The 72,089-nt window shown below is 37.3% G+C and overlaps 2 protein-coding genes and 1 long non-coding RNA gene across 13 annotated transcripts; all 3 read right to left on the minus strand.

Moving 5' to 3' along the window:
- Positions 1 to 3,168: 3,168 nt before the first annotated feature.
- Positions 3,169 to 4,287, minus strand: LOC113325197. Its single transcript, XM_026573410.1, has one exon. The coding sequence runs from the start codon at positions 4,285 to 4,287 to the stop codon at positions 3,169 to 3,171; it is 1,119 nt and encodes a 372-aa protein (XP_026429195.1).
- An 8,438-nt stretch (positions 4,288 to 12,725) lies between these two features.
- LOC113321139 (F-box/kelch-repeat protein At3g04660-like) lies at positions 12,726 to 19,192 on the minus strand. Of its 11 annotated transcripts, none has more exons than XM_026569023.1 (8): positions 18,385 to 18,521; positions 18,117 to 18,289; positions 17,832 to 18,015; positions 17,599 to 17,710; positions 16,992 to 17,291; positions 16,257 to 16,333; positions 15,774 to 15,882; positions 12,726 to 14,466 (listed from the first exon to the last, which is right to left on the minus strand). In XM_026569023.1, exon 8 carries the CDS (start codon positions 14,278 to 14,280, stop codon positions 12,976 to 12,978), a length of 1,305 nt encoding a protein of 434 aa, XP_026424808.1. In that variant the 5' UTR covers positions 14,281 to 14,466; positions 15,774 to 15,882; positions 16,257 to 16,333; positions 16,992 to 17,291; positions 17,599 to 17,710; positions 17,832 to 18,015; positions 18,117 to 18,289; positions 18,385 to 18,521; the 3' UTR covers positions 12,726 to 12,975. The 11 variants fall into 11 exon arrangements, 8 of the variants coding, with proteins under 8 accessions (XP_026424808.1, XP_026424807.1, XP_026424809.1 ...); XM_026569022.1 differs by having other exon boundaries at positions 17,832 to 18,029; XM_026569024.1 differs by lacking the exon at positions 17,832 to 18,015.
- A 23,393-nt stretch (positions 19,193 to 42,585) lies between these two features.
- On the minus strand, positions 42,586 to 44,649 carry LOC113321082. Its single transcript, XR_003346466.1, has 3 exons — positions 43,293 to 44,649; positions 43,014 to 43,159; positions 42,586 to 42,939 (listed from the first exon to the last, which is right to left on the minus strand). It is a non-coding gene; the product is annotated as an uncharacterized LOC113321082 (long non-coding RNA).
- Between the last annotated feature and the right edge of the window lie 27,440 nt (positions 44,650 to 72,089).

Consider the following 72,089-nt stretch of genomic DNA (forward strand, 5'->3'; position numbering starts at 1 on the left):
CATAACTGTCGATCGACCCTGGCGAAAGCGCGTAAAACCAGTTCCTCGCCTCGCCCTCTAGGCTTGCTGGGAAGAACTTACACATTACCACCTCATTGTTCTTCCATTGGATTAGCGACATAGTATACATTTTTATATATTCAACCGCATCGCCCGTCCCATCAAATCTAGAAGGAAATGCAGGGAGTGTACACGCCATTTGCTCAAGCCTTTGGGTGAAGGGGGTTTTCTCGGCCTCGCTTATGACCTCGGCTAACTTATCCTCCTCGTCGTTTCCTGATAGTTTTTTTATCTTTGCTTCTAACTCCCTGAGCTTGGCCTATGTTGAGATGTCCTACCTCTCATTTATTCCGTTTCCTTCTTCTTCTGTTGATGAATCCTCAGGTGGACCATACCCTCGGGTAGGTGGTATCGGGGGTTGCCCTGATCGGCCAGGATTGCTCGGTCCTTCTGTTGGTGGTAATCGCCCTGATCGTCCTTGATTACCCGATGTTCCTCGGCTGGAGGATCCTCTCGACCTGGACCTTTGGTTCCGCAGCTGATAGTTCTCGAATTCCAGCGCCAAGTTCCTCTGTTGCAGCTCTCTTAATGCCGCCTCTTGTCTCCTTTGTCGTTCAAGAATGGCGAGTAATGTTGGATCCGTACTCTCGTGACTAGAATGTCCGTTCAGGTGGCTCAAGTGAGCAGGAGGTTGTGATGTTGTCAACGTTGGTGGAACTGGTAATATAGGGGGTATTTGAGTCGACGGTGGTGGGATGATTCCACTAGACTCTTCTCGGCCTAGCTGGACTTGCCTAAGTCTCTCTTGCTTTCACCCTAGAGCCTCCTGATATTCGGCTTGTTATCTCGCCCTGCGCCTCTGGGCATGCACGATGAGCGCTTCCTCGTCATATTCTGTGTATAACGCCGTAAGCCCATCTATCTGATCGGCCATCCTCTGAGTCGGGATAATCCGCTCCAATGGCGTGGTATCATCATCTCGTCCCAAGTCAAATTCCTCCTCCACAGTTGGCATACCTCTTGCAGCTTCCCGAGATCTCTCAGGCGGTGGTGGTCGGCCATTCTCTTGTCTCGTCCCTGTTACTCTTTCTTGTATGTTGCTGCTGGTAACTGTGCGGTTCCTTAGCGTTCTTCCCGTCCCTGAAGTGCTTGCCATCGGATCAGGTATGTCGTAGGCCCGAGGATCGTCCCTACCTACGTCAGCAAAGACAAATAACACCTTACTTTGATCTTCTTTTTTGAAAGTTTTTCTAATACGTACAGATTTAAATGACACGGTCCTGATACTCAAACTGGACTCCAGAAGTACGATTCCCTTTACTTTGTCAGACTATCCTCACCAGTCTGATCTGTTTTGACCCTAGTACTCTTTTAGGCAGGTATTACGCTACGTCGCTCTCAGTACTACACGACGTTGCTCTCAGTACCCGACTTTGCATTAGTAACAGTTTTTCCAACATTCCCTACGCTCCAAATCATTAACTCCTAGTGTTTTGTAAGTAAAATGTTCAGATCCGTGCTGAAAATCAATCTTAGACAAAATTTCATTAATTCCCTTGGAATTACTCAGGGATGACTTCCCTGAACTCCTTGGGTTTTCTCCGGCAACTAGTGATCTCACCGTCCGACTACTTTGTTCCCTGTTTTGGATATGACTCCATGGTTCAAAGTCGATCCGTCTAGAGTGGTTTCAATCTGACCTTGAAATAGAAAGCTTATTAGCTACTTTGTAAGATTTTCGACACTTGGTAAGTCAGCACGGAACTTCAAGTGACTTCAACCCGACATCAAAGGTGTTACTTGGGAGTCTTGTGAAGTTTCTTATCTGTTAGACTTTCAGTAGAGAAAACAATTACCGAAGACGAAGACAAACACTCACATCTACTTAAATCTGCTCGTTTCAAAGCACAACCAGTCGATCTGTTAACAGAGTCTCTATGGTTTCGAACAAACGCTGATGGCGTTATTTGGGAGCTCTCGAAAGACTTCATGCTAACTCGACTGCTCAAATTCGACAGAACTGAAAACTTTTCTCTACCACACAACTTTATGAAAAGAAATTTAACTGTCTAGCCAAAACTCGAGAAACAACAGATAGAAGAGATGCTTCACCAAGCAGAGTTCATCTCAAAGCATCAACTACCACACACGAGGTGTTTTTAGGAGCTTTATTGATCGTCTCTGTTGATGTGTACGCGTCCAAGGTATCCGGAGAACTTAGATGTCCCCTTAGTCGGAGCCAGAATGTAGTTGAATAAAATCACAAACTATATCCAACGGTGAAGAAGTTAAACTAAAACAAGTAGAGATGGATACTCAAACATGAACACAAGGATATACGTGGTTCGGCATGATTACCTACGTCCACGGGGTGAAAGGGTGATTAATATTACTTCTCATTTTAGGTTACAAAGTGTTCTCTCTTTCCCAAATGAACTATCTCTCCAATTCTCAAGTGTAATGCCTTTCTTCTCTCTCTTTTTCCACCTCCCTTTCACTCTCGACAAGCCCTTATATTTATAGGCCATAGTCGCGATACAACGAAATTACAGTGTTGGTCACAATACATCAACTTTGTTATTCCCTATCGGACCTATCTTAGTTACTCGCCCGTCTTTCTGGTGTGGCCGATGGAATCTTGGTCTTTGACAGCCTTTCGCCCAAGGCCGACTCCTAGGTACTTGATTAGACGCGATATCGCTCTTCTTCCTTGTCGTCCCCGTGGTTTTGACCAGTTTCCTTTGTTTGACCGAGTAATTCATGTTCATCCGGTACTCCTGTCAGATGATAAGGGTCACGTCATATCCGACAACTATAGTGCCATCAGTCCGATCCACGTGACACCTTATTCTTCACGCCACCTGGATTTATTTTGTGCTTCGCCTTTCTTCATTCTTTGGTGCATCCTAGCCTAGGATCTTGCCACCTAGCCCTGTGAATTATTTACACCTACATCTTTCAAATGCACGTTGAATTCATTCCCAGAGCTTTTAATGAAACAAAGCTGTTCATGTGAGGAAGTGAACGAACATACTCCCATTTGTGAACATCATTATTTACTATCTTTTTCGTAGTCATAGTTTTCGGGTCGTGAAGAAATAACGACTTCTTGTCATAATCCCAAAGTAAGACTTGACCATCTTTTAAAACAGTGACTGGTATTAAATTCTAGGACATATATCTAAATTTCCCTAGTCCTTCCAGTGGTATAGATAACTCCTTGATCCAACTCCAACAATCTGTGCTCTCTTCAATACTACTACTGTTGTTGTTAAGCTCCAACTTCCTTCTCCTCTTCTTTACCATACTACTGTTGTTGCTAAGCTCCGACTTCCTTTTCCTCTTCTTTACCGACCAAATTTCCAAGTTTTGGCAATGGTTAAGAACAACACACAGACGATTCCTCAATATGTGCAGCTTCTTATAATAGGTGTCTTTAGGGTTGTGGAAAGGTGGTACCAGGAGCAGTTCAAAAACTTCATTAGTCAAATCAATATTGCACCTATCTCCGTGAATCCAAAACGATGATCCCTCTATATGGATACACTCTCCTGATATATCATATGGAATTTTTATATTCCTCCAACCATTAACATCGCCAAGAGTGTACACCTGTAGGCGATAAGACGTATCCAGTTGTAATTCCAGCATGTTGTGTATTGCAACCACTACCTTATACACATTGTTAGAATAATCATAACCAATTCCACTCATAATGCCAATGGGAAAATCTTTCTCCTTTGCACCACATCTTGGAAGATTGACGTATTCTCCCGTAACAGGATTACAGACAAACATAGGATATGTCAACAACGAGAAGGGCACCTGCATGAAGTGCTGACAATCGTACATGAAACAAAAACAAACCAAACCGTTGCACGATCCAATCGGATATAAGTAATAACCATAAATATTGTTATCTGAATCACTAATAGTTGTAAGCAGTTTCTTGTAAAAGCGGTCAAACGGCTGAAAACGGCCATGACCAATATTATTATTGGTCTTACAATCCCAGTTTTCATCGACATACTGAAATCTGAAGTTTCCTTTCTCGATCAAAAAAATTTGACCTAGACTGACGTTGCTTTTGGTAGCATGATGATTATCAACATCAAGTTGTTGTTCATGATGTAGTAGTCGTAATTGCTGAAGATAGTGATTATTGACAAAGTAAGCATTACGTACCAGACTTCGCCTAGTCTTGCATACCTGTATGCACCGTAAAATCGATTCAACTGGTAATTTATATAAAATTTCCCTTACTATCGCCTCATGGAGATTCTCCATTGTTATGGAATTGTACGGTAATCCACCTTTCTTGGGGGACGATAATTAAACTAATATTTAATAAGAGTTTCTCCAATGGCATGTGTGTGGAGATAAATGTCAAAATCCACCTAGAATGCATATCCATTTTCTCTAAAATCATTTTCCAACCCGGATGTCATAAATCAATGTATGCATGACTTTAGGTAGGAAATGTCAAAGGGAATGTCTAGTTTCCCACATTCCCTTTGACATTGTCTACCATCCTAGTCAGCTTTTTTAAATTAAAAATATATTTTATTTACTAAAATTAATTCTAATACAATAAATAATCATTTTTAGATCTAATAAAATCTTAAAATTACTAAACATAAAATTTACATTTAATAAAAAAATGATCATAAACAACACCGTTGAAGATGAATAACTTTTTCACCTAAATTTAAGGAAAATTTGGGACAAATGTGTCTTATTTGTGTTGCCACATAGACAATACATACAACAACCATTGGAGAAGCTCTAATATTGATTTGTATTCATCGATGGTTTAGTCAAATTCTGGAACAAAGTATGTTTTATTTATACGCAACACGGAGTCAGAAACAAATAAGGAATTACCATCTTTCCGTAGATATATCCTGTTTTCCTTTTTTCTTTTTTTTTTTTTCTTTTTTCAATTATTATTTCCATGAAACTTTGGGTCCATTCATTGAAAAACGTGGACCAGAGTATATTTTTAACTTAATTTCATGGAAAGATTTTCCTTATCTCTATCAGAGTCTTTTTTTTTGAGTATTGATACACACATCCAAGGTGTGTACCACGATCTGCACCGAAAGAAATTCAAGGGTTGTTAGGAGAGTCATGGAAGAGATCCGCAGACGGTGGGTCCAAAGGTTGGGCCCACAATCTTTTTTCTCTCACACAAAACTTCGTGGTGCACATCACGGTGCTGTTCCGCCGTATATCTAACATTTCCGTTTTCTTTTGCACATCCGAAACAGACAAGAAATTGGATCTGCTATGAGCAACTCTTCCTTTCCTTGGAGGAACTTTAGGTTGTCAATAAAATGGCTCCCCAAAACTAAAATGTTCTTATGGGGAGCAGTTCATGAGGGAATCGGTGTTTTAAAACAAGATGTGGGCAAATGGTGGATGGGTTGCCAACTAACTCTCATGTGTATCACGCTGTCACTCTAAAAAGAAAGTATAATCTTCTATTGCATTGCGCCTTTGCTCAAGCAGGTTTGGCCTGTTTCTCCTTTTGGTTTAAGGCCGCATCAATTTCCAACTGCATTTCTCCTTTAGATGTTCCTTGGTCATTCTTTTGCTTCTTTTGTTTTATTTGTCTCATCTGTTGTTCAACCAGTTCTGGCGTCAGGACACAGCAGTAGTTGCACTGGAATCCAAGAGTTGTTTTTCTTTTCTTTTTTTTTTCCGGAAGAGAAGGGTATATTAAAAGAAAAAAGAAAAAAACCTAAGGTAGGTCAATTCAAAGGAGACTACACACATTAGAGTGTCCCGATTACTCCAAATTAAACTAGGGTCAACATACTTAAAAGTATCGTTGTCACAAGACCAAAGTACTACCAATTATTTAACCAAATCAATATTTTCTTGAACACTCTTATGTCGACCTCTAAAAACCCTTCCATTCCTTTCCTTCCACAAAATCCAACAAATCGCATAGTGTAAAATTTGTCAAACATCCTTCCCTCTACCATGCAGCACATTAATAGACCACGCTTCGAACAATTCTAGTAAAGTTCTTGGCATAGGCCATGCTATCTTGAAAGCTTTAATCAAATATTTCCAAATCTCGAAAGAGTACTTACAGTGTAGAAACATGTGATTTGCAGACTCTCGAACATCATTACACAAAACACATTGCTCACTATCAATAGTCATACCCCGGTGTTGCAACATATCCCTGGTTGGAAGCGAATCATGGAAAGTAGCCCAAAGAATAAAATTTACCTTATTAGGTATAGTAGCTTTCCAAAGAAAATTATTGAAGCCGCACTCTTCCGAATTTCCTATGAGTATTCCATAACATCTCGAAGTGCTGAAGTTATCCATGAATTCCATTTCGTCCTCCGCCTCAACAATGTCAGGCACTTGGTTTAGATCAAGCCGAAGTAAGTCTCATTCTAATTGCTCATTCAGATTTAGAGGCCTCTTGAATTCACAACGCCAAGCTCCATTCATTATCATATCAACGATATTGGTAACATTCTTCCACAGACTCCTTCCTTGAGATTGGTTATGTTGGAGAAAATGAGTTTTATTGTGTTGATTTTATAGTCTTGGTGGGAATGGAACTTAGGACCTTTGAGTCTCTAAGGGTACTTGCTCATTTTCTTATGCGTGAATGAAATATGACCTTTAGTCCCACATAGGGTATAACTAAAGAGGAGTTCCACTATTTAACTAATTCTTTATGGACAGTTAGACAAACAATGTGGGTGGAACGGGTGGGACAAGCAATAATTTTTTCTGCTAAGGCTTGAGTTTTGGACTCGGGCTCGTTGTTGCGCCGTGGACATAGGTTAACCAAGACTTACCTTTTTGGACAAAATTCTTTTGAAATATTTCTTTAAATATTTTAATATCAAATTGAATTTTGTCTTGAATGTGGGGGGTGTGTGACATGGAAGAATTTATTTTCTTACCAAAAGTATTTCATAACGTTTTTATGTTCATAAATGACGACATTATTTCTTACCGTTTTTTGACTATTTTATGAATCATTTATGTCGACATCATGCAACATAATTTCGCACATTAATGTGCATTGATTTCACCTCTCTCATTTTTACCTATAAAAGGGACTAAAATTCTTCATTTCAATGTGTGTCCAGAAGAGCTACTATCCTCTTCTTTTCGTCTCTCTCCCTCTGTGTGGTTTTTTACTTTGATTATGTGCCTTGTTGTTGAGTTCATAAGAGTGGGAAAGTTCTGTAGTGCTTATAGTACTTGCAACGGGCAGTTTTATCATGGATACGACTTCACCAAGGGGTATAGGCATCGCTCATTCTTGAGGTGTACCGGTGACCTATCGTGTTAAGGACAGCGTGTTGAACACGTGACTCTGCCCTCTGTTTGTTGTCCTTTGAATGTTTATTTAATCTTTTCATAAATTTACTTCTAACATTTTTCTTTGAGTATTTTATTGTTACAGTTGCAACAATCTTAACACGATAGCCTTTTCTATCTGTAACAATGGGTAAAAACGATGTTGATGGGTCTGCAAAATTTTCTGGGGAGCTCATCCGGTTTGTCAATCCGATCACTTCCACTATAAAGAAGATAAGTATCAATAAATTTTGTTTATTTGATCGTTCCTTGTCTTTAATTATAGCACCCAACAATCATGGATGTTATTTGTGGAGTGAAAAAGCAAAAAATGAATTTTTGGGTCAGCTGTAGAGTTTCGAGTTTATCTCTTAACCAAGAAATAATTTTGATAACACTTTTGGCATAATGTAGTAGACATCTTGACAGTTACCCACGTAAAATTTCAGAATTTTTGGAGTTGTAAAAGTATTTTTTCGATATTTTACAAAACAGAGAAATGTTCATGAAAAATTCTGACGAGCAGAAATTTGTTGTTGACAATATTAGTTCTTATGGGGTAACCATGAGTTTTTTGAAATGGAGGTTCAAACGAAGTTTGTAAATCTAGATGTTATCTTCAAAATTCATATTATACTTTCTGATTCAGAATTGTGTTTTGTGAATAAAGGTGTCATCTACAAGGGACATGGCTAATAGGCGCACGTGGCTGAAAATAAATCTTCCAAAGATGGCAAAGGTGAGAACGTCAAATGCAACACTATGCATATCTCTTGTAAGAAAGGTATTTTCGTGGACCTAAATCTAGCATTATTTTAATTAAGGGTGATTGTTTTATTTGTAAAATTCCTGGTCAAATGGCAGTAATTGTAGACAACGTAAAACCTTAATTAGTAGAAAGTTAATACTAATTTAGTTGAAAACAAACTAGTACGAGTTCAGTGGAATGATGTCGGAAGTTATTTTAATAACCAATGTGAGATATGATGGGTGGACTTTGGAGCCACTAAGCATGTTTGTTAAAACAGAGACCTGTTCACCTCCTATTAGAGGATAGGGGATGTCGAGAAACTCTATATGAGTAACTCATATGCGACAGAGGTTGCATAAAAGGGAAAGGTCGAGCAGATGCTCATATATGTAATATTCTCACATTGAATAAAGTTTTCATGTTCCGGGCATATGCAAGAATCTTGTATCTTGTTCTGTTGTAGATGGTAAAAGATTGAAGATCTTAATTAAATTTGGAAAACTTGTTATAACTAAGGGAAATGATTTTTCAGGTATCGGTTATATGACTTAGGGTTTACATAAGCTTAAAGGAAAATTGATGAAGTGAACATTTTAAATTTTTTGTGTGTGTTTGAATGTTTTGCATGGTAGACTTAGATTAAATTATAAGTCAATGCATAAACTAGCTAATGTAGGCTGCATACCCAAATTGAGTTTGGAAAAAGAACACAGATGTGAAATTTGCATATAATCAAAATATGCTAGAAAAACCTTTTTAGCAAAAATGTTCATGGAAATTCTAAACCCTTAGAATTAATTCACTCGGACCTAGTTGACTTAAAATCCGTTCAAACTAGAGGTGGTAAGAAACGATGTGTTACTTTTACAGACGACTGTACGAGGTATTGTCATTTATATTTGCTTAGAGGTAAGGATGATGCCTTAGAATCCTTTAATATATATAAACTAGAATTTGAAAACCATTAAATGATACCATTAAAACAGTTAGGTTTGACCGTGGTGGTAAGTATAAAATTCTTAAAGGAGATTTTTGTATATAAACTGGCTTAATACACGAAGTTACCCCTCCTTATTTCACCTCAGTCTAATGGTGTAGATGAACGTAAGAACCGTACCATTATGGAGATGATGAATACCATGTTAATTAGTTAAGGATTACCTTCGAACTTGTGGGGGGAAGCTGTCTTCTCATCCTGCTATATCCTGAATAGAATACCCTTTAAAGGATCAGATAAAACTCCATTTGAATTGTGGAAAGGTAGACAACCTTCTTTTGCATACTTCAAAGTTTGGGGGTGTTTGGCTAAGGTTCAGATCCCTAAACCTAAAACAACCAAGATAGGACCCAAAACTGTTGAATGTGTCTTCATAGGGTATCCTGAGCATACTCCTGCATATAGATTTATGGTTGTGAGTTCTGAAATTGGTGTGAATTCTATTATGGAGTCTAGGGATGATGTGTTTTTTGAAAATGTTTTTCCTTCGAAAACCAACTCTTGTAAGAGAGGTGTTGTTCGCCTAGATGTCCCTTCAAGACTTTACCTTCAGAGGAAGATGAAGTAGAAATTGTGCCTAGGAGAAGTAAAAAGCTAGAACCAAAACCTCCTTAGGACCTGACTTCATTATTTGCCTAGCTTAGTCTGAGCTCCATAATATAATCCATAAACATTTACCGAGACCTTATTCTGGTAAGAAGCTTCATTTAGTGAAATGGACTAAGTCCGTCTGAACCAGAATTGGGAGCATGCTAGTTTACCTCAAGGGAGTAAGACCATATAGTCTAAATGAGTCATTAGGAGGAAATGTAAGGTAGATGAAACTGTGGAAATTATAAAGCTAGGTTGGTAGCTAAAGGCTATAAACTAAAAGAAGGTGTAGATTTTCTTGATTCTTATTCACTTGTGACCTGAATTACTTCTATTGAGATGCTAATTGCTTTTGCTGCCTTAAACAACTTACAGATACATCAGGTGGATGTTAAGATAGATTTTCAAAAAACCGTGAATTAGATAAAGAAATCTACTAAGACCAACCTGAGGAATTTGTGGTGAAAGGTTGTGAATACATAGTGTAACCTGAATAAAATTTTGTATTGTTTTAAATAAGCACATAAACAAGGACATGAAAAATTTGATCATGTGATAAAGATTAGTGGATTTAAGTTAATGAATCTGACAAGTGTATTTAAAAGTAACTTGTTTAGGATGCCTGTGTGATTGTATGCTTGTATGTTTGTGATATGCTTATACTTGATACAAACATAGATGTGATTAATTCCACTAAAAGCATGCGATGAATGAGAAAGTTGACTGGAAGGACTTAGGCCATTTTGATGTAATCTTAGGGATGAGGATTAGAAGATAATCAAACTTTTATAGTCATTCTCATTTTGAATTTTTGCTTGGAATCCATACGATTCTTCTTGTAGACTCGAGAAAAATAAGAGTAATGGAGTATCTTAACATGAATACTCAAGAGTCATAGGATGTCTGATGGATTTAATGAACTGTAAGAGTCCAGACATTGTCTATATTGTGAGTAAGTTAAGTAGATATACTTTTAGTCCAGAGCAAGATCATTAGGATGCACTTAGTAGAGTATTATGGTACATTAAATTATCTTGTTGTTCTTAATGGATTTTGTGATGGAAACTGGATAGATGACTCAGAGGAGTCTAAGTCTAAGAGTGGATGTATTTTCACTCTAGCATGAGGGTTTGTTTTGAAAGATTTCCAAACAGACATATATTTCTCAATTCATTATGAAATATGAGAGTATTGCGTTAGATAAAGCATGAGAGGGGGACGAGCGCCTGAGATACTTTTTAGAAGATATTCCTCTCTGGCATAGGCCTGTGCCAGCTATATCTATACACTGTGTTAGGCTAGCTGTAATAGCTAAAGCTAAAAACTAACTAATCTCAATCGGCGTTATTTCCACTGATTGGATAGAGTCCAAGGAGAATATCGCGTAACCTTTAACGAAAGGTTTGTTCAAGAAGATAGTTGGAATTGCATCGTAGGGGATGGGGCTTAAGCTCATTAAATAAACTTGCCATGAAGGATACTCAACCTTGCTGACTGGAGATCCCAAGATCAAGGTTTTGAATGAGACAACTAATTTGTGGCGGGTCAAGGTAAACACTATCAGAGAATTTCACTCTCTTCCCTTTCCCTATGGTGTAGACGTGATAGTGTGACTGCATGTGAAGGATGACTTTTAACTAAGTCTTAATGAGTTTTATAGTTTCAATTTAAGATTGAAGTGGGGTGTAGCAGTAAACACTCTTAATGGAACTCACCTATCTGAATGTGGAAGTGGGTTGCTTCCTATGAGAATAGAGATGATTCTCTAGAGCATTCTGAGAAACGGGATTTTTCCAGGGCCAAAAAGGACACACCGGCACGAACTTGACAGCACCTAGAGAGATATCACGTGTGGTTATTATCGCGGATTACACCAAACGATGGAAGTTCAAGACATCGCGTTCACTGTCCATCAAGTAGTTCCGGAAATTTCTCACTAAGCAAAGGTTCAAGACCTCATGGACACCTCTTGCCTAAGTGGTATTTCTCGCTTTCCGTTTTCTGATTTTTATCGATATTTCATTAATGTGGGGGATTGTTGGAGAAAATGAGTTTTATTGTGTTGATTTTATAGTCTTGGTGGGAATGGAACTTAGGACCTTTGAGTCTCTAAGGGTACTTGCTCATTTTCTTATGAGTGAATGAAATTTGACCTTTAGTCCCACATAGGGTATAACTAAAGAGGAGTTCCACTATTTAACTAATTCTTTATGGATAGTTAGACAAACAATGTGGGTGGAACGGGTGGGACAAGCAATATTTGTTTCCGCTAAGGCTTGAGTTTTGGACTCGGGCTCGTTGTTGCGCCGTGCACGTAGGTTAACCAAGACTTACCTTTTTGGACAAAATTCTTTTGAAATATTTCTTTAAATAGTTTAATATCAAATTAAATTTTGTCTTGAATGTGGGGGGCGTGTGACATGGAAGAATTTATTTTCTTATCAAAAATATTTCATAACGTTTTTATGTTCATAAATGACGACATTATTTCTTTCCGTTTTTTGACTATTTTATGAATCATTTATGTCGACATCATGCAACATAATTTCGCACATTAATGTGCATTGATTTCACCTCTCTCATTTCTACCTATAAAAGGGACTCTTCATTTCAATGTGTGTCCAGAAGAGCTACTATCCTCCTCTTTTCGTCTCTCTCCCTCTGTGTGGTTTTTTACTTTCATTTTGTGCCTTGCTGTAGAGTTCGTAAGAGTGGGCAAGTTCTGTAGTGCTTATAGTACTTGCAACGGTCAATTTTATCCTGGATACGACTTCACCAAGGGGTATAGGCATCGCTCATTCTTGAGGTGTACCGGTGAACTATCGTGTTAAGGACAGCGTGTTGAACACGTGACTCTATCCTCTGCTTGCTATCCTTTAAATGTTTATTTAAACTTTCCAGAAATTTACTTCTAACATTTTTCTTTGAATATTTTATTGTTACAATTGCAACAAGTTATCTACATCACGGACTAGCAAGTCATATTTATTAACTCATTAACTAATTTCCTTGAAAGGCTGTTTTTGGTCTTCGAGAGTTTGTTTTCAACGGATGAGTTTGTTTCAACCGATGGATCCAAAATAAATAAATTAAAAAATAAAACAATTATTGCCATCAAATACGGTATTTGACATTACCTAGACAATATATGTACCTCTAATGCAAAGACACCAAGCTACCAAGAATAAATAATGCGAAAAACTTTGCCATGTTGAACAAAATTAATACTATTCATACGGAGTTTCGTTGTAAGTTTGCTTTAGCTTTGAATTTGCGGTATCTCCGATCATGTCTTTCAAATCCACTTTGAATTCATTCCTAGGGCTTTTAGTGAAGCAAAGCTGTTCATGTGAGGAAGTGAACGAACATAGTCCCATTTATGAACATCATTATCAACAATCTTTTTCGTAGTTGTAGTTCTCGGGTCGTATAGAAATAACGCTTTTCTGGCGTAATCCCAAAGTAGGACTTGACCATCATTTAAAACAGTGACTGGTATTAAATTCTTGGACATATAACTAGATGTCCCTAGTCCTTCCAGGGGCATTGATAGCTCCTTGATCCAACTCCAACAATCTGTGCTCTCTAAGGTGCTACTGTTGTTGTTAAGCTCCAACTTCTTTTTCCTCTTCTTTACCGTCCAAATTTCCAAGTGTGGGTAACGGCTAAGAACAACACACAGACGATTCCTTAATATGTGCAGCTTTTTATAATGGGTGCCATTAGGGTTGTAGATAGGTGGTTGCGGGAGCAGTACAAAAACTTCATTGCTCAAATCAAAGGCCACAATATTGCAGCAATCGCGGTGCATCCAAAACAATGATCCGTCTATATGGATACACTCTCCTGATGCTCCTGATATATCATATGGAATTTTTATATTCCTCCAACCATTGATTTCGCCAAGAGTGTACACCTGTAGACGATTAGGCCACAATTCTAATTCCTGCATGTTGTGTATTGCAACCACTACCTTATACACATTGTTAAAATAATCATAACCAATTCCGCTCATAATGCCAATGGGAAAATCTTTCTCCTTTGCACCGCATCTTGGAAGATTAACGTATTCTCCGGTAATAGGATTACAGACAAACAGAGGATACGTCAACAAAGAGAAGGGCACGTCCCTGAATTCCCTAAGATTGTACATGAAACAAAAGCAAACCAAACCGCTGCACGAACCAATTGGATAAAGGAAATAGTAATAATCATTGTTATCTTGAACCCTTAAATCACTAAAAGTGGTAAGAAGTTTCTTGTAAAAGTGGTCAAACGGATGAAGAAGGTCATGACCAATATGATTGTTCTCATAATCATATGTTTCGTCGAAATACTGGAATCTGAAGTTTCCTTTCTCAATCAAAAAAACCTGACCTAGACTAACGATGCTTTTGGTATTATGATGATCCAATAACTTATCAACATCAAGTTGTTGTTCATGAAGCAATTGCAATTGGTGAAGATAGTGATTATTGACAAAGTAAGTATTACGTACCAGAGTTCGCCAAGTCTTGCATACCAAGATGCACTGTAAAATTGAATCGACGGGTAATCGATACAGTATTTCCATTACTAGCTCCTCATTAAGATTCTCCATTGTTGTAGAGTTGTACGGCTTTCTATTAATCTCTCTCCCTGGAAAAGTAATGTTTAAAGCAGTCCACACCCTTGAACCCTAGAATTCACGGCTCAGGTTTGCAGGATCCGACACCGAGACAGGAACAAAACATAGCTCACCCTTGCATTGATTTATATTCATTGATTTGATAAAATTCAGAGCAAACTGTGTATTTATAGAGAATATAAAAATAGTATTATAAGCGGAATAGGAAAGCATAAACAGGCTAGGTTTGGTAAATTTTTTTTTTTTTTGAACTATTATATAATTCGTGCCGTAACGGCCCGAGATTAAGTTGGTGTTAGTGCAAAATGAGACATTAACTCATGTAATGTATTTAAGCATTCTTAAGTGATATTGGGAGCATTTTCTTATATATTTTTTTTTCAGGACAACATATGGATGTAGCGGTCATATGAAGGTGGACGGGATAGTTTGCAGTATGGACCTTTAAAGCCCCAGATTCCAAGTCCGATAAGAAATTTGTGCTAATATGATTTTGTTGGTTGCATTTTTAAGAGCTCAAAAATTGGATTTCTTTTTACAGAGCTTCCCTTGGTATTGTGAATAAATCGAATGTTTCGTTATAGTTTCATTATATAAATGGGGTATAATAAAAGGTCGGACACACTAATGCAGAACAGGAACATAAAAGGTCGACGACACATTTGCCTTTGGTGTCGGAAGCACCCCGCTGGTTCCAATTTGTTTTTGTTTTTTTTTTATGACGATGGTTCCAAATCTCTCTTTGCTTTTATTATTGTTGTTTGATAGCACTGCTAAGAGGAAATTTTCCCACAGACCCATAAACAAATAAGCTCGCACAAAAAATTCAAATTGTCGATTGTATGGGCTCTGCAATTACTCTAAATCGAGAACAACTTTATTCAAAAGGAAAAACTTCAACTAAGTATGTTCACATAATGTACAATCTAAAAATTAGCACTATATGGAAACTGGCACCACTACTGATTAATGCCAGCCACAACTGAGAATTAGGAGAAAAAAATGCAATGGTAATACTTCAAGCTCAGAAAGAAGTGCCAAGTTTAAGGCGGATTCTCTTGGATGATGCTTTATCTATATATGTTTCGTTCACCCATGCAAATGATCTTTCAAATCACGTAAAATGGTTTTTCTATGAAATTCTATATATGTGCTCACTAACCCTGAAATTCGAATAAAATCTATTAATTTTCAAGAAAAAACGCAAAGCATATCCCAGTACCTATAGGGGAAATGTACAGAGCCAAGATTTACATGTAACAACCAATCAAAAAAATTTCTTAGTTCCCAACAACAAATACTCGGATCATAATTGGGAGTGACTCAAAATCTAATGGTACCCGTTAGAAATAGGGTGCACCATGGAAGTAATATGTATCGAAAGCAAAAAAGGAAGGAGCTTAAAATCTGACAAAATTTGAGCAGCCAAGTACAAATGTAAACATGGGTTATACCAGCCATCATACCTTGGATCCAAGCGAATTCCACAATCAATAAGGCCACTGAAACCAAAAGGAAGAAGAGAAAAGCACATTTGAAATCTCTAGGGTGGATGTATGAATAAGTTCCTCCTATCTGCAGTTTTCAAGTAGTGCTTGATCATATCATCAACCATTAATTACTTCCAATTGGCTGTAAAAATATTTGATGAGCAATAACAAATCGTAGGCGCATGTACTGACATGCCTAGACTCGGCAACATACAACAAAAGAACTTCAATTACAAAGTGCTTTGAGATTTGACACTCATCTCAAAGAAACAAAAGAAGGTAAACAAAGAAATTATTGATATCCTTATGCATGATGTATTTAAAAGCAACTAAAATTGATATGCACAAACAACTTAAGAAAACAGTACAACAAAACCAAATAAAAATTCAAGAAAAGTTAATTCAAATACAAATTATGCATCAACAAAGTCATCCAGAATGAAAACTCAGACAGATTACCTTTCAATAACAATGACCTCATACGGATGGTAATTCGAGATGGATGGCATCCCTTTTCTCAATGTACAGAGAAAAATCTGCAACAATATATCCATCATTTTTTTATAAGTCATAATTCTCCATGTACATAAAGAACATAACGGTCGAATTTTTTTTTGGTCAGTCACCATTTAGACTAAAGCATCAGTAGGTCGTGATTAACATTGGAAGGTATTTTTACGCTTAGTTGCAAAATGAATCGGGCATTTAGGGAAGTCATATTTTTACTTGGCGAAAGTTCAAAGCATTCTCTATCTATTTATATACTTCATGAAAGTTTTAGTTATTGAAAAGCTATACGAATCGAACTTCCAATGCTTATTAAATAATTCGTTATTATATGTATGAATTAAAACTCTATATATTCTTCATTTAAGGATCATCTAATATATGAACGTGCATACATAGAAATAGACAGCCAGATGACACAAGTAATAAATATACTTACGTGAAAGCCCTAGGATACTGCTGTTTCACAGGAGCTAATTGGTAGCTAGAGGTTTCGACAATGGTGATACATGATAATTCTCTAAATTCTCATAGGATACCAAGCTCGTCATCTCAAAGGCATTTTTCTGTTTAAACCTCTCTACAAACAAAATATGCAATTTTGCTATAAAAAATTGAACCTAGCTAAATATCATTTAAATAACAACACCTTCACAACAGAGATAATTAAAACTTATCATGAAATACCTTTGAATATTGAAGCTTCTCATCAGTTGAGAGTCCTTAATTGATTTCCTCACATATTCCATCTCAGGGATTGGTGAGTTATTATGATTCACTGCTTGTGAAGAAACATTTGATGATCAGATTTTCTTCCACAAAACCAATGTACGCAGTTCTATTTTGGTTTCCCAGGTGTTGGCGCATCAGAACCTATCCAACATGCAAGAATACTCGCTGAAGGTCATCTAGAATCAACTTTTCCAGCTAATAGTTTCTTTATCCATCCACGACTTCTCTTAGTAGAACTCTTTTGCGAGTAAAAAACTACAACAATAAAGAGTAGTCTAATCAAACATAACACATGCACTTTCTACAAAAACTCGTCTTATATAGTTAACAATTTCAGGAGCATCATACAAAGGAAATGAAAGTTCCACCATGGCGGTATAACATGTGACACGCAAAATCCAAGAGAAACACAGAGAAAGATAGTTTAAATTAAAACCAAAATCCTAAAGAAACATAGATAGAGATGGTTCAAATTTGCAAACTATAGAATCAAAATCCAACATATCATGATCTCCAAATTAAAATTAAGTTTGGAACCGAAATATGGAAATATGAAGCTTACACATGTATGGAGGTGAGTTTAGTTATTCCACCATCTTCTTCAATCAATACATATATATTCGAGAATTCAATTCGTTATAGAACATCACAAACCCAAAAAGAGAGGAATCTTTCTGTTATGATGAAAAATAGGAGTTTGAGAGTAAACAAAAACAACAAATGCAAACATGAATTAAAATGAGACATTTACCTTGAATCAAATCAAGATAGCATGAATTAAAATGATACATTTACCTTGCAGATTACTTTCTACAAACGCGCCGAGAAGCTTTGCAAGATAGCATGTGGTTTATCGGGTTTATGTAGTCGAACAATTCAAGGGATTGGTGGTATGAATGGGTTATTTATTTTTATAACGTATGAATAATTGATTTGATTGATGAGGTAGGAACTTAATGGCGGAAAAACTGTTGAAAAGCTGTAGGAGAAGAACTTTAAATAAAACAAACCCTATGAATTAAAATGAGACATTTACCTTGAATCAAATCAAGATAGCATGAATTAAAATGAGACATTTACCTTGCAGATTATTTTCTACAAACGCGCCGAGAAGCTTTGCAAGATAGCATTTGGTTTATCAGGTTTATGTAGTCGAACAATTCAAGGGATTGGTGGTGTTAATGGGTTATTTATTTTTGTAACGTACGAATAATTGATTTGATTGATGAGGTAGGAACTTAATGGCGGAAATACTGTTGAAAAGCAGGAGGAGAAGAACTTTAAATAAAACAAACTCTAGGAAAAACGTAAAATAACAACCTGGACGGTCAAAGAATACATTAATTACCATTGAATAAAATTATGCTCAATGTGCGCTCAGCCATTCCAAGCCATAGGATTCGAGCATAAAAGAGGGATGAATTCTGAACCACGATTTGGCTTTCACTTTTGAGAGAAAATGCAGTCCGTGGATCACAATAAAACACCCATTCACCACCATCGAATTAGTAAAAATACATTTGTTTTTGTAAGATAGATATGTCCCGGAAAGATAAAGACACCGTTAAATGATGATTATCCCATGTGTGTGGGGTTATCCATGTACCAACTTTACACTTTTACCTTTATCTTCTTCGGTGCATAACAATTGAAGGTTTTTGCTCCCGGTGCTTTTCATTTTCTTTGTAATTCATGGGTTCAATCCACTAAAAATCACCCGACAGAAGAATTTTCATTTACAAACATGGCAACAATTTTCAGTAAGTTTTCAAATCTTCTTCTTTTTTTTATATAATTCTTTTGATGAACCCAAAGGTTCCATAGGTAAAACAAAGATCAATTGTTCGATGAAAGTCCTCACGGTTGAAAGGTTTTTTTCTTTTTTAAAGCATACGGTTGAAAGGTTGGAACATGGCTTATTAAAAGTCCACTTATTCTCCTCCATAGAAAATCAATAATTATTATTAATGAATTTAATGTTTAATGAATTTGAACTTTAATTAAAACCCAATCCATTAAAATCAAAAAGTAAAACCTAATCACAGACAACAAGTCAATTCTCCATTTTTAGGTTTTCGAATAATATTTCGGCTACAAACAAATTCTAGTTAAATCCCTTTAATTGTTTCTTTTAAAAGGGATTCATAAATGATTTAACTATGAGTCTCTGAAATTTCTCATCAAATTTTTCTGAAACCAAACCAGAATTGATATAAGCATAAACGTAAACCGATTGTTGTTTATGTTCTCCAGAATCGGTAGATATGGTGCACCAACGTAAACCGAACATCGACCACAATTGGTTTATGCAAATGCGCAAATAAATCGATTCTGGAACCAAGTTTGGATTATAGAGAAAGCAAGAACGATAATGTGTAACAGTCGAAAAAACAGATTGTGAACAATTGGTTTTTATGTCTAAATATGTCAACCGATTAAGGATTTGATGATTTTATAGAAAATTTTCCTAAAAAATCTATCGGTGCACGTTGATATATAAGTAATCCGATTTATGTTCGTATTTTTCTATACAAGTTTTTCTCCACAATCGGATTACATATATACGTACATAAACCGATTGTATTATAATCGATTTATTTATGTGGCGATAAAAAACGATCGATTGTCCTTCTTAATTTGGGAATGTAACCTAGAATCGGTTTATGTGGTGCCATCGAATAAACCGATTCTAGGTAAAAATTGTGAAACTTTTTCCATGTACAGGTGATTACAAGATGGAACCACTTTTACATCACTGCTAGAATCTTCGTCGTCGTTATAAAGCTTCATTTTTGCAAATAAAATCAAAAATCCTGATTTTTTTTTCCTCTATTTCTTCTACTTTTCCAAACCTTTAAAAGAAAAAATGAATTTCTACTCAAATCCTAACACTATAATCAAACTCAAACACTAATTAATTTAACTAATACAAACTTAATTGATCATCACTAATGAATAAGGGCATATTAGTCATTAACATAAATAAGTAGATATAGAGTTTTTAGAGATTACTTTTAAATGATCGTTTTTGTCTTTTAGTAACATGCCCCAAATAAACACACTGGACACTAAACTAGGTAAGTAATAAAATGGCATTATAATTACAAGCACTACAGAACTCCCACAGGACCTTACTCATCTCAAGGAAATAAGAGAAGGTAAAACTAAATTTTCACATTTTGGCGTAGCCCCGCTCAGTTCACTGAATTCATTTTAAATTGGTGGATTTACCCACATCAAATTTAGAAATTAGAGAAGATGCGCGTGTTTATATCAATGGCTACAAATGATCAAAAAAATTGGAGTATGTTAATTAAGTCAGCCCTCAATGTATAAAATCACTCCATGACCTCACATGTACAGGTGGCTTACATTTTGACATTGGTAAGCCCCGTTTCGTTACGGAAGTGATACACATCCCGCAGGTTGAATTCCGTGGATTTTCCATGTTTAATGAATTTGAACTTTACTAGAACACCGTTTCCACGGTGGGAGGCCGACCGAAGAAAAACGAAACACTGTTGTAGGACTGTAAAAAAAAATTGTGATTCCCGAAGACAGATGCAACCAATCTTTTTTCTCTCTAGAATAATAAGTTGTAGTGGATAGCACATGTCATAATAGCAATAAATATTTTTTTTTCAAGTTTTCCATTTGCTAGAGTTCTCCCTTATATAGTCTTCAAATCAGGGTTTGCAATCAATGCTACCTTGGTAACAAAACATTCAATATTCACCGATGAAAACCTGATTAGAGTCAAGCTAATATCTTTCAACCGTTATATTTACTTTGCTTGTTACACACGAATGAAATGTGCCTTCATGGGTAGTCATATCTAAATGTGTACACTTGGTTGGCTCAACAATAGTTAACCGAAGTTAGCCATATGAACACTTTCATATCAACCTTGTTCATCTTTATCATAACTAGTTCAAGTAACTCAAATGAAACTAGTTGTAGAGTTGTTCATTTTTTATATTCTCATAGAAGTATACAATACACAATTGAAGAATAATCGGTTTCGATTCACTCGAATCGATTCATGAACATTATAACCACGGTTTGCAAAAATTGCATTCCTTATTATATAAACGTATTTATTCATGAGTATGTAAACATACATAACCGACTTTAGAATTTAACCCACTCATGTATGCAAACGGTACGCATACCTAAGTTCCCGGACTTGGTCTTGTTCGCCAGTATGCAAACGGGTATGCATACTGTCGTTCATGACCGAACTCAGTTGAATTAGTAAGCATACGGGTACGCATACTATAGCTCTCGGACTTCAATTTTTGAATCAATTCGCATACGGGTATGCATACTAAATTCCCGGAACTGGAATATACATGTACCAGTTAGCATACAAGTATGCATATTGTTCTATATCCAATCAAAGGTTAATTGTTCTAAACTCACATTTTAATTATTGAAACATTCTTGGAAGACGAGAATAGCTGTCTCACACAAACTATTAGCTTCGAAGCAATTTCCAAGTGATCGAATTATCAATACGAAACCTTCCGAGTCTACATCAAATAACTGTCTCACACAAATCATGTAAGATGTTACCAGGCGATTTTCACATGATCATCTTTTGACTTTCGTCAAGAATAAAGGATGAACTTGGCTAAAGCGAAATCTTACCAACACATATTTCGAGAAATATGTAAGCGAGTTAAACTCAGCTTGAAATATCAAATGTGTATAATGTAAAGTCTATATAGTTATACGACTTTTGTCTCAATAGTGGACAGAATAGAAATAGACTTCTGAGTGATAGATGAGTTCAAGTCTCCACATACAAGTTCCACAAGCTCCCCTTGGTAGTTTTTCGCCTTTAATCGATGAACGCCATGAAGTCTAAAGCTCAACTACACATTCTATCCTAATGTGAGACATAACTATAAATAGACTAGAAACTAAGACTTATAGTTTTGACAACTAAACTTGACAAACAAGCTTGAGATATCAAGGCTTGCGAGTTTGAACGAGCAGTGCTCTAACATACACTTTTCAAAGCACCCTATTCCGATGAATTTATGGAAGCTTTCCATTATTTCCACATTCATAAAAGTGGTAAGAATGTTTCAATGATTAAAATGGGAGTTTAGAACAGTTAACCATTGATTGGATATATCACAGTATGCGTACTTGTATGCTAACTGTTGCAAGTGTATTCCAAGTCCGGGAATTTAGTATGCATACCTGTATGCGTACTAATTCAATAGTTGAATTCTGGGAAATATAGTATGCATACCCGCATGCAAACTGAGTTCAGTCATGAACCACATTATGCGTACCCGTTTTCATATTGGCGAACAACCAAGTCCGGGAACTTAGGTATGCGTACCCATTTGCATACCTGAGTGGGTTAAGTTCTAAAATCGGTTAAGTATGTTTACATACTCATGAACAAGTACATTTGCATGATAAGGAATGCAATCTTTGCAAACCGTGGCTATAATGTTCATTAATTGATTCGAGTGAATCAAAACCGATATTAATTCAATTGTGTCTTGTATAATTCTATGAGAATATAAACAATTGAACAACTCTATAACTAGTTTCATTTGAGTCATTTGAACTAGTTTTGATTAAGATGAACAAGGTTGATATGAAAGTGTTAATATGGCTAACTTCGGTTAACTATTGTTGAGCCAGCTAAGTGTTCACGTTTAGGTACGGTTACCCATATCTAAATAAACGTACATTATGTGTAACATGCTAAGACAATCTGACGGTTGAAAGATATTAGCTTGAAAATAATCAGGTTTTCATCTAACGGTTAATACTGAATGCTTTGTTACCAAGGTAACATTGATTGCAGACCCTGTTTTGAAGACTATTGTTGATGGTGGTTTTTAGCTTAGGGTTAAAATTAAAACTGTACATCTGTCTTGACGTCACAATGACCATTAGCACATTTATTGAATCAACCAGCATGCCTACGTAAGAATTACCGGGGTACCTTTTTTTTACATGGGTCATGTTCCACGGCAGAACCCTTAACATTGATTGACATCATCTATGCCAAACCCTAATTCTCATTATACCGCGTCAAGGCATGCCAACCATGCTAGCTGCACCACTGTGCCAATGGCAAACCATGCCAGCCACGTCTCTGCGCCAAGGCATGCCAACTATGCCAGACGCACCACTGTGCCAATGGCGAACCATGCCATCCACGTCTCCGTGCCAAGGCATGCCAACAATGTCAGCCGCACCACTATGTCAATGGCATTCCATGCCACCCACGTCTCCGCCCCAAGGCATGCCAACCATGCCAGTCGCACCACTGTGCCAATGGCATGCCATGCCACCCACGTCTCCACGCCAAGGCATGCCAACAATGCCAGTCACGTCTCCGCGCCAAGGCATGCCAGCCGCACCACTGTGCCAATGGCATGCCATGCCAGCCACGTCTCTGCGCCAATGCATGCCAACCATGCCAATCGCACCATTGTGCCAATGGAATGCCATGCCAACCATGCCCACCATGCCACATGTTCCAATGGCATGCCGCGCCAGCCACCTTGTCGCGCCTAAGCCATGACATGCCGACCTTCCCTTCACGGTTGCTAAAACGAAGGCGTGCGACAATCAACGGCCACCCTTCCATCTTAGATGCGAATCTTAGATGTCTAAGGTCACCAACCAACGCATGGTAACCTTTGTTCCAACGCCAAAACCCTAATTTTGGCCACGCCTAAACCGCGCCAAGGCATGCCGGCCACGACACATGTGCCAAAGGCATGCCATCCACCTTGCCACGCCTAAGCCATCCCATGCCGGCCTTCCTTTCACGGCTGCTAAAACGAAGGCGTGCAACAATCGACAGCCACCCTTCCATCTTAAATGCGAATCTTAACCGCCCAAGGTCACCAACCAACGCATGGTAACCTTTGTCCCAACGCCAAAACCCTAATTTTTGCCACGCCTAAACCGCGCTAAGGCATGCCAGCTACGCCACATGCGCCAATGGCATGCCAGCTACCTTGCCAAGCCATACCATGCAGGCCTTCCCTTTGAGGCTGCCAAAACGAAGACTTGCGACGATCAACGGACACATTACCACCTAAGATGCATATTTTAGCCGTCCAAGGTTACCAACCAACGCATGGCAACATTTGGCCCGACACCAAGCCATAGTTTTGGTCGCGCCCAAAAAATGCCAAAACCCTAAATTTTGGTCGCACCTAAACTATGCTATATTAAAGCCATGCCACTGGCTACCAAATGTAGGGTTGCAATAATCGACGGCTACCTTTCCTCTCAAGATGCAAAATCTCGACCGTCGAAGGTCACCACCGAGCCGGCAAGTCTCCCAAGATCAACTTTCCAAACAACAACAACATGATATATGTTTTCACGAAAACACTCGAGACATCAACACATGTCACAAACTGGGGGATGCTCATTGGGTATTGTTTTGGCGGTTTACAGCGTGCAGCGTACACTACGCCCGTTATAGGACAGTGTCATAAGGATGAGGCGATTAGTAAATACAGGGAGTAATGGTGAAACGCTTTCCTTCATTATGGAACATCAATTTCAGGCATTACCAGTTACCACCTCCTCCCATTTACTCATCCGTTTCCATTCCTTACGAGACCAGAGTACGTTTCACTTCGAATTGTATAAATAGGTCTTACCTATTTCGACCGAACAACAAGTTCAGGTGAGAAGCATACAACACTCAGAAAATATTTTCTAGCTTTCCATCTATTAGCTTCCCACTTTCTGAGACAAGTTGTGAAACAACTACTCATCCAGAATCAACTATTCTGATCTCAACACTCTCTTCACTTCCCTCCCCAAAACCAACCCTTCTCCTTCACTTTGTGACCGAAGCAAGTCTGGAACGGCCATTTCTTGGTTTAGGCCGGATTTTTACAAATTGATCTCTCGAATCTAAATTACTCCCTTGCAGTACATTGTTTAAGGTTTAAACTCGTTTCTCACCCATACACCCGAAATTACCAAAATCAGCAGAAATCGATTTCACCCTCAAACAATTGGCGTCCACAGTGGGAGATCAATCTCTCGGTTGCAATATCAATTTCCAAATTTCCGATATCACCTTTCGCTTCCAACTCCAACATGGTGGACCTGGGATCCGGATCAGCTGTCGAGAACACCAACGCAGAATCTGTCCCTGGTGTGTTAACACTACTTCCAACAGCATCACCGCGCCTCCTACTGACCCCAGCAGCACCGAAAGCTCTCCTTCAGGTGTAACACCACCAATCACCAGGGCCAGAGCCTCCACCGCCTCTAATGTTCCTGCGCAACTTGCTAATCCTGGAAGTATTGAAAGCACTCCTTCAGGCATTACGCCGCCAATCACCAGGGCCAGAGCTGTCGCTATCGCTCCTAACGCTTCGTCAAGCATGTCTCCTCCAACCGCCACTAAGACTCCAATTACCCCACCAACGGGACGAGAAACCGGAGGAACCAGAGGAAGCCGGCCCTATATCATCATCGCTAATTTGATGGAAAGACAGGTGCTTCACGCTAGAGCCCAGACAGACATGGTCTCGACACAGAAAGAAGTACTCGTCTTTCTCAAATCCCTGACAGAGCGGCTTCCGCAGGAGTCACGCCCTCCAGAGCCGATGAGAAACGCCCCCAACACCCCCTGCGCCAGAACCTCGGCGGAACGCATCTCCGCGGACGAGGAGATTCGTGCCAGAACCCCATTGGAAAGAAGTCAGCCACCCAATTTTATCACACGAGAGGATCTGTAGCAACTTCTCTGTAATCGAATCAAGAATGATGAAATAGACATGCATCAGCATCAACCTCGTTACCCACCTGAAATACAAAGAATTCCTTTTCCAAGAGGATACTCCTCTCCTCAATTCACCCTATACAATGGCACCGAAAATGCACGTGAGCATGTATCTCGATTCTTGGAGTCCCTAGGCGAACATGAATATAATCACGTTCTTCGTTTGAGGGAGTTTTCGAAATCGCTTACCGAAAGAGCATACACATGCTACAACAGCATCGCGCCAAACAGCATCCCCAACTGGGGTGGCATGGTTACCGCATAATATAATAATTACTTCTTTGTGTCTGAACAAGTTACCTTCTCGGACCTAGGAAGGATGTACCAACGGCACAATGAACATCCAAATGATTTTGTCAAGAGATTCAGGGTTCAAGCACTAGACTATCATGACCCAAACGTGACCGATCAACAACTAGTGAATTCATGCATCAACGGTATGGCTCCCATTTACCGCGCCTTGCTATAGAACCTGCGTTTCCTGACATTCTCTGAGCTCCATGAAGCTGCAAGGCGATCAGCAACAACAGCACCATCATTATTAGAAAGAGCTATACCAACCAGAGCCTAAGACGTGCGCCAAAATCGCTGGAATATACGTTTCAACAACAAGCAGTACAACGCTGGTCCCTCCTATGTGAGCATAGTAAACGAGGGAGGAAAAAAGAAGGCCCCAGCTGCAGACCAGCAGCCTAAATGCGAAGCACCAGCACGACGAGCAACTCCGCCACGGAAGGCCTCCGCTAAAGCTCCATGCGTCATCACGAAGATGAAGGAAATTCCCTGGATTTCCAGTTTTCCATTGAGGAGGTGATCAATCTCTTAGAAGCATGGATTCAAGATGATGTTATCAGACTACCATCCTCCAGACGACCACCGACTGAGGCCGAGATGGCAAACCCCAAATACTGCCACTACCACAGATTTGTTCATCACCCAACCAGTGATTGCAACTGAGTAAAACATATCTTCAAATAAAAGATAGAAGCAGGGGAACTTCAGCTAGGAAACGAGGGAGTACATCGAGACCCACTGCCGGTGAGGAATTGTGGAGTCTCTGGGGACTCCGTGCACGAGACTGTACGATCCATGATGCAGCACGTATGCGAAATTCTCTACCTTTCCAAGGTGCAGCGCCAAGATATCTTCACGTCTCTCAATCGTATCATGTCGGGCGAACGACTTTTTTCCACTACGGAAGCCACGCCAAGAGCCCAAGCTCTCTCAAGAAGCAGAATCGAAAAGGACAACTGGGGACTGCTGACCACGTCCTATTTAAGAGGTATTGAATTCGACAACACGCTAATCAACGCGGCCTCTGACTTCAACATTGTTACCTTCAAGACTCTGAAAGCTGCGGAATTTACGAAATAAGAGGCTACCCATTGCCCATCCGTGATTGAGATCCCAGAAAGGGAAGCCTTGAACGTGTACGGCTACATTAACCTCGAGATCAGGATGGGAGACGTTATAACACATAGAAAATTCCACATTGTCAAAGAACTAGGTTACGACATGATTTTGAGGCACTTGTGGGTACTCACCAACAAGGCGAAATTGGGAACATCCCCTCTACCGATGTCAACGCCCGAATAAATCTCCAACAAACCGTCCCGCCTGCTGCCGTATCGACGAGTTACCGATGAAACTCGGTCACCTGGAGAAGACCTGTTGGCGCTAACTCATAGATTCCAAACACAAGTAAGTTTGGCCGAACGATCTTCTGTACAACCAGTCATTTCTTCTAATATTCCGTCATGGGGAATCAACGCGATTACCGGCGCGGGCACTGTCAAGAGATGTGAGTGGGGCGCTGGGCCATTCAAACGCTTTGCAAAGAATTTGGAAGCTGCAATCGAAACCGAGGATACCAAGATTCAAGCGGTTACACAACACCCGAACTCGTTTCAAATCGGAGATATGGTGGTCAAAGCGAACTCGTTTCAAGTCGGGAAGATGACGGTGAAGATAGCTGTTCGGACCGATTCACCCAAGGAAAAAGAAGACGATCCGTATATGGTGGCAAACGTTCTTCTGGGGGTTACTGCAAACTCATCAATACAGACAAGCTGGGAGGTGTGATAGTTCACTCGCGATGGCTCAAGCCTTTCAATCCCTAAAACGCTATACTACTTTCTCTTCCAGCACTCTCCCTTTAGTGTTTCTTCAGCAATTTCTCCTTCCACTTGATATTTGTATCCCCCCCGAGATGAATGCACCGCTTGCATTCTTCATTAGGGTTTCGTTTTTTTATTTAAAAGCATGCCTTTCTTTCTGAATAAGCTTTCCGAATCTCAGAAGAAAAAAAAAACATATACCACGTAAATCTCAAATCATTGAGAAACCATTAACTATCAGATCACAACTAGAAACACCAACCCGTTCTAATATGAGGCTTGGGTCTTTCAAAATGAGAAGTTTTTATTCAAAAGATAGAAACCGCAAGTGGATGCTAATTGGAGAAACCGTAACTTCGCTACGAATACAAGGAAGGTAAAAAAAATAAGTTTGCAAAGTATCAGGACAACTAAGCCACGAATAGAAACAATGAAAAAGGAGAAGCTAGTCATTGGAAGCTAATGCTTGAATTGCCAACGCCTCGGTCAGAGCCCTTTCAAACACTTTCCCCAACAATCTTTCGGGCAGCAAAGATTTCATCCGGAAGCCACATCAGCAATAGCATCCTCAACATCCCACCTGGAAGTCGTCTCTACAACAACAACATCCGCCTCTTTACCGACATCCTTCTCAACAATCGACCCATCATATGCCACCACGGCTTCCCCAATGTCACCGACAACAGTTTCGTCGTCTACTCCGAAAGTTGTTTCAGTTTCATCAACCGCAACATCATCATCTTCCTCAGAAGTCTTCTCAGCGACCCTTCGAGGAGAATTTCCCGATTCATTTACATCAAAACCAAGGGTTATGATACCTTCCTGGACAGGGGAGCTACGTTGATTTTCTCTTAAAAATTTCACAAACTCGGTCTTCCGCCGTTTTAACTGAGAAGCAAACTGTCCCGCCCTAATAGTGGGTCGTGAAGAGGTTTTGTTGCACCAAAACCTCTCAACGCACTGGGATGCTTCGCCGCCTTCCCGTTCTTCCTCCAAAGGTATGTCCCGAATAATTTTGCCAGCTTCACGGAATAGAGATTTAATTCTATTCAATACCTCCCCATGATAATAAGACTGGTTTTTGACAATTCCAAAGTTTCTCCCCAAAGAGTTGGAGGCACGTCTGTCACTGGAAGATCCCATTATGCGCTACAAAACCAGAAAAAGGATAGACGATAGACACGATTTCAGGACAAACTGTGTGAATTAAGGATTCAAGATCATCTCTTATATCCACCAGAGCGTTGGGGTCCCAAAAAGGAAAGCCTTCTACTAGCCGCGGATTGAGGCGTAACATCAGATTCTAATGAAACCGTTTTTTACTAGCAAATATAAGGAAATTCCTGGACACCTGAGATAAATTAGGGTTTGATGAGAAAACGTGGAAGTACATGTTTAAAACACGCTTTCCCGCGTTGTTACTTCTTTGCCGCCAGCACCGAGACTTAAATAATAAAAATAAAACAAACCGACAAGGTGGCATGAGGAGAAGGAATAACGCCGCCTTTCCACGGGCATAACACTTTCGGACTTTTGAATAAGGAAAGGACTTCTTATTTGAGTCAAGTAAGGAAAAGAGGCAACCGTGCCGCGAAGACGATCCACCACTGTGCCAAGCCGTCCACGCCATGATTGTCTCGTAAAACCGCGTCATTCCTTGCACCACTGTGTCGCGCCATGCCTTGCCACGCCAATCCATCGACCAAGACCACTCCCACACTCATGCAGTACCGAGTCCAAGCCAGCGCAATGCCTGCGGCCCCCTTCCAAACCGCAGCAACACCAACAACTCGCCAAGCCAGCGTCTCGATGTTCCCTAACCCAGACAAGGTGATGCATGGCCAGACTAAGCTGACAATCTCCATCTCACCACTTCACGGTCTAAACCACAAATAGAATCCATGCAAGGCCTCTAAACACGAGGATCATGAACTATCCTTACCTCTCGAAAAAGGTTAGTCGGACCTTCCTAACCATCTTTTCACGACTTGTCGTTTCGATTTTTGTCCTTGCCTGTCACCATCTTATGTTTACCTCGCAACAATGCTCATTTCCGAGCTAAGCAGGAGACTTAATGTTGATGGTGGTTTTTAGCTTAGGGTTAAAATCGTAAAACTGTACATCTGGCATGACGTCATTATGACCATTAGCACATTTATTGAATCAATCATCATGCATACATAAGAATTACCGAGGTACCTTTTTTTTATATGGGTCATGTTCCACGGCTGAACCCTTAACATTGATTGACATCATCTATGTCAAACCCTAATTCTCATTCTACCGCGCCAAGCCATGCAAACCATGCCATCCGCACCACTGTGCCAACGGCAAACCATGCCAGCCACGTCTCCGCGCCAAGGCATGCCAACCACGCCAGCCGCACCACTGTGCGAATGGCATGCCATGCAAACCATGCCGACCATACCACATGTGCCAATGGCATGCCGCGCCATCCACCTTACCGCGCCTAAGCCATGCCATGTAGGCCTTCCCTTCACGGCTGCTAAAACGAAAGCGTGCGACAATCAACGGCCACCCTTCCATCTTAGATGCAATCTTAGCCGTCCAAGGTCACCAACCAACGCATGGTAACCTTTGGCCCAATGCCAAAACCCTAATTTTGGCCACGCCTAAACCGCGCCAAGGCAGCCACGCCACATGTACCAATGGCATGCCAGCAACCTTGCCGCGCCTAAGCCGTGTCATGTCGGCCTTCCCTTCACGGCTGCTAAAACGAAGGTGTGCGACAATCAACGGCCACCCTTCTATCTTAGATGAAAATCTTATCCGTCCAAGGTCACCAAACAACGCATGGTAACCTTTGGCCCAAAACCCTAGTTTGGTTGCGCCTAAACCGCGCCAAAGCATGCCGACCATGCCACATGTGCCAATGACATGCCGCGCAAGCTACCTGATAGACACATTTTTGTGTATGATATAATCTCAGTTGTATATATTGTTAGTGCTCGATTTTGTATTTATTATGGCTTTTTATGTCTTTGTAGGTGTTTTTGGAGAAATAAAATTATGCGGCGAAACTGGCTCAAAAAGTGGTTTTTGCGCTCGCGGGAGAAAATCACTAAAAGGACCCCTCATTTGGATAAGGGGCGGCAACTTGCTACTCGCACTCCGGGAATGGATAAGGGGCAGTCATCTTCAAGAATTCAAAATATGCTTTTTGGCGGGAAAACAAGTTCACTCACCGGCAGAATTTAGGTTCCGATTTTTGACGAGTTCTAAGGACATTCAATGGCAGGATTGTGTTGGGCTGGACTCGTATGAACTAAACAGGGCTGGTAAATCAGTTTTTATCGACTAAAATGGGATGGATAGTTAGTTCTCGACAAAACAGTGGATGAAAGTTTCAACAAAAAAGAAGCCGCGTAAGGATAAAAAAGGAAGGGAGAAGAAGTCGTGACTTGCCGAGAAGAATACGGGAAGATAATTGAAATATTTCTAGAAATATCTTCTTTTGTGGATATATATATGAGTTGTATGAGTTCCAGGAGGGTGTCGAGAGTTGGGGGTACGCTGCAGAGCTAAGAATCAGGCTTTAGGAGATATTGCAGCAGCAACAGGAAGAAGACTAAGCTGAAGAACATAAGGCTGTAAAGGACAGTCGTTTCTTAGGGTCTTAAATTCAGAATCCTGTAACAGTCCATTAATAACAATTATCTTCAGTTTGCAACAATTTCTGTAAAAGTTGACTCTGTAACAATTATATCTGTTACAGATTCGTTGTAATACTATTTTTCTTCAATAAAACACCTTTTGAGCCATGTTTATATCTTTGGAGCGTGTTTTCACCATGAAGAGCTAAACCCCAACGATGGGATTACGGAGGAATCCTAAAATCATACATGGGTAATTATATTTAATTCTTATATGACTTTTGCACTAATTAAAATTGATTTATGATTTTTATTAATTAGTTGTCATCTCATCTGATGGTTCATGCTTGCTTAGATGTTTTGATGTCCCATGCTTAGGAATTACAACTAATATTTTGAGAATCTGCCTTGGCAAAAATAAGAGTCCATGTCTTTATCTATTGAGCTATAATTGTTAAAAAAATTACTGTTTGAACCTTATGTTATGAGTTTGGTGGAATCCTGAGTCTTAGTACTTCTCGATATTTGAGACAATCCTTGAATATATTTTATTTTATTAAGTCTAAAATCGATCTTTACAAGTCTTTGAACGAACTTTTACTACCACTTTACAACATCAATTTAAAATCACATCAATTTTTGGCGCCGCCGACGCGGACTTGTATTTAGATTTGTTTTAGGTTTCTTTTTATTTTTATTATTTTTTGTTCTTTTTTACGCGTTTTGGTATTTTTCGGTTCTTTTCAGATTTGGAGCGAAGCTACAAGGGAAGAAAAAGTGTTATAAAAGGAAAGCATCGCCAAAGAAGGAAAGAAAAGAGGAATCCGAAAGGTGTGAAGAAGAAGATTTTGTATATAGTTATTTTGTTTTAGTTTTAGAAACTGTAAATAGGGTGTTATTTTTGTAATTTTTCTTTTCCTTTTTGGACATTTTTGGACATTATTTTTAAACCCTAAGGAAGGGTCAAAATTAAATATCAACTGTTTGCAGGGAAAGACGACAGTTACGATACTGTCTCGGCCCCACGGGTTCGTGCACTGACATCGGAGTCGGTGGCCTGAGTCGACTTCAACGGTTCATCGCCCGTCTGGTACGGGAGGTAAGACTCTATCCACCCACGAATCCCCTGTCAGTGGGTTTTATTTTGTGTGACAACTCACACCCCTGCAATAGAATGTCGAACTGGTATTACAATAGCCAATACAACAAATATCAAACTGAGTTTCAAAATGGACGTTACTACTTTGACCATAGTGTGAATAATGGTTGGGAATATCATCCTTTTGAAGGTTATGGTCCATACCATGGTGAGCCCAATTACTATTCACACGCCAACCGATCATACGAGCAAAATTCCTCTCTACTAGAGTCAACACGTAAGTTAGATGAGTCGACACGTAAGTTAGCAAAAATGAATAACTTAGTTATGGACGAAAGCAATGCAACGAGTGAACTTTCTTTCATAGATTCAATCAGGAATTCATGTAAGTCGACTCAAAATATTTTGTTAGAGGCCCAGAAAATAAGTGCTCTTAATTTCCAATATAGTGTTTCCAATAGTACCTTTGAAAATGAAGATAGTTATTCACATAATCAAGATGACGAGGATAAAATTAGTAACACTACTTGTTTAGATGAGGTTCAACCATTTTCATGTTATTATAATGATGATTATGATGAGGATAGTGTTGATGAAGAATTTGAAATAAGTAGGCATAGTGATCAGGAATTTATTACTCCAATTGAGCTTAATAATGATAATGTTTCTATTTCAAATCCAAATAATTTTAATAATTATTCACCTATTCAAAAGGACGAGGATTTGACTAGAGATACTCCCATTTTAGACGATGTAGTATTTCCTTTTGATTCTGAAGCTAATAATGGTTTAGAGGAACGAGTTTTTTCTAAGAATATTGTTTTAGAGTCTAGCGATTTAGAAACATTAGTCTTAGACAAAGAAAGTGAACTCGTAGAGATGAGTGAGGATGAACCTGACTTAGAAGAATCAATTGACCATTTTCAGGAATCAGATGACCTTGAAATTAGGGAAGTTGTGACTAGTCTTTCTAGAGACACTAAAAACTCTAAGTTTGGGGGTGATTATCATTATCCATGTGCTTTAACTATTAGAAAGGTCCCTCACTTGGGACTTGACTTATGTGACTGAACCATTTTACATGATTATCTTCATACACGTTTCCATGAACCTAGTGATGTCCATAAGGAAGTTCAGTTGTTAGAAACCCATCCTCTGGTTGATGTGGTATACCCAGGCTATGATATCCAGATTGACTTTGTTTTCCCACAAAATATTTTTCGACCAATTGTGGGAACGTATAAGTTTCATATGTGTCAATTATTAAGTTTTGAGACTAAACCTAATTACTTTAGGAGATTAGGGTCGACACATTTGTTTAAGGAAGACCACCACTCTAATTGTGGTCAGATGTGTGAGTCAAAACTGATTGACTTTAAGGATCCACAATTATTCAGGTTATTATTATGTGCTTCTAAGTTTTTAATTGAGTTTTTCCAGACTCTAATACCTGAACCGGACCTTAGATTTGAGGAATTCCAGTGCATGAAAAGATTTTATCTAGACCCTTTCATAGAGCCTGAACCTGAACCACAGCTAGATGTAGTTGTCTTAAACAGGAAACTAGACAAGGGTGCGCTTTATTTGTCAATTTTCTTGGCATGTTGCAGATTCCTTTTACTTGTGATAGCTCTATTTGGTTTTGATGACCCACAGATATTTCGGCTATTACTTTATGATACGAGGTGATTAATCCTTTCTTATGTCTGGCTGAAGACGTTAAACTTAGCACTTATTGGGAGGTAACCCAATCTCATGAAACACGGTAATATCTTTCCTTATCTCTTTTGCTTAAAATGGTAACAGTTTCTCCTTGTTCATGCTTTTAATTTTATCTTTAGAACATTGAGGACAATGTTAGATTTAAGTTTGGGGGTATGGGAGAAACTTTTTAGTTGCAATAAATAAACTCCAGAGCCTAGAAATTTATGCCTATTAAGGATGGCACTAACCAATATAAGTGGATGGAAGCATCTTGGTTGTAGGAGTTGAGGAACCAATCTGATTAGATGGAAACATCTAAAGAGTCTATTCATAAGAGCACAGAGCTCAGGTGTTAGAAATAACATGGTAGTTTCGCCATATCTCGTTGAGTCTTTTTCACTTCTGTTTTTATTTTTATTTTTTAAATATGTTTCTAAGTGATTTGGTGGGGCTCACGATTTAAGTTGTTACCAATGCTAGTGTGTTGATATTAGTCATACTAGTACCTCAATCCATTAGGATAGGTTCATTTTGGCGGAGGCCTTCAGACAGATATGGGAAACGCCGTTCACTTAGTAAAAATCAAAACCATCTATGTTTTTTTTTCTATATCCATCTTCTTGATCTATCCTTGTGATTATTTTTGACTCCAGATATTGATGTCCATAGTGCGACTATCTGAGTAGAGCTATGTCACTTATATATGAATTTTAGTATGCTTGAGTGCAAACTCGTGTACAACAATTGGAATTTCGCATCAGGGTACTTCCTCTTATAGTTAATAAGTATGCCAACCAATGAGATTCTTTAGTGCCTTCCAAGGTTCTGCGTAGATATTTAGGGTCTGGAGTAAAGGTTTTGTGGGTATATCTCTTGTAAGCCCTCCCGAGACTATAACTCGACCACTAGGGCCACCTAGGGGTTTAAAGGCTTGTTGCATACGCTAAATGCAACCGACGATGCCTGCGACAGTGAGTTAGGATTTTATTTTCTAGATTTGAATTGCTCGAGGACTAGCAAATAATAAGTTCGGGGTATTTGATAGACATATTTTTGTGTCTGATATAATCTCAGTTGTATATATTGTTAGTGCTCGATTTTGTATTTATTATGGCTTTTTATGTCTTTGTAGGTGTTTTTGGAGAAATAAGCTTTTGCGGCGAAATTGGCTCGAAAAGTGGTTTTTGCGCTCGTGGGAGAAAATCACTAAAAGGACCCCTCATTTGGATAAGGGGCACCTCAATTACTAAGGGGCAGCCACTTGCTATTCGCACCCCGGGAATGGATAAGGGGCAGTCATCTTCAAGAATTCAAAATATGCTTTTTGGCGGGAAAACAAGTTCACTCACCGGCAGAATTTAGGTACCGATTTTTGACGAGTTCTAAGGAGATTCAATGGCAGGATTGTGTTGGGCTGGACTCGTATGAATTAAACAGGGTTGGTAAATCAGTTTTTATCGACTAGAATGGGCTGGATAGTTAGTTCTCGACAAAACAGGGGATGAAAGTTTCCCAGGATATCGTGGCTTAAACTTGGCAGTTACGTGGGAAGCTGGAGAAAAAATATTACCTTACGTTTCGACTCTTATCTACTTTAGGAAGTTTCAACAAAACAAAAGCCGCGTAAAGATGAAAAAGGAAGGGAGAAGAGGTCGTGACTTGCAGAGAAGAATACGGGAAGATAATTGAAATATTTCTCGAAATATCTTCTTTTGTGAATATACATATGAGTTGTATGAGTTCCAGGAGGGTGTCGAGAGTTGGGGGTACGCTGCAGAGCTAAGAATCAGGCTGTAGGAGATATTGCAGCAGCAGGAGGAAGAAGACTAAGCTGAAGAACATAAGGCTGTAAAGGACAGTCGTTTCTTAGGGTCTTAAATTCAGAATCCTGTAACAGTCCATTAATAACAATTATCTTCAGTTTTCAACAATTTCTGTAATAGTTGACTCTGTAACAGTTATATCTGTTACAGATTCGTTGTAATACTATTTTTCTTCAATAAAACACCTTTTGAGCCATGTTTATATCTTTGGAGCTTGTTTTCACCACGAAGAGCTAAACCCAATGCTGGGATGACGGAGGAAGCTTAAAATCATACATGGGTAATTATATTTAATTCTTATATGAATTTTGCACTAATTAAAATTGATTTATGATTTTTATTAATTAGTTGTCATCTCATCTGATGGGTCATGCTTGCTTAGATGTTTTGATGTCCCATGCTTAGGAATTACAACTAATATTTTGAGAATCTTCCTTGGCAAAAATAAGAGTCCATGTCTTTATCTATTGAGCTATAATTGTTAAAAAAAATTAATGTTTGAACCTTATGTTATGAGTTTGGTGGAATCCTGAGTCTCAGTACTTCTCGATATTTGTGACAATCCTTGAATATATTTTCTTTTATTAAGTCTAAAATCGATCTTTACAAATCTTTGAACGAACTTTTACTACCACTTTACAACATCAATTTAAAATCACATCACCACCTTGCCGCACCTAAGCCATGCCATGCCGGCCTTCCCTTCACGGCTGCTAAAACGAAGGCGTGCGACAATCAACGGCCACCCTTCCATCTTAAATGTAAATCTTAACCGTCCAAGGTCACCAACCAACGCATGGTAACCTTTGGCCCAACGCCAAAACCCTAATTTTGGCCACTCCTAAACCGCGCCAAGGCATGTCGTCCACGCCACATGTGCCAATAGAATGCCAGCCACCTTGCCGCGCCTAAGCCATGCCATGCCGGCCTTCCCTTCACGGCTTCTAAAATGAAGGCGTGCGACAATCAACGACCACCCTTCCATATTAGATGCAAATCTTAGTCGTCCAAGGTCACCAACCAACGCATGGTAACCTTTGTCCCAATGCCAAAACCCTAACTTTGGCCACGCCTAAACCGCGCCAAGGCATGCCGGCCACGCCACATGTGCCAATGGCATGCCAGCAACCTTGCCGCGCCTAAGCCGTGTCATGTTGGCCTTCCTTTCACGGCTGCTAAAACGAAGGCGTGCGACAATCAACGACCACCCTTCCATCTTAGATGAAAATATTAGACGTCCAAGGTCACCAACCAACACATGGTAACCTTTAGCCCAAAACGCTAGTTTGGTCGCGCCTAAACCGCGCCAAGGCATGCCGACCATGCCACATGTGCCAATGGCATGCCGCGCAAGTCACCTTGCCGCGCCTAAGCCATGTCATGTCGGCCTTCCCTTCACGGCTGCTAAAACGAAGGCGTGCGACAATCAACGACCACCCTTCCATCTTAGATGTAAATCTTAGTCGTCCAAGGTCACCAACCAACGCATGGTAACCTTTGGCCCAACACCAAAACCCTAATTTTGTCCACGCCTAAACCGCGCCAAGGCATGCCAGCCACCTTGCCGAGCCTAAGCCATGCCATGTAGGCCTTCCCTTCACGGCTGCTAAAACGAAGGCGTGCAACAATCAACGACCACCCTTCCATCTTAGATGCAAATCTTAGCCGTCCAAGGTCACCAACCAACGCATGGTGACCTTTGCCCAACGCCAAAACCCCAATTTTGGCCACGCCTAAACCGCGCCAAGGCATGCCGGCCACGCCACATGTGCCAATGGCATGTCAGCCACCTTGTCGCGCCATACCATGTCGGCCTTCCCTTTGCGGCTGCCAAAACGAAGGCTTGCGACGATAAACGGCCACCTTTCCACCTAAGATGCGTATCTTAGCCGTCCAAGAGTACCAACCAACGCATGGAAACTTTTGTCCCGACACCAAGCCATAGTTTTGGTCGTGCCCAAACAATGCGAAAACCTTAACTTTTGGCCGCGCCTAAACTATGCCATATTCAAGTCATGCCACTGGCTACCAAACGTAGGGTTGCAATAATCGACGGCTACCTTTCCTCTCAAGATGCAAAATTTCGACCGTCGAAGGTCACCACCGAGACGGCAAGTCTCCCAAACTCAACTTGCCAACAACAGCAACATGCTATGTGTTTTCCACGAAAACACTCGAGACATCAACACATGTCACAAACTGGGGGATGCTCATTGGGTATTGGTTTGGAGGTTTACAGCGTGCGGGTACACTACGCCCTTTATAGGACAATGTCATAAGATGAGGGGGTTAGTAAATACAGGGAGTAATGGTGAAACGCTTTCCTTCATTATGGAACATCAATTTCAGGCGTTACCAGTTACCACCTTCTCCCATTTACTCATCTGTTTCCATTCCTTACGAGACCAGAGTACGTTTCACTTCGACTTGTATAAATAGATCTTACCTATTTCCACCGAATAACAAGTTCAGGTGAGGAGTATACAACACTCAAAAAATATTTGACATCTTTCCATCTGTTAGTCGTGAAACAACTACTCTTCCAGAATCAACTATTCTGGTCTCAACACTCTCTTTTCTTCCCTCCCCAAAACCAACCCTTCTCCTTCCTTATGTGACCGAAGAAAGTCTGGAACAGTCTTTTCTTGGTTTAGGCCGGATTTGTACAGATTGATCTCTCGAATCTAAAGTACTCCATTGCAGTACATTGTTTAGGATTTAAACTCGTTTCTCACCCATACACCCGAAATTACCAAAATTAGCAGAAATCGTTTTCACCCTCAAACAACTATATAAGGGAGAACTCTAGCAACTTGGAAACCTAATCCCCACACCTCTTGTGTGATACTAGTTGCTAGTAGAGTCGATTCTCTTTTAACCTAGGTTTTTCCTAACACTATTACACGTTAACGACTTAAAGACTTCATTGGGATTATGAAGCCAGACACAACTATTTTCTCTATAGTTGTGTATTCTGATGTTACTTTGTTCTATCGTATTGAGTACTATCTTCTCTATGATTTTCTCGAAATTTAATCTCCGATAGGTAAGATATATAAAGTAATCACAAATATCTTCGTCTCATTCTTTGTGATTCCACAATATCTTTTCCCGCTACCATACGGTTAAGTTATTGTGAGGTGATTGATATTACTAGGTTGTTCTTCGGGAATACAAGTCTGGTGTATCAATTGGTTCTTGTTCAACTTGATTTATCAAAAGACATAACAAAAACTTCGTAGGTATTTCTATAGGAGACAGATTTATCTATTCAATAGACTTTTTTGTGTGATACAGATATGTTTATCAAGTTCTCGACTTTGGGTCGTATCAACTCTTAGTTGTGGGTAAGATCAGCTAAGGGAATCAAGTGCGTAGAGTCCTGTTGGGATTCAAAGACGTAAGGAACGCGATTGTACCTTAATCAGTGTGAGATTGGTTAGGGATCAACTACATTCCAGTTTGAAGTTAACTTGTAGTAGGCTAGAGTCTGTAGCGGCTTAATACAATGTGGTGTTCTAATATGGACCAGGTCCCAGGGTTTTTCTGCATTTGCGGTTTCCTCGTTAACAAAACTTTCGGTGTTTGTGTTATTTCTTTTCCGCATTATATTTTCTATATAATTGAAATATCACAGGTTGTGCGTAATTCAATCAATTGGTGAATCCAACCTTTGGTTGTTGATTGAAATTGATTGACGCTTGGATATTGGTCTTTGGTACCATCCAAGTTATTTCTCATATTAATCCGGCTCACAAATTTCTATCTGTTCGATTTCAGATTGATTTGAGAAATTGAGATATAACTCTTGGATATATTTTCCTTGATTGAGTCTGACTGTCTAGTTGATTCTCTTGGAATTATATTGGAATTAATCCATACAAATTGCCTAAATGAAATATTGGGTGTGGTTGTTAGACCTCCGCTTTTTCACTACAGTTACACAAATTGACTTGATGGAAATTATAAATGTGCTTTTACCTAATGTTATATGTATGTATCTATTTTAGAAGAGGTTCTCTTGAAATGCAAGTTAGTATAGCATTGTTAAATATGAGCTGCTACATTATGTACTGGACATGTGCACTGTGAATTGTTTTTGCTATGTTTCAGGTGACTCCAAATAAAACTCCCTCTATTTTATTTTCATTGTGATTTAATTCCTTAATGGGTTTTTCTTGTTTCTTTTTCAGGTAGTTAGTTTATCTTTGCTTAAAGGAAGCAGAGATATATACACGCCGATCTTTTATTCGTAAAGCGGCTCCAGAGAAGAAAGTTGATTCAATAGCACATTATAAATAAGGTATTCATATTTGCACTTGTATCTAAATAAAATTAGAACTTATTAGCTAGGACTTGTATTGGTGCAAATTTAGGATTTGTTTTTTTTTTTGTTTTTTCTGAGTTTGAAGCCGAGTGTCTAATTGATGAATTATGTTATGAAATTGTACTATGAATATTATTTTTTAAATAAACGGTCATTTGAATTTATGAATTCGGGTTCCATTCTGCTCTACACACATTGTCGCAAAAAAAGAGCCAAAATTCTGCTCTAAAGGAAAGGGCCGTGAAAGTATTTCGGCTTCGTATTTAAACGGAAGGGCCCATCAACAAAATTACGCTGAAAATATTCACAACCGTTATAATCAGTAAATCTGTTCTTGATCACTACTCTGTTCCTCATCGCCGTAAGAAAGAAAAATAAATTTTCTTGATGTCCTTCATCTCCTCCTCTGGTTACTAGTTCAGAGATTTCTTCCGAAGAATATTAGGGTTGCAGCCAATTTCGATATCAAATCTATACAATGGAAGGTAAACGAGAATATTTTATTTTTTTACTTTCTTCCTTTTTCTAATTTTCTCGTTTCTTGTCTAAACGAGATTCATAATTTGATAATGATGATATTATTTGAAATTATCACAATCGCTGTTTTTGAATGCTCCTTAATCTGAAAATTGATTATGTTCCAATTTTCAGTTTATCGGGTTCTTTTAAGTACAAAACTAGGTTTTAGATAATAGCGCGGAAAACAACTTCAAAATTTAATCAAATCCTTTTTGGTTTTTTTAGGTGTCAGGAAAAAAGTATCTGGTTCAGCTGAAATCGGTCACCAGGGTCTCATTCTGAAGAATATTTTGGAGCGTCTCCCGCTGAAGAAGATAATAGAAGGCCGATGTGTTTCCAAGCAATTCAAATCCATCACAGAGGAGTCACAGTTCAAACCAGCATGTTTCAAGGCTGACGGGCTAGTCTTGAGTGACAATAGCGTTTCAAAAAGTTGCATACCCCTTTCAGCAAGGTATCCACAACCCAAGTACTTTCAGAAGTTTGAATTTGAAGTGTTACAGGCAGTTAATGGTTTATTCCTATGTCGAGATGTTACTGCCTATGGCGCAGAGTTATATATTCTTAATCCTGGCGAATGGCCACGACACTTTCCTCCTTAGGTAAATGCAGCTAGGGGTGATAATGTAAATGCAAGACAGAGCAAGTATAAACTTGAATTATCCACAAGCTTAGTGTTTAACCCACTAGTTTCCAGTACCAAATTTCAGTTGTTCTCAATATGGTGCAACAAGAATAATGACTTGGATTGTGCCTACCGCATCGAAGCATATGATTCAAAGAAAGAAACTTGGAGGTTATGTTACAATAATGCTTCTCCTGTGCATCACCTACAAGATCCAACAAGTCGTGCCATCCTGAACAAGTCAGGCGTTTACTGGAATAACTCGCTCAACTGGTGTGGCACGACGGTGCAGTTATATACTTAAATATTGAGAAGATGGAGCTTATGTCAGTGGTTCCTCCTAATTCTACAGACCCCAATTATCACCAAGACTACTTCGACGAGTGCTGTGGGCACTTGTTGCTGACTCGAGTATCCAAGTCTGAAGTAGCTTTTCAAGTTTATGAAATGTGTGTTGGCCACACTATGTGGAATTTCAAGTGGAAAGTCGATTTACATGGACTATCTCCATCAATTAGCTATTCTAGGTCCAATTTCCGTATCATATTAGCTCAAATTGGAGACCTGGAGACGATGTATGTGATTGTCCAGGAAAGTAAAGTCTTCATACTTCTCCATGGCCATGGGAAACAACTTATAAAAGAGTTACAAGAAGAGCTACGTTGTGAAGAGGATTTTAAGGCTTTCAAATACATACATCCACCCCCTGGTAGCTGTTTTCTGTATCCAGTCTAGTCATTCAGATTAACAAGACGAACACAAATGTGAATCCCTCTCTAGCAAAAGTATTCTCTGTTTGAATCTGCGTAGTCCTACTTCTACATTTTTTATACTATTTCTTGGTTTTCATACTTTTCTATGCACTCAGTAATTTCATCCTGTTCTGTCCTATGTTTGTTACAGTTCAATGCATTCATATCAGTATAAAACAACTATTCCATATTCTATTTGCTATTATATTGTTAATAAACAACTAGCATCTCTCTATGTTTGTATAAAACTAGAATTGAGATAATTAACTCCCTTATATGTTCTAAATTACATAAAAAGACTTTTTTTTTAACAGGGAAATAAGTACACACTGACCTAAGGAGTTCTTTGGCTCCTCTGGAGCATTTTTGACTTGATTTCATCGCGGTAACTATCTATCACCAACCCACCATGACCAAAGTTCGTCCCTGTAGGAAGTGCCTGTTCCATTCTCAGAGAAGTGACTTCCCAGGCAAATGGTCCAAGAGCTGCAGCAAAAAGAGCCAGGCTTCTTGAATAAGAATGATCCTGATTCAAAACAATTGAAACAGGATAAGTAATCGGCAAAGCTGCATGGGGGAAATTCAGTTTTAGTTACATACATCATCTAGTTGTTATGTGTCGCCCTCGAAAGGTGTAACAAGTGGTTCTATATGAACTACTGGTTCACTGGAGATACTGTAGGTTTTCCGTCAGTTCTCATCTATCATCATACTCCTTTTCCCAAGTTTAGTTGGGACATCCTTCTCTGCAGAAAAAACAAAAAAGGACAAAACAAATAGTTTCATTTTAGTCAGCGAAATTCAGAAATACCAGAAATGTTTTTCGAAATAAATATTAAGCATTCATTTTAGAACCTGAAAGTTGTTCCTCAGCCTCACCAGGTTTAATCTCTTTCGAGGAAGAATTTCCACAACCAGCTAGGCTTCTCACAACCAGCTTGTACTGCAGGTACTAGCAACGAATATGTATCTACCACATTAACGAGAGTGGCACCTAAGGAGAAATCAGAACCCCACGGGTTCTTGGAAAGGTGCGCACAAGCAATTTTTCTCTGGCTTCTTCACCAAGGAGTTGGATTTGGTTGCCCTGACTTGGCCTCTGCCGTTCCGTGTTCACTGTCAACTCTAAGGTTCTGAAACTTTGTTCTTGCCAGCTCTTTTATGGAATTGGTTTCTACCAGTGCTTTATTCTCTTCACCCTCAAAATTTTCTCAGCTGATCACAAAGGTTCTCTTCTTTCCCGTCTATTTCCTCTACCAAATTATTCGAGTTAGGAATGTGTTCTTCCATGCTGGATTTCAGTAGCGTCCCAGAGTTCTCTATCCACGACTGTGCTGCTTGGCCTATTTTAATGCTCAACTGTTCTTCTCAGTTTGCTTTTTTCTTGTACCCAAAGAGCCTAGCTGCAGCTGCAAATTATTTATTTGTGTCACTAAATCCTCCTCCCTTAAGGCATGACCTTCATCTGATGCTTTTGTCTTAACATCCTCAAATTGTTTCAGAGAGGTCATTGAGCTAACCTCATTTCGGTTCAAAGTCTTCTTCCACCTTCCAAGTTGGATTTCATAATGTTCAATGCAGATATTTCCTCTCTCAAGAGCATGTTAACAAAATTGTGAAGCGCAAAGAGACATACTTTAAATTGCAACATTCCAGAAAGTGTTGGGACATCCCCTCTTCATTCCCACCATTCATAAAAAGTAAAAAATAAAAATTGACAAAAACATTAGCAATCCCTACTAGAAATTGCACCCATTTCTTCAACTTTCCCATACAACCAAGCAAGCAGAGACATTTTCCCAACTACAACTCCAACCCATCATCTTCCACATTCACTATAAACCTTTAAAACAGAATTCTCTTGTTTCCCCTCATAAATGAATATAACCCAATCAACATCATCAATTCCCTCATACCCACCATTCAGATAACCCCATAAATCAATTGATCCACGACGCCAGAGAAACGAATCACAACAACTCAGATTCAAATTTTGATTACACAAAACCATAACAATTTCAAAATTCTAAACGGAGAACACCACTGATTAAATGCCATTTCAAAAAAAAATTTTAGGGGAAAAATGAAATTTTTAGGCAGATTTCAAATTACCCAAATGAGATTTGTTCGATTCCGTCTCTTCTCGTCGGATGTCTCTCCCTGATTATCTCCTCTCTTCTAGTCGGATCTTTCTCTGACTATCATTTATTTTTTCTTTCAAAATGGAAAACTAATCTTCTTCTTGCCTCTTTTCGTTTTTCTACCGGACTCATTTTCATTTTTATTTGGTAATCGCAGAAAAAATAAAAGTAAAAGACCATTTTAACCTCACCTGGTTGTGAGATTCCGAGTTCAAGGACCTTCCTTGCCATCTAATCTCGGAGTTTGAGATTTCCTAATATTAGATTTATCTACTAAAATGTGTTTTAAGCTGGATTTTACGATTGATAAGGGCTGATACCGAAATTACTGGGAGTTGATACCATCTAGCCGATCCAACAGTCAGGATAGCTTAATACCTTTTTGTCTTATATGAAATGGTATCAGCCCCTAACAATTTGGAGTCAGTCCATATCAAATCGTGACATAGGGGAGGAGAAGACTCTCATTCAATAACAGAATTTAAAGGCTTAACAAGTTTTGCCAAAGCATCTGCTACTTGGTTATCCAGTTTAAAAACAAAATAAAAACCCAAAATATTGTGGCACGGTTGAGTTATTCTATTGGCTTCATCAAGACAAGCTTTACCACGCCAGGAAATATTCGGAGAGTGCCCATGCATGTAGTTGAAAATGCTTTCACAGCCACCTTGGATGCTGAAACTTTGTGTCTGCTTTTCTTGTGACCAAATTGGTGCCTGTAAACTCTTATAGCTTCTGCTTCTTGTGGATCTGCATTTGTGGATTTCCCTGCTCTTCCTCCTTCACACTTTCCTGCATCATTTCTTAAAATTAAGGAATAACTAGATGGTAATAATCAGAGATCCAAGCTGCATCTACATTTATCTTCAGGGTATCTTTGTTAGGCTCCTTCCATGTTTGCATTTTCTTCTTCTTTTGCATCCCCTTAGGTTTAGGATTTTTCCTTTTCCTTGTAGACCAAAAATCTAAGTGTCTCTAAATTTCTAAAGCTAGGTTTCCAGCTGTTTTATATCTATTTTCAAACACCCTGTCACATCTTTCCTTCCAGATAAACCACATCTTAGTTAATAGCAGTTCAACGGATATGTCAGTCCTAGGATTAGTTAACCAGCTGATATAAAGATCTAAAAAGTTACTTGATATATTTAAGGATAAGTGCACTGGGTTGGGTGTTGATTCCCAAACTTCCTTGGCATAAGGGCAATGAAATAAGAGATGTTCAATTATTTATACTTCTACTTGACACATAGTACAATTAGGCACTACATCTTTAACTTTTCCAAAAACCATAGCATTAGTTGGTAGTGCATTTTGCATACATTTCCAAATAAACATCTTAATTCCTCCAGAGATATTCAATTTCCATAAGTCTTTCCAGAATGATTCTGGAAATGATAGACTAACTATGTCTTGCGCTGGTTCATTTAGTTTATCATATATGGATTTGACAGTAAATTCACCTGATTTTATTAATGTCCATCTGAGTTGATCCTTTCTAAGAGTTTGGTTATTATCTTTAAACAGATAAATTCTACTTATTTTTTGAGAAATGTCATTTGGAAAAGAAGAAGTAAGTAATGGAATATTCCACTTGCAGATTTCTATGTCAATCAAATTTGAGACTCAAACTAAGTTATTGTTGCTATTTTTTTTGTTGAGGTTTTCTATAGTATCTTCTAAACTTGGTATCCATTTGTCATTCCAAATGTTTATATCCTCCCATTTCCCACTTCCCAAATATTATACTGATTAACAAGCTCTAAACCTTGTCTAATATAATTCCAGGTCCAAGAGCCCTTTTTTGAAGGTTTAGTTATAAAAGGGAATTTATTTCTAAAAATACTTTGATCCCATAGTTTTTTCCCAAAGGAATTTGGGTTCCTTAACTAGTCTTCATGCTACTTTTGTTAACATTGAAAGATTAAACTTGAGGGCATCCCTAAATCCTAAACCTCCTTTGAGTAGTGGTATGCAAAGATTTGGCGGAGCTTTTAGATAAAAACTTTTATGACCAGCATCCTTACCCCACCAAAAGTCTCTTTGGATGGCATTTATTTTATTAGTGTCTGTTTTGGCATAAGAAAACAACTCATTTGGTAAGAAGGGATGCTAGACAAATTAAATTGCTCTATTTAGAACAGACTTACTTGGTTGGGAAAGGACTAAGCCTTTCCAACCTTTAGATTTAGATTTCGTTCTCTCTAGAATGGGTGCAAAAGATTTTATCTTTGATTTTTCCATAAAAACAGGTGCTCCTAAGTATGGGTCCTTAAGGTTTATGTGCTTTATTTTCAGCAGTTTATACATCATTCTCTGATGTTTAGGTTCAATCTTCTTACTAAAGAAAACTCCAGACTTTTCAAAATTAACTATCTGACCTGAGGCTTTACTAAAATTTGTTATTGTATCCAATAGGTTTCTGCATTCTATCAAATCATCTTTTACAAAGAGCAAACAATCATCATCAAAGAAGAGATGTGAAATAGGTTCATTTTTAGGTGTTCTTTTGACCCCATGTAGAAGTTTCTTTTGCTCCTGAGATAAAAGCAGTCTAGAAAATATTTCCATACATATAATGAATAAATATGGAGAAAGAGGGTCTTCTTGTCTAAGCCCTCTAGAGGGTTTGAAAGAAGGACCTGGGGTTCCTTTTAATAAAAATGAAATAGAGGTTTTCGAAATGCATTGCTCTATAAGTTGGAAAACCTCATCATTAAAACCAAAAGTTTTTAGAGTTCTTAACAAAAAACTCCAGTTAACTCTATCAAAAGCTTTAGACATATCTATTTTTATCTCTAAACCTCCTATTTTAGTCTTTTTTATTTTTAAAAGAGTGTATAATTTCTTGAGCTACTATTATATTATCCGAGATCTACCTGAAGGAAAGAATGGCAGGTACAAATGGAGAAATAGTTTTTATAAGTAAGGTTTATTTTGTTAGCTAGAATTTTTGCTATAGCCTTATAGATAGTGTTGCAGAGTCCTATTGGTCGAAATTGACTAGGAATCTTATGATGTTTTATCTTTGGTATCAGAAAAAGATGAGTTTTATTTAAATCTGAGTTCATTATTTTTGTTTCAAAAAAAATTGTATTGTTTTTATTACTTGTGTTCCTACTAAGTTCCAAATTGTGAAGGAAAAAACTAACTGGAAAACCATATGGTCTAGGTCATTTACTAGGTTTCATGTTTTTTAAAACTAAAAAGATTTCCTCAGTAGAAGGGATTTTTAGAATACAAGAGTTATCAGAAGAGGAAAGTACAGATGGTATGCTTTCAAAAATAGGATTGGATATCTGTTGATCAGATGAGATTTCAGTGAAAAGAGAGCTAAAGTAATTAGTTAAAATATAACTTATCTCCTTTCTATCTCTAGTTACAACTCCATGATCTGTTTTCAAACATTTTATGTTATTCGATTTCCTCTTTAAGGTTATAGTGTAGAACTATTTTACATTCCTTTCCCCTAAAGCTATTATGTTATCTCTTGACTGTTGTTTATCTATAGCCTCTTGAATATCATAAAGGGTTTGTAATTCTTTCAGTTTTTCCGTTAAACTTTTTCTGAAAGAATTCAGATTGTCTGCTCATTTTTAATCTTTCTATTTATTTTAATAATTTAATGATCCTCTTAGCAGGTAGTCCAAAAATGTTTTTCTTCCAGTCTTATAAGTTCTTTCCTATTATTTTCAAGTTATTAGCTAGACTAACAGCAGCATCTCCCTCAGAATTTGGAATCCAGGATTGTTCTATAACTTGAATACAAGATGATTCTTTAAACCAAGTATCATAAAATTTGAAGGCCCATTCTTCTTTGGAAAACTTAGTATCTAGAGTAAGTAGTATATGGAAGTGGTCTGAGCCTACAGCTATCAAATGAGATAAAAAAGCATTAGGGAATTGGGAATGCCAATCTGCATTTATTACTGCTCTATCTAATCTTTCTTGGATATTTTGAGATCCTTCCTTGATTATTCGACAAAAAATGTCATTAATAAGTAATCTTTAGAAACCCTTTATTTACTTATTTTTATGAATGACTAATATGTCCTTATTCATTAGTGATGGTTAATTAAGTTAGTATTAGTTAAATTATTTAATGTTTGAGTTTGATTATAGTGTTAGGATTAGAATAGAAATTCATTTCCTCTCCTAAGATTTGGAGAAGACGAAGAAGTAGAGGAAAAAAAAATAAAAACTAAGGTTTGTGAATTTTTTTGCAAAAATAAAGACTCCAGTAGTAACGAAGAAGTGGGTGCATCATGTAATCTTGATTTCAATCCTACCGATTCGAAATATTTATTGAATGAAGAAGAGCATGTCAACCAAAGCATACTTGAGGATACTAGGGTAGCACAAGAACAATATTACCGGGAAAAAGAAGGTTATAATGCTTCCAATGGGCAGGTATGCGTTATAATGATATACAAACACATAAACGATTCTGGTTAAAATCCCCAAATTGGGAACAATAATCGGTCGGTGTTTATCACCATATAAACCGACTATAGTACATTTTTGGTGCGATAAGTACGTGACAAAAATCGATTTTTGTTCGTGATGTACATATGTTGATTCCTTCACTTGGATATTCAGAAAATTACACAATTTTTGTTGGTGATGTACATATGTTGATTCCTTAACTTGGATATTCACGAAAAATACACAAAGTTTACAATCAGGTTATTTACGTGTATATATAGTCCGATTTTGTAGACGAAATGTCAAGTCCTTAATCGGTTGATATACTAATATATATAAAGTGATTTTTGAAAATCGACTGTCTCGACTATTATACATAAAAACATTTTGAATCATTAGCTTGTTCATATATATGTTGTAGATTGTTGCGACGTTCGACGAAGATCAATCCGAACCCGTATCTCTGCTGGGTCATGATACCTCTTCCCACTATTACGCCGATTTGGGATGGAAAGATAGGAACGATGCAAAGTGTGCAACGGTTTGCAGACAAGGGCATCGAGATCAAATGCGCATTAGTTATAGGCAGTCACTCAAGCCGTGATCGTTTATAACTTGTTTGTGAGAGAGGTGGAAAGTAAGAAAGTAACAAGGAAAAGGACAGACCAGCCGTGAAGAAGACGACCAGGAAATACATGACTAAATCAAAGAAGTTTGGATGCACGTTTAAGATTATAGTCAATAGAACCAATGGTGATGTATACAAGCTCTATAAAGTGACAAATGGTTGTCAGAATCACGATTATCCGAAATCTCTTATTGGACATGCTGTCGTTTGCGGGTTGAAACCACATCAATTGTAAACGGTAAGGTCGATGAAAGCGTGTAAACTAAGTGACACACCTAGGAAGATTAAGGAGGATGATAAGAATAACTTTTCCAGTTTGAGGAAAATTTACGCGGCAAGAGCAGCCTTTAGGAGGAGGGAATGGGATGGTATAGCGGTTATGGAACAATCTCAATGGTTAGCCGATCAACATGGGTACACTATGAGGAAGCAGGTATTGTAAGGCAAAGTGACGCGTATTTTCTTAGCGCATCTTGAGATGATCAAGTTAGCCCAATGATTCTATCAATTTTTGTTAATAGATTGTACGTACAAGACAAACAAGCACAACATGCCGTTGTTAAACATCGCTTATCACACTTACGATAAGTAAAATTTCAAGGTGGCATGGGGGGTTTATGGATTGGGATAATAATGTGAGTTTTACTAGGATGTTAGATACCTTGAAGGAGATCTAGAGTGGTGATCAAAGTCCAGGGATAGTAGTAACGGATAAGGACCAAGCACTAATGAATGTCATACGGGTGGTTTTCCCGGACGTTACGCATTTTGTTTGCACGTGGCACATACGATGCAATATTAAAATAATTATACAAGTCATATACAAAAGCCAAATACACAAAAAGGTACCGCTCGTGAGAAGGCCGAAGACGAGCGTCTTCAAAAACTAACTCTGGAACAACGAGAGGAGGAGGAGAAGAAAAGAAAAAAAAAGTATGACGAGAATGGGTTACTATCGAAGACTTTTCAACATCACTGGAATTTGATGGTGCACTCAATTTCTGTGGGCTAGTTTGAATCTTATTTGGAGAGTTTTATTGGGCTTTGGAAGAATGATTACGAGAAATGTGTGGTGTATTGTTGTGGATCCGTACAAGGAAAAATTTGTTCAAGCTTACGCCTACCAACATAGGCAGTACCAGAATGAGGCGATAAGTATCGCGGAAGGATCTCATAGACATTTGAAGAGCCTTTTCATAGGGAGCCAATATAACGTGTTTATGGTACAAGAAGTCATCCATGAATACACCAAAGCTGGTATCGTCAAGATAACGACGCAAATGGAAGAGAGTAAGAAAGTTCTTTTTGTATCTAATAAGCAGTGTCAGAGCATTGCTCGATTGAACCCACTGCCTTTGGTATGTCAATCCAATTGTCAAATTTAGATGCAAATTTTTTTTTATCTTTTTGGTCTACTAAAGTTGACTTCGGACTAGACTAGGTTTAGGTAGTAGAATACAAAATCATAGCTATCCTTGAAAACTGAAGATTGGAGACTACACAAAAATGTCTACCAAAAACTTGACTAATGGCTAGTAAAGAATACTTGATTATTTAGAAATCTTATTTATTCTAACTTTCTATCTATCAGGAGAAAGTGCTCACTCTTTCGAACAATTACTAGCATCTAAAAATGAGATCTACTAGCATAATGGCCCCTCTTTCGACAAATCTGACATTCAACTTGCGAAAAATCCCTCTACCATTTTCATTTCTTGAAGAACAAGAAGAGCCATCATAAGTACCACTTCCTGAATTCTTTACTTTCCCTCTGCCATAACCATTGCAAGAGTTATTATTTTTCTCATTCCTTGAATAAAGACCAGTAGCTAGGTTGTAGTGCATCAAAGATCATAATGGTGTATTTATGTTGTTCAATGAGCCGTTGTTCATGGTTAAGCAGCCTAGGTTTGATTTCTGCAAATGTGAAAGGCACTTCCTTATTTTGTGCAGAAATAACAAAATTATCACTCCCCTACTAGACCATTTAAGGCATGTATTACCAAATATGATTCACTTATTTTTTTCTCCTAAGGGAGGTAAAGAATCTGCAATAGTCTTTAAATTCTGAAGATACACAAGAATAAGAGAATTATCAATGGATTCCGTAACATACTCTTGTGCTCCATAAATTGATTCTTGAAACTAACTTCAAGATAGGATTAGATTTATCTTGCAATAGACAGTCCCAACACATCTCCAGAACCAGTAGGTGTAATTATAACTTTTAAAAAACGCATAACAAACGAATTATCCTTTTTCCAGTAAACCCACTTTGGATTAAGAGAAAAAAAAACCCATTAATCATAATTTTTTTTCCGTTTCTTTTTCTTCTCCATTAACATATCCAAACAAAGATGTAGAATACAAAATTGATTCGAATTGATCTCGCCAGAACAAGAACTTGTTGATTCTAACTTTGCTGAAACAAAATTTCCAATATTGGAGAAAGGTACCATCTGAAGCTGTGGAAGATTAATGAGCCATATTTCATCTTCTCGTATAAACTATTACTGACATATGAGATCGTATCACGATTGATTCATTTGTATCAAAACTTATTGATTGAAGATCTTGCGATGAAAGATTTTGACCTAAAACAGTCAAGAAATAATTGAATCTGAAAATATTATTGTAAAAATTGTGTGATTCACAAATCTTCCTAAAAGATTGTTGATAAAGGTTGTTCGCAGAACAAATATTATTTTACCATTTAACTTAATTTTTTATTTCTTTATCCCTTGACTAGCTCTTGAAACATATAGTCGTGCGCATTTTCACGAAACTCTTATAACTTAAGCTTCTTTAATCTAAGACTTGTTACATAAGTTTGATTTTCCCACAGCACTCACAAATTACTTATTTTAAAAAAACAGGAATACATATTTCTTCATATTTATTTATTTTTGTCCCATTTTACGTTCAATCTCATATGCAATATGGAATCTATTGTGCTATTTTACCTTCAATCACACTAATTGAGTGAAGTCCACCAGTAAATGCCAGCCTTTTTCGGTACTTTCTGGTTGTTTGGATCTTCAAGCTCATGGATTGGGTTACCATTCTCATTCTTATGCCACATACTCCATTTTTCTCATTTTGAATCATACATTTCGATAAGATAGTTAGGATTAACTTCATCACACAGCTTCCACCAAAAAGAAACCAATTGGAACTTTTTACTCGATTTGAGTGGGCTAAATATCAAGATTGTTGATAGCCCCATATTATAACCAAGATGTCAAGCATTAACCGTATCTCCTCTGGCTACATTAACTGATGACGGGTAATGCCTTGTACATTCCGTAGGGTTGAGTACAAAAAACCCTCTGCTGTAAGCATTAAGTTCTCTACAAAGAAAAACCCCATTGCATGATTTTACCACCTCAAAGTTGAACTTCATAAAGTAATTTGATGATTTACCTGGGTTTGGTGCAGAAATAGCTATGAATTTCTTTGACGGCTTTCCATTAAATCAAGGTTTGGTACAAAAATAACTATGAATATCTTTGACAGCTTTTCATCGAAAACCGTTTTGAGGCATATTTAATAAATACAAAATCTAAGCACTAGGTAGTAAAACCAATAACCCCTTATCATCATATTTTATAATGACAGTAATGCCCTTATTATTTATAATTTTATACGTTTTTTTCATATAAATTATGAGTTTTTTTTTTTTGAAAATAAAAATGTTTAACTTTCCTAAAGTTTCTTGTTATTTACAAAACCATCATAATTAAAAAGATAATTTAAATAATTTAAAGCTCAAAAAAAAAGGAAGATAATTAATCAAGAAGAAACAGATAAACTAGAAAAAGGAAGAAAGGGAGTTTTTTCTTTTTGAACTTATGATATTGATGTAGAGCATTACTTTCTGTTCTTCACTTGTTTGATATTGAATGTTGATGTGAGTCCTAACTTGTGTTGGGAACTTGGGACCAGATTAGAAGAAAAAATCAAGAATTTTTTTTTTCCAATAATGATGACAAAACCAGTAGCTTACTTGACGCTCACTTGATTTGAACCGACGAATTTGTTAATTGATTAAGGGAAGGTTCTTGTTTTTAGAATCAACGAATATATCAAGAACAAAGTTTCCATATATGATAATCACAACCGATGTTGTGAATGTTTCGAGCGTAAATTTGATGAAAGCTCCTTTCATTTAAAACTTTAAGTAACTTTTCTAATATTGGTCGGTCAAAAAAATTTGACCCCAACAAAAGACTAGAGTTTGACTCTTTTCCATGTCACTATTTACAAAATTGTATAGCTGTAATACAATAAATAAAACAGATATACTTCAAAATATCTTCCACCGATTCACTGTTGACAAAGAAAAATATGGTGTTTTATCTTGTGAGAGGATTAGTCGGATGATTAAAATATCATGTTTTATATGGGGGATTCTAATATAAAAAAGAATTATGATCATCATTTCTTGTGGTTTGGAGAATATAAACAACATTTCAAATTGATATTGTTTTGAATGAATATTTGAAATTGGAGAAAATTATGTTTTTTGAATGTTTACCAAAAAATCCATAATAACATTATGCGAAAAAATATTTAAACGAAAACAAAAAGAATCATATTGTACTAGAAAAATTATATGTAACAAGATTTTATCACAAATTATGTTTTTAATAGGTGGGAAACATTTAGACAATTATATTAGTAATAATGTGCATAGTGAATACATTAACGAAGATAATTGAAGGTCTTATCAAGTACTGTCTTCTTTTCTTTTTTAACTATTTTTTTTAATTAATATTTATAGTAATAAATTTCCAGTAGTAGCTACTTATTTATATTATCGTCCACGAAATTTATTTAATTAAATTGTTCACTGAAGATAGTTGCAATAATTGGTCTTCATGAATATATCCTTTATGTATTGTTTTCCATGATATTTATATTCTACCATTTTTTTTTCATTGTGGCCGAGCGCATGATAATCTTCAAAAGTTATGCTTATAACTCTCATTTTTTTTCCTTGAATAACTAAAGCTGAATACTTTTGACGTTTGATCTCTGTCTTATATCTTCTTGTGAGATTTATAAAATCCGAGAAAATCATTTTTCTAGTAAACTCTATTTTGAGAATGACACCAAATGGAAGTGATTTCTTAATTGAACTAGCGCTTAATCAACATATCTTTGGGGGGAGCGTGTTTGTGGAATTTACGAGAGAAAAGTATATTTAATCTCTTTAAGGTGAAAGAAACTAAGTTGTGAAACTTAGTGAAATCATAATTGATGATATGATACAATTCTTAGTGTTAATTTTTCTCTAAATAAGTTAATTCACGAGGAACCCAATTCTCATCACCTTTGTCAACTTTGTGACAAAGAGGGTGAGAAAAAAATAATTGTTTGGAACTAATGACATATGGCTTTTCGAAACATTATCTTAATAGGGGGTTAATTAATATGTGTGCTCATCGTCCTATCTAGCAAAAATTGACATATAAAGGCTAAGAGGGAGTGACAAACGATACTACTCATTGGAATAAAAAATATACGTGAAATAAAAGTTATCCATGCAAATTATGAAGGATAGGAATATTAAAGTTATTACCTATCATTGCCGAATCTTCAATTACTTGTAACCAACGAACACATGAAGAACTGTAGGAAAACAATATTTAACTTTCAAGAAATCAAGAAAGCATCATGGCATTTGTACCGAAAGTTAAACTTGTAAAAGTCCATATGTATTCCAAAAGTTTTGTCATTAAAATGCCAAAACCATTTCTCGATTTATAACCTACTAAATTTAGCTTTAATCTAATATTATATATATTAGGTAGTAAACTCTTAGGTTCATCCAAGTTACTCGTGAAGATTAAACATTGAAGATTACATGAAGAACTTCATCAAAGGTTAGTAAAAATGATAGATTTTTATTTTAGATTATTTTTACTTTTATCTATCTATCGTAGCAAAATCAAAGACTTTAGTAAATAATAAAATTGCAAAGACGGTTCTTGTCATATACTAGATGTTCGGCTAAAGTTTAATGAAGTTTCGATGCCAAGTTCATGTTTGTTGATTTTTTGAAACTAATATCAAGTAAATATTCTCTCATGAGTTTCGAAAGTATAGGTGTAAGAGCACTGTTCTGTCGAACTCGCAAGCGTTGCTATATCAAGCTTGTTTGTGAAGTTTAGTTACCAAAACTATAAGTCTTGATTTCTAGTCTACTTATAGCTATGTCTCGGATTAGGATAGAATGTGTAGTTGAGCTTTATACTTCACTGAGTTCATCGATTGAAGACGAATAACTAAGGGGAGCTTGTGGAACTTCATCAACAAAAGGTATGTGGAGACTTGAACTCATATATCACTCAGAATTTTATTTCTATTCTATCTCCTATTGAGACAAAAGTCTTATAACTATATAAACTTTATTTTATACACATTTGATATTTCAAGATGAGTTTAACTCGCTTACATATTTCTAGAAATATGTGTTGGTAAGATTTCGCTTTAACCAAGTTCATATTTATCCTTGATGAAAGTGAAAACATGATCATGTGAAAATCGCCTGGTAACATCTTACATGATTTGTGTTAGACATTTGATGTAGACTCGGAATGTTTCATATTGATCTATTGATCACTTGAAAATTGATTTGAAGCTAATAGTTTGTGTGAGACATCTATTCCCGTCTTCCAAGAATGTTTCAATGATTAACATGAAGTTTAGAACGATTAACCATGCATTGGATATAGCACAGTATGCGTACTTGTATGCTAACTGTTGCAAGTTATTCAAAGTCCAAGACCATAGTATCATACACGTATGTGTACTGGTTTGTAGTTGAATTCTGAGAACTTAGTATGCATACTCATATGTGTACCTGCTTAACAGTTCAAGTCCGGGAATTCCACTGCGTTTTGTCACTTACGACAGTATGCGTACCCGTTCGCATACTGGTGAACCCAGACCAAGTCCGGAACTCTAAGTATGCGCACCCGTTTGCATACTTGAGTGGGTTAAGTTCTAAAATAGATTTGTTCATCAACAAATACATTTATATAATGAGGAATGCAATCTTTTGGAAACCGTGGCTATAATGTTCATGAATTGATTCGAGTTAATCAAAATCGATTTTGCTTCAATTGTGTCTTGTATACTTCTATAAGAATATAAACAATTTAACAACTCTAGAACTAGTTTCATTTGAGTCATTTGAACTAGTTGTGATTAAGATGAACAAGGTTGATATGAAAGTGTTCATACAACTAACTTTGGTTAACTATTGTTGAGTCAACTATGTGTACACATTTGGGTACGGTTACTCATACATAAATAAAGTCACATTTCATTTGCGTATAACAAGCTAGTTCGATCTAACGGTTGAAAGATAATAGCTTGACTCTAATCAGGTTTCAATCTAACGGTGAATGTTGAGTGCTTTGTTACCAAGGTACATTGATTGCAAACCCTGATTTGAAGACTATATAAGGGAGAACTCTATCAAATGGGAAACCTAATCCCCACACCTTCCGTCTGATACGAGTTGAGACTAGAGACGGTTCTCCTTTAACCTAGGTTTTCCCTAAAACCATTATAGGTTAATGACTTAAAGACTTCATTGGGATTCTGAATCCAGGCCGAACGATTTTCTCTATAGTTTCGTGTTCTGATCTTACTTTGTTCTATCGTAATGAGAACTATCTTCTCTAATATTTTCTCGAGATTTAATCTCTGATAGGTAAGATAAAAAGTATACACAAACATCTTCGTCTCATCGTTTGTGATTCCACAATATCTTGTTTCACTACCATGCGATTAAGATTATTCTGAGGTGATTGATATTACTATTATGTTCTTTGGGAATATAAATCTGGTGTATTAATTGGTTCCTGTTTACCTTGATTTATCAAAACACAGAACAAAAACTCATACGTATTTCTGTGGGAGACAGATTTATCTATTCAGTAGACTATTTTGTGTGAGACAGATTTGTTTATCAAGTCTTTGACTCTGTGACATAGCAACTCTTAGTTGTGGATGAGATCAACTAAGGGATCAAGTGCGCAGAATCCGGCGTGGTTCAAGAGGCGTAAGGAACGCGACTGTACCTTAATCAGTATGAGATTGGTTAGGGATTAACTACATTCCAGTCCTAAGTTAACTTGTAGTAGGCTAGAGGTTGTAGCGGCTTAATAGAGTATGGTGATTGATATTACTAGGCTGTTCTTCGGGAATATAAGTCTGGTGTATCAATTGGTTCCTGTTTACCTTGATTTATCAAAAAACAGAACAAAAAATCGTAGGTATTTATGTGGGAGAGAGATTTATCTATTTAATAGACTTTTCTGTGTGAGACATATTTTTTTAACAAGTCTTCGACTTTGGGTCCTAGCAACTCTTAGTTGTGGATGAGATCAACTAAGGGATCAAGTGCGCAGAATCCGGCGTGGTTCAAGAGGCATAAGGAATGCGATTGTACCTTAATCAGTGTGAGATTGGTTAGGGTTTAACTACATTCCATTCTGAAGTTAACTTGTAGTATGATAGAGGTTATAGCGGCTTAATACAGTATGGTATTCAAATATGGACTAGGGCCCATGGTTTTTCTGCATTTGCGATTTCCTCGTTAACAAAATTTTTGGTGTTTGTGTATTTCTTTTCCGCATTATATTTTTATATAATTGAAATACCACAGGTTGTGCGTAGTTCAATCAATTGGTGAATCCAACTTTTGGTTGTTGATTGAAATTGATTGACGCTATGATATTGGTCTTTGGTACCATCCAAGTTATTTCTCATAATAATCCTGCTCACATATTTCTATCTGTTCGATTGCAGATTGACTTGAGAAATTGAGATATAACTCTTGGATGTATTTTCCTTGATTGAGTCTGACTGTCTAGTTGATTCTCTTGGGAATATAGTGGAGTTATTCCATACAGATTGTCTAAACGAAATATTAGGTGTGGGTTTTAGACCCCCGGTTTTGCAATTGGTATCAAAGCAGGCAAACACGTTCAAGACCTCATAAGTTTGTGTTTGTAGAAATATGACTTTATAGACAAAAGTGCTATCTCTATAAACGTACCACCAGTCCTCGATAGATTAAATTACTCGTGGTGGAAAATTTCTATGCCTTTCTTCAAGCGCGTGATTTTCAATCATGGGTTCATGTAGTTAATGGCTATGATCCTCCGGTTGTTACAGAAGGCGATGTAACTGTTCCAAAGGATATTGCTAGATATAAGCCTGACGAAATCCTTGTTGCGAAGAAAAATTATGACGTTTTAAATGCTATCATACATTTCATTACCCTAGATCTCCAGCACCATGTGACTACGTGCACTAAGTCTAAAGAAGCCTGGGATATCTTAGAAACTGTATTCGAAGGAAATTCCTCTGAGAAAGAAACTAGGCTTCAAAACCTATGTTCTGACTGGGAAAACCTTCGTATGGCTGATGAAAATTCATTTGATGAGTTTAATCACAAAGTCTCTGAAATTGTTAATGCATCTTTTGCATTGGGTAAGACTATTCCTGAAAGGACATTGTGATGAAAATTCTCAGATCGTTGCCAGCTAAATACGACTCTAAGAAGCATGCCATTGTTGAAGGAAATAACCTTAATACTTTATCCAGAAATACTCTTTTTGGGAAGTTAAAGATATTTGATCATGAGCATACATCCAAATATGGGAAGGATATTGCTTTCAAAGAACAAAAGAACACTAAATTGCTTGACAAAATTAAAAGTGTTGGCAACTCTGTTGTTGGTCCTATTGAGACTGATTCATCATATGAAGATCTCGACAACTCAGTTCCACTGATCACAAGACAATTTAGGGATCTTCTTTTGAAGAGAAGTAAACGGTTTATCATAGATAAACCCAGGTCATCAATCAAACCTCATGATTGTGCTGCTCCTAAAGAAAGGGGCACCGTCGATACTGATGATGAAGATATGCCACAGTGCTTCAAGTGTAAAGGTTTTGGTCATTTTGCTAATGAGTGTCCAAATCATAGAAAATACACTGGAAAGAAAGGTCTTGCTGCAACTCTTGATGATATGTCTGATCACTATGATTCAAATGAAGATGAAAAGTCTAGTGTTGCACTTCTTGGTGAACATATTGATTTTGATAATTGTAGCAATACATACATCAATCTTGATATTCTTCTTGGAGAAACTTCGTCAACCACTATGGAGGACAAAATGGTTTTTCCCTGTCTATTGAAAATTCTATTTTACATGTTTTAGGTACCGCAATTTGTTTAGCAACATGCTCAGCTATGGTGTCTGAACCGTCCTCCACATTGACATGTTATTATTGTACTTTTACGGGTCATGAACTCTTTAAGTGTTACAAGTACAAACATAAAATAAGATATGTCAATAACCTTCAACGAAGAGAAAATCGATTAGCAAACAATCTCAAACTTGTTCAAAAGTCTAATTTATCTGAGGTAAGTAAAAAAATCAATTCTTCTCCCAAAAGTTAATTTCTAAAAAATTAATTAGACCTCTTCAGAAAAGAACAAGGTCTAAACATTCTGTGGAAAAGGGTATTAAGAATTCCATACAAGAAGTATATGGTGGGTAGATTATTGTTCACCCCAACACAACTTAATTATGTTGAAAGTGCATCTTGTCTCAGGTGCCTGACTTCAAAGAGACAAGAATTTTTCACTGTTCAGGATTTAGGAAAAGAATTTTTTTTCTTTTTTTGTTGCTTTTGTTTTTGGAATTCTGTTGATATTTTCATATCATAAATTGGTATTGAAAAGAAGTTCCTTATTCATTAAAAAGGGGTTAAAATCGACAATTCTACCTTCACAATTCTACCTTCTTTAGGGTTATAAATTGGTCGTACGTGAATCTTACTATGTATATAGGTTCCATAATCCAACATTCCTTTTTTCTTTCCCTGAAAAACTTTTTTTATCGCAAGATTGCTTGTTGAGCTTTATTTGTGTATTTCTTTCACAATTTCATACGTCTATGGAGACTCCAAGCATCATGTCTTCTGATAGAAAATATGTTAATATGATTGTACTTAAGACATCAATCATGAAGGGAACAGATAAGTCTCCTTCTTCTACAACTTTAAAGAGAAAAAGGAAGAATATGAAGAAACCAAGGGATAACCCCTATAATCTTCAGAAGTTTTATGGTGTTCTTGAAGAGTCGAAGGAAACTAGGAAGGACATCAGAAAATAAATGCTATTATTTTAAGGACTCTTGAAATTCAAAAGGCCCTGGTTCGACATCATTCAAGAAGGTGTGTTGGAATTGACTCCTTTCTTCATGAACCTTATGTTCCAATGACGGTTTACGACAAGGAGGTCGGGGACGATAAAGAATCTTTCAAAGGCCTTAATGTCTAGGAAACCTCTTATGAGGATTTATTCTTGTGTTTTAAGAAGGATGACTATAGTTTGAAATATCTTATTTTGTGACTACACATTGCTATTGCAACGATTTTCATCTTGCAATAATTTTATATTTATTTATTTGAATTCTAAAGTTTATTTAGAAGATGATTTTGCAGTATTAATCTTTATTGGTTTTATATATTGAAAAAAATTGTTATGAGTTATGTGTGTTTGCGTCCGTGAACTATGATTTTCCCATATATGTCAAAAGTTAAGTCTATTGTGTTATATGAAAATAGTGATGGAAAATATTGATGAAAAATAGAATGAATCTTTGAATATTCCGCAATATTGATCTTTCCCTGATCCACTTCTATGTGAAAGTACTGTATGGCTCCATAAGTTCTCTTATGTTGAGCATTTCCGATTAGATTGATCATGGGTCTTCTTGTGGTTAATTTAATTGAGTTTTCTGGATACCAATTCATGGTTCATGTAATTTTTTAATGTCCAAAGAAATCCTTATTTTCTTGTGATAGTAAGGTCACTCTTGTTGTTCTTTCGGGAATGACATTTTATGGGGGAGAGTTCTTAATTGAACTTGTGCTTAATTGCCAAATTTTTGTGGGGGAATACGGTTGTGGAATATTGTAGGAGTTTTCTTGTATCTTTATAAATTCCTTGATGAATACACTAAGTTTCGACTATGTGAAATCATCAAAACAAAGTTGATATGTTCTCTTTAAGTCACGAAGTATCTCTATGAGAATTTCATTATGATCCCGCAAGTTTTCGTACCTTTGCCAATTTATATTGACAAAAAGGGGAAGAGTTATTGTGTAGTTCACACTACAAATACATATGGTTTATGAATCATTATGTAAGAGGGAGTGGTTTTCATTGTGAGATGAAGTATTGACTAAGGAGGAGTGATGCATATCACCGTAGTATTTTTATAAAAGTTTTGATACAATTGGACTTTGATGTTGTGTAATAATACTATGACACTGTATAACAGTAAGAAAACGATCTTGTGGAATTATTTTTGTGGCTACGGATCTTCAACCACTATGATGCTGAGTTCAAAACATTCAGAATCACTGAAGTACTTGGAAGTGACGAAGATTTCGAGTAATGTAACCAAGGAAATCAAGCATTTGGATAAGAAGCTACAAAGTTTATTTATTTTGTAATCCATATGGATTGATAGTTTTGTCACTAAAATTGATAAAGGGGTAGATTGTTAGAGCACTGCTAGGTCGAACTCGCAAGCGTTGATATATCAAGCTTGTTTGTCAAGTTTATTTGACAAAACTATAAGTCTTGATTTGTAGTCTACTTATAGATATGTCTCGGATTAAGATAGAATGTGCAGTTGAGCTTTAGACTTCACGACGTTCATTGATTGAAGATGAAGAACTACTAAGGGGATCTTGTGGAACTTCATCAACAAAAGGTATGTGGATACTTGAACTCGTCTATCACTCAAAAGTCTATTTCTATTCTATCTCCTATTGAAACAAAATTCGTATAGCTATATAGACTTTATTTATACACATTTGATATTCAAGCTGAGTTTAACTCGCTTACATATTTCTCGAAATATGTGTTGGTAAGATTTCGCATTAACCAAGTTCATCTTTATCCTTGAAGAAATTCAAAAGATGATCATGTGAAAATCGCCTGGTAACATCTTATATGATTTGTGTGAGACAGTCATTTGATGCAGACTCAGAATGTTTCGTATTGATCTATTGATCACTTGAAAATTGCTTTGAAGCTAATAGTTTGTGTGAGACAACTATTCACGTCTTCCAAGAATGCTTCAATGATTAACATGGAGTTTAGAACGATTAACCATTGATTGGATATAGTACGGTATGAGTACTTGTATGCTAACTAGTGAAACTTATTCAAAGTTCGGAAACCATAGTATGCATACCCATATGCGTACTGGTCTGATAGTTGAAGTCCGGGAACTTAGTATGCATACCCGTATGCTTACCAGCTTAATAGTTCAAGTCCGGGAATTCAACTGAGTTTGGTCACGTACGACAGTATGCGTACCCGTTCACATACTGGCGAACCCAGACCAAGTCCGGAACTCTAAGTACACGTACCCGTTTGCATACTTGAGTGGGTTAAGTTTTGAAATCAGTTTGTTCACGAACAAATACATTTATATAATAAGTTTTAAAATCAAAATCGATTTTGCTTCAATTGTGTCTTGTATACTTCTATGAGAATATAAACAATTAAACAACTCTAAAACTAGTTTCATTTGAGTCATTTGAACTAGTTGTGATTAAGATGAACAAGGTTTATATGAAAGTGTCACATGGATAACTTTGGTTAAATACTGTTGAGCCAACTATGTGCATACGTTTGGGTACGGTTACTCATACCTAAATAAAGTCACATTTCATTTGTGTATAACAAGCTAAGTTCGATCTAACAATTGAAAGATATTATCTTGACTCTAATAAGGTTTTCATCTAACGGTGAATATTGAATGCTTTGTTACCAAGGTAGCATTGATTGCAAACCCTGATTTGAATATTATATAAGGGAGATTCCTAGCAACTGGGAAACCTAATCCCCACACTTTCTGTGTGATACTAGTTGTGACCAGAGTCGATTCTCCTTTAACCTAGGTTTTTCCTAAAACCATTATAGGTTAACGAATTAAAGACTTCATTGGGACTCTAAAGCAAAACCCGACTATTTTTTCTGTAGTTGCATGTTCTGATCTTACTTTGTTCTGTCGTATTGAGTACTATATTCTCCAAGATTTTCTCGACATATAATCTCCGATAGGTAAGATAAAAAGTAGTCACAAACATCTTCGTCTCGTCGTTTGTGATTCCACAATATCTTGTTTCACTTCCATACGATTAATATTGTTGTGAGGTGATTGATATTACTAGGTTGTTCTTCGAAAATATAAGTCCGGTGTATCAATTGGTTCATGTTTACCTTGATTTATCAAAAGACGAAACAAAAATTCGTAGATATTTATGCAGAGACAGATTTATCTATTCAATAGGCTTTTCTGTGTGAGACAGATTTGTTTATCAAGTCTTCGAGTTTGGGTCGTAGCGACTCTTATTTGTGGGTGAGATCAGCTAAGGGAATCAAGTGCACAGAATCCGGAGTGGTTCAAGAGGCGTAAGGAACGTGACTGTACCTTAATCAGTGTGAGATTGGTTAGGGCTCAACTACATTCCAGTCCGAAGTTAACTTGTAGTAGGCTAAAGTCTGTAGAGGCTTAATACAATGTGGTGTTCAAATTTGGACTAGATCCCCGGGGTTTTTCTGCATTTGTGGTTTCATCGTTGACAAAATTTCTGGTGTCTGTGTTTTTTCTTTTCCGGATTATATTTTTATATAATTGAAATATCGTAGTTCAATCATTTGGTGAATCCAACTTTTGTTTGTTGATTGAAATTGATTGGCGCTTTGATATTGGTCTTTGGTACCATCCAAGTTATTTCTCATATTAATACGGCTCACAGATTTCTATCTGTTCGATTGCAGATTTATTTGAGAAATTGAAATATAACTCTTGGATGTATTTTCCTTGATTGAGTCTGACTGTCTAGTTGATTCTCTTGGAAATATATTTGAGTTAGTCCATACAGATTTCCTAAACGAAATATTGGGTGTGGTTATTAGACCCCCGGTTTTTCAATAGGTTCAATAATCTATTTAAAAAAATTATTTGAAATTTGAAATTTATATATATTAGATTGCGAACCTATGTTTTAAGTTCGCAAACCTTCAAGAAAAAGAAATTTTCCTGCACTCGGACTAGTTTTAAATCGCGAACCTAATGGAGAGAGAAATAATCCTGAACCCAAACTTACTTAAGTTTGTGAAACTAGTTATTGAGTTTGCAAACATTGATTAGAGAATATTTTCATTACACTTTTCTAATTGAGTTTGTTAACCTGAAATCTCTGGTTCGTAAATATAAATGTACAAAACGTCCAAAAACTTGTTTCGATAATTGTTGTACTTTCTGTAACACTCACACATTTAGCATGGCGCATGCTCAAAAATGCGTCATTTGAATGAGATGAATCGTTGTCTCAAGATAATGTTGCGTGCGAAGAGGAATTTTGACCAAGGGACAATATCGCACCGTCATGGTGCATTACTCAGGATATATTAGCCAAGAGATAATATCGTATTATCATGGTGCATCACGTCATTGGTGGATTCCCGAGGAAAATGTTGTGCCATCATGGCGCATCACTCCAGTGGGTGACTGGCCGAGATAAATGTTGCACCATGATGGTGCATCATTCAAGTTGGCCTTCGGGCCTAAATTGGCTTTTGCACCACCATGGCGCATTACTCAGGGTGCATAGAAAAAACGACCATGAATAGTGAAGCAAGCATGTCAACTGGTCCCAACTTTTAGTTGTAAAAATGTCAATAAGACATATATAGGGCGGGGTAGTTGGTTGAAGGTGCATATAGAGTAAACACACTAGTAAGATTCAAAGCTTAGACGGTAAAGCCTATATGATATGAAATCCATCCTGAGACAGTGGAACCTTAATCATTTTGGTGACATTACTACTCAGATAGCTAAACTAGAAAGCCATCTTGCTCATCTGACCAGCACTAGGAATCCTCAAAATGACTCTATAATTGAGAAAACTATTAGAAACCTAAAATTTTGGTATGATGCTGAAGAAGACTTCTGGAAACAGAGAGGAAAAGAAAAATCCAGAAAGTTTGATGAGAGAAACACTAATTATTTTCAGCATAAAGCAAACTTTAGGAAGAGAAGAACTAATATAGATTCTCAACAAAACAATATGGGTATATGGCTTACTGAGAGAGAGAAAAGTGGTGAAGAACTTAGGAAACAATTTTATACCATGAGCTGATCATCCAGTCCCCTGAACCTGACATTTATTTAGGAAATGTTAATAATTGTATTTCAGGTGAAGAAAATGAAATGCTCACTGCTATCCCTACATAGGAAGAGGTAAGAAAGGTTGTTTTTGGGATGAAACCTTGGAAAATACCTGGACCAGATGGTTTCCCACCTGGATTTTATCATTTAATGTTGGAAACATTTGGCCCTGATGTTTTCAACATGGTAAAAAGTTTCTTTCACTCTCACCATTTACTCAAATAGATGAACCATAATTTCATTGCTTTAATTCCTAAAACTAAATATCCTAGAAAGCAATTGATTTTAGACCTATACGTCTCTGCAATGTTGATTATAAAATCATTACTAAAATTCTAGCTAATAGATTGAAATGTGTCCTGCATAAAATCATATCACCTTCTCAAAGTGCTTTTGTAGCTGGTAGGAAAATTCATGACAACATTCTCATTGCTCATAAAGTCATTCATTTAATGAAAAAACAAAATCTAAAGATGGAGGAAATTTCCATTAAATTAGACATGTCTAAGGCCTTCGATAGAATTGAATGGAATTTCTTAATACAAAGCATGAAAAATCTTGGTTTCTCTGATGCTTGGTGTGATATGATTAAGGAATGTATCTCTACTGTTACAACTTCTATCTTGCTAAATGGTGCTCTATGTAATATTTTTTTATCCTTCCAGAGGTTTAAGACAAGGTTATCTCTTGTCACCTTATCTGTTCATTTTATGTATGAAAGCTCTATCTAGAAGTATTAACAAAGAATAAAATGATGGATTTATACATGGTTTTAAAGTTACAAAAATTTGTCCTCCTATAACCCATATTTTTTGCAGATGACTGCTTGATATTCGTTAAGGCTAGGAAAAAGGATGCTAGGAATTTGGCTACCATTATTGAGTAGTTTAGTAAATATTTTGGCCAAGCAGTAACCTTTGACAAATATGCCCTTCTTTTCAGTTATAAAGTGCCTCCTAATATGAAATATGATCTAGATGACATTTTGCAGATAAAAAGTGTTAGAGCATAGCTCGGTCAACCTCGCATGCGTTGCTATCTCAGGCATGTTTGTCAATGTTAGTGATCAAAACTATGAGTCTTGATTTCTAGCCTACATAGCTAAGTATCAGACTAGGATAGGAAAAGTGTAGTTAAGCTCAAGGACTTGACGGCGATTCAACGAAAATGATGAAGATATATACAAGGAACCGTGGAACTTCATCAACAAAAAGGTATGTGGAGACTTGAACTTATCTATCACTCAAAAGTCTATCTATTTTATCTCCTACTTCTTATGAGACAAAAGTCGTATGCTATATAGACTAGATCATACACACTTGACATTTCGAGCTGAGCATTCATTGCTTATCTTTTATCTCGAAATCGTGTGTTGGTAAAGCGTTTCGCTTTGATCAAGTTTATCTTCACCTAGTGACGAAAGTCATGAAATTTTAAATCACTTTGAGAATTGCTCTGACGTGAATCGGTCTCTGAATAACGGCTATATAACATCCTCTGAGAATGTCTCAATGATTGAAATGTGATTTTAGATTACATAACCATGTATTGAACCGAAGTTTTCGAACTTTGTTGATCAAGAGAAATCAGGAGGATTGTGGAATTGACTTGCCAAGTCCGCGAACTCAGTCTGTAGACTCAGTCCGAGAACTGTCGGAAGTTCTCGACCGAGAATTTCTGCTGGGATTTCCAAAACTCAATTGTGTGTTAAGTCCGCGAACTCAGTCCGCGAACCCAGTCCGCAAACTGGCGGAAGTTCTCGAACCAAGAATTTCTGCTGAGTTTGGAAAACTCAACCGATTAACTTAAGTCCGCGAACTTGTTTGTGAACTTAAGAGGTTATGATCTAAAGATGTGCTCTGAACATGAACCAATAAATTACTAAGGAATGCTTTATGCAAACCGTAGATATAATGTTCATGAGACGATTCAATCGAATCGAATCATCTTTGTTTCAATTGTGTTTTGTGTAGTTACATAAGATCTCATATCAATTGAACAACTCTCTAACTAGTTCAGTTGAGTCAATTGAACTATTTATGGTGAAGAAGAACAAGGTTAATATGAAATGCTCTAACGGTTGAGAAATATTAGCTTGAATCTAAATCAGGTTTTCATATAACGGTGAATAAGGATTGCTTTGTAACTAAGGCAAAACCCTGATTTGAAGGCTATATAAAGGATACAACTAGCATTGAGCAAACCTAATCCCCATACGTTTGTGTGCTACCAGTGCGCTCGCTAGAATCGATCTTCATTAACCTTTGATTTTATTCTCTAAAATCAGGTTAACTACTTAAAGACTTCATTGGGATTGTGAAGCCAGACCGATACTACTTTATCGTAGTTGTGTGATCTGATCTTGCATCTTCTATCGTACGAGTACAATCGATTGGTTGGCTTAAGATCGTGATAGTTCTCCGATAGGAAAGATAAAGAAGTCACAAACATCTTCGTATCACTGTTTGTGATTACTCGACAATCCGCTTGTGTAGTCATGAAGGATTGTAGAGAGGTGATTGATTAATCTAGGCCGTTCTTCGGGAATATAAGACCGGATTATCAATTGGTTCCTGTTCACCTTGATTTTATATCTTAAGAAGAAACTAAAACTAGGGTTTATATGTGGGAGACAGATTATCCTTTGATAGACTTTTATGTGTGAGACAGATCTGTTTATTATCAAGTTTGTGATTTTGGGTTGCAGCAACTCTTGGTTGTGGGTGAGATCAGCTAAGGGTATCAAGTGCGCAGTATCCTGCTGGGATCAGAGGCATAGGAGTACAACTGTACCTTGTATCAGTGGGAGATTGATAGGGTCTCAACTATAGTCCAGTCCGAAGTTAGTTTGCAGTAGGCTAGTATCTGTAGCAGATTAATACAGTGTGTACTCAATCTGGACTAGGTCCCGGGGTTTTCTGCATTTGCGGTTTCCTCGTTAACAAAATTTCTGATGTTTGTGTTATTTATTTTCCGAATTATATTTTATATAATTGAAATAATACAGGTTGCGCATTCTTGATCATCAACTTCTCTAATCTAATGTTTGGTTGTTGATTGTAGTTGATTGATCCTTGGACATTGGTCTTTTGTACCGTCCAAGTTATCTCTCTTTGATAAAGACTCGCTATTGATTTTAGATTGAGTAAAAATCAAATCGAGAGATTGAGATATAAACTCTTTGATATATCTTTTTATTGATTGAGTCTGATTGTCTAGTTGATTCTCATAAAAAGTATGTTGGAGATTGTCCATACCGATTGCTAATCGAAATATTGGGTGGTGTTGTTAGACCCCCGCTTTTTCAATTGGTATCAGATCAGGCAAACACTTTAAAGACCTCAAAAGTCTGTGTTTGTAGCGATCTGACTAGATGGACTATAAAGTCTCAATTGACGCTTCACCAGGTTTAAAAAACAACCGCAAGAAGAAGTCTAACAAACTGGTATCTCTTCAAAAAGGGTTGGATGAACAAATCCGGATCAACCATAATCTTGTTGCAGAAATTGCAATTCTTAAGGGTTTGATATCTGGAAATACTCCCTTTAAGAATTTGAGAAAACTCAGTAGTTTCTCCTTCAAGAAAAGTCAAAGGTCAGATAGTAATCAACCACAGGATGATGAGAAAACTGATATGACAAGGAACCATTCAGACAATCTTAAAAGCACGGGCTCATGTTGTGATCCATCCGATCATATACATCAAGCGTGTATGTCCTTTCAAAAGAGTCTTAACGTTGCAAATAATCTTTGTAAGAGAGCTAAACAACTGTTTGATTCCCTTAAGGTCCATACAACACTACCAGGAAACTCTAAATCGAAAAGTACTAGTAGTATGGGTGCCTTTGCTTTAAGATCTACATATCCCTTTCAATGGTTTCTCGATAGTGGGTGTAGTCGACATATGACAGGTGATCTCACTTGGTTTGTTTCGTCTGTTGACTATGAAGGAGGGCCTGTAACGTTCAGAGATGGAAGTTGTTGCTACATCAGCAAAAAGGGAACGATCAAGCTTCCCGGTGTTCCAGAAATTCACGATGTGGTATATGTTAAAGGTATGACCGCTAATCTTCTTTCTATTTGTCAAATTTGCGACAAGGGTCATTGAGTTTTCTTCAATGCGAATGGATGTGACATTGTTGACAAATCCGGGAAAGTGATTTTTCAAGGAACTCGTGGTAAAAACAACTATTATCTTCTTGATACTCAGTTCAGCAACTGCTGCAATTTGACTAAGGTGGAATCTACACATCTTTGGCATGAGCGTTTTGGTCACATCAATTATCTCCTTCTAACTAAGATCATTAACAAAGAACTTGTTAGAGGCATTCCCAAAATCAATGCAAAGATTGAAGGTGTATGTGGTGCCTGTCAAAAGGGTAAGCAAGCGAAAGTTCACCACAAATCATCATGATATATTCTCACTAAAGATCCACTTGATTTAATTCATATGGATCTCTTCAGACCAATTCAACAACCCACTATTTCCGGTAAGAAGTATGCTTTAGTTATGGTAAATGATTTCACCAAATTTACTTGGGTTGCATTCCTATATCATAAGAATGAAACCCTTGGTGAATTCAAGATTATTGTTAAAAGCATCCAGAACGAACAAGGTCGCAAACTAAAGAAAATTAGAAGCGATCGTGGCACTGAATTCAAAGACACCAAGGTATTTGAGTTTTGTGATGAACTGGGAATCATTCAACAATACTCACCAACAATTACTCTTAAAGCTAATGGAGTTGCTGAAATAAAGAATAGGAACATCCAGGAAATGGCCAGGGTAATGCTCCACAACAAAAACTTACCTTTAAGATTTTGGGGAGAAGCTGTCTTTACAGCATGTTACTTGATCAACCGTGTGTATCTGCGGTCTAAAACCCTCAACACTCCTTATGAGTTATGGTATGGAAGGAAACCCAACCTACACTATCTCAGGATATTTGGAAGTAAGTGCTATATTTTGAAATATCGAGAACAGAAAGGAAAATTCGACACCAAAAGTGAGGAAGGTATCTTTCTTGGCTATGCTTCTGATAGTCGTGGTTTTCGAGTTTATAATCTCATAACAAAAGTTATGATGGAATCTGCTAATGTTATCATCGACGACATTATAAATTTTCGTCAAGATAGTCCTCCTGCTGATTGCCTCCAACAGAGACAATTGAGAAAGTCAAAGAAATTCCAGAATCAGTTGAATTTATCCCTACGATTACTGATCCTGACATTTCTAGTGACGAGGAGAAGAGCACTGTTCAAGCAATTCCTGATGAAAAAGAACGTGTCCCTCGAAGACATCTTTGGATTTGAATGAATCATGACCCCAACAGTATTATTGGAGGAAGGGGTTCTACAGCCAAAACAAGGGGTCAACTTCAAAATATATGTAATTTTGGTTGTTACCTTTCGCAGGTAGAACCAAGGAATATTGATGAAGCTCTGAAAGATCCCTTCTGGGTAAATGCATTGCATGAAGAGTTAAAATTTGAAAGACAAGATGTCTGGGAACGTGTACCTTGTCCTCCAAACGTCAATATTATTGGTACTAAATGGATATTCAAGAACAAGTCGGATGAATTTGGCACAATTGTCAGAAATAAAACTAGACTTGTCGCTCAAGGATATTCACAGATTTAAGGAATAGATTTTGAAGAAACCTTTGCACCTGTGGCACGTCTTGAGTCCATTCGAGTTCTATTGGCCCATGCCTGCTTTCTCAAGATCAAGTTGTTTCAGATGGACATAAAATCTGCGTTTCTGCACTGAATTTTAAAAGAGGAAGTCTATGTCGCTCAGCTTAATGGGTTAGAAAACCCTGATTTCCCTGATCATGTGATGAATCTCAAAAAGGCATTATATGGATTGAAGCAAGCACCAAGAGCCTGGTTTGAGAAACTCACTACCTCTCTTATTAGAAAAGGATTTTCAAGAGGAGCTGATAAAACATTGTTTACCAAATGGAGTGATAAAGATGTTGTCATTGCTCAAATCTATGTAGATGATATCATCTATGGATCAACCTCTGAAAAATTTGCAAAATAATTTGAAGTCTCTCTTGCTAAAGAATTCGAAATGAGTAATGTTGGTGAATTAAAATTCTTCTTAGGATTACAGATTCAGCAACATAAGGAGGGTATTTACTTATCTCAAGAGAAGTACGCACGGAACCTAGTGTCAAGATTTGGTCTGGA

This window comes from Papaver somniferum, chromosome 11 (genome assembly GCF_003573695.1).
Source record: "Papaver somniferum cultivar HN1 chromosome 11, ASM357369v1, whole genome shotgun sequence".
In the NCBI taxonomy this organism is placed as follows: Eukaryota; Viridiplantae; Streptophyta; class Magnoliopsida; order Ranunculales; family Papaveraceae; genus Papaver; species Papaver somniferum.

Coding starts and splice junctions, on each gene's coding strand:
- LOC113325197 (XM_026573410.1), bottom strand. CDS start 4,287: ATGGAGAATCTCCATGAGGCGATAGTAAGGGAAATTTTATATAAATTA.
- LOC113321139 (XM_026569027.1), bottom strand. CDS start 14,280: ATGGAGAATCTTAATGAGGAGCTAGTAATGGAAATACTGTATCGATTA.